The sequence below is a fragment of the Aplidium turbinatum genome, chromosome 11 (assembly GCF_918807975.1).
Source record: "Aplidium turbinatum chromosome 11, kaAplTurb1.1, whole genome shotgun sequence".
Taxonomy (NCBI): Eukaryota; Metazoa; Chordata; class Ascidiacea; order Aplousobranchia; family Polyclinidae; genus Aplidium; species Aplidium turbinatum.
In genome coordinates this window covers 2,284,721-2,345,668 of record NC_137482.1, presented here as the reverse complement: position 1 = coordinate 2,345,668, position 60,948 = coordinate 2,284,721, and the positions used below count along the sequence as shown (strand labels likewise).

At 37.6% G+C, this 60,948-nt stretch overlaps 4 protein-coding genes across 5 annotated transcripts in view; 2 read left to right on the top strand and 2 right to left on the bottom strand.

Moving 5' to 3' along the window:
* The first annotated feature begins 7,101 nt into the window (after positions 1 to 7,101).
* Positions 7,102 to 19,515, top strand: LOC145779951 (uncharacterized). The gene is made up of 11 exons (XM_082591642.1): positions 7,102 to 7,319; positions 9,771 to 9,815; positions 11,567 to 11,602; positions 11,888 to 11,914; positions 13,563 to 13,580; positions 14,237 to 15,047; positions 15,599 to 15,846; positions 16,668 to 16,801; positions 17,253 to 17,379; positions 17,983 to 18,093; positions 18,547 to 19,515. The coding sequence occupies exons 1-11, from the start codon at positions 7,196 to 7,198 to the stop codon at positions 18,786 to 18,788; spliced, it is 1,923 nt and encodes a 640-aa protein (XP_082447768.1). The 5' UTR covers positions 7,102 to 7,195; the 3' UTR covers positions 18,789 to 19,515.
* A 3,073-nt stretch (positions 19,516 to 22,588) lies between these two features.
* Positions 22,589 to 34,480, bottom strand: LOC145779935 (cytochrome P450 2U1-like). Of its 2 annotated transcripts, none has more exons than XM_082591621.1 (9): positions 34,164 to 34,480; positions 33,532 to 33,680; positions 32,013 to 32,109; positions 31,466 to 31,575; positions 30,737 to 30,861; positions 29,953 to 30,062; positions 26,192 to 26,330; positions 25,579 to 25,742; positions 22,589 to 23,921 (listed from the first exon to the last, which is right to left on the bottom strand). In XM_082591621.1, the coding sequence occupies exons 1-9, from the start codon at positions 34,416 to 34,418 to the stop codon at positions 23,601 to 23,603; spliced, it is 1,470 nt and encodes a 489-aa protein (XP_082447747.1). In that variant the 5' UTR covers positions 34,419 to 34,480; the 3' UTR covers positions 22,589 to 23,600. The 2 variants fall into 2 exon arrangements, with proteins under 2 accessions (XP_082447747.1, XP_082447748.1); XM_082591622.1 differs by lacking the exon at positions 22,589 to 23,921 and adding an exon at positions 24,630 to 24,763.
* Positions 34,481 to 50,986: 16,506 nt separating this feature from the next.
* On the top strand, positions 50,987 to 58,509 carry LOC145779695 (cytochrome P450 2U1-like). The gene is made up of 8 exons (XM_082591332.1): positions 50,987 to 51,129; positions 51,419 to 51,515; positions 51,985 to 52,094; positions 52,886 to 53,010; positions 53,490 to 53,614; positions 54,359 to 54,497; positions 55,262 to 55,425; positions 57,443 to 58,509. The coding sequence occupies exons 1-8, from the start codon at positions 50,987 to 50,989 to the stop codon at positions 57,749 to 57,751; spliced, it is 1,212 nt and encodes a 403-aa protein (XP_082447458.1). The 3' UTR covers positions 57,752 to 58,509.
* Positions 58,510 to 60,466: 1,957 nt separating this feature from the next.
* LOC145779272 (baculoviral IAP repeat-containing protein 7-like) overlaps positions 60,467 to 60,948 on the bottom strand; it is a 9,661-nt gene continuing 9,179 nt past the window's right edge. Inside the window, exon 6 of the mRNA XM_082590813.1 lies at positions 60,467 to 60,948. This exon is cut by the window's right edge and continues 2,310 nt beyond it. The gene's annotated coding sequence lies outside the window, so the exon portion shown is untranslated.

Genomic DNA, 60,948 nt, shown 5'->3' with positions numbered 1-60,948 from the left:
CTTTACTGCTCTAAAATACTGACTTGGTTCAGCTTTTATAATCGAAGAAATTTTGTTTCATTGCCTATACTTATCAATATGGAAACCCAGGTATAGAGTTTACTTTACGGACATACAGTATTAAGCGTTATTCCAATAAAGCATCAATGCATTTGTCTTCTTGGTCGAACCAGCAACGGACATGTATCACAACAACCAATGACAATTTAATAAAAAATATATTTGGATCCTGTAGCCATTCTGTAGATACGAATATATACGTTACAGCAACTAAACAATAAACACCGTGAACACTACAAAAAGTGCTCAATGCCAAACAAAAAAGCCAAGCAAAGCACATTGCATCAAATTCAGTTGCTACTCCCAAAAAAAAACTCTATAGTCTGTTTCACCCTAAAAGGGGATCATCAGAAAGTCTTTATTCAAAGAGATTATATTTTAGTTCTATTTGGATAGGCAGTAAATATAGTTTATTAAGAAAGTGTTCAGGTATGTTTAAATCTTTAAGAAAGATAAAAATGCAATAAATATCAACATGAAAATACTTTTTAGTAAAAAATAAATACTAGTGTACTTCTAAAACTAATCAGTGAAACTCAGTTTTAGAGAACATGAATAACCGATAGCCTATTACACCCTCAGGGTTAAATAAATCATGCGAGGTATGTAGGAGAAGCAAGGACAATTGAAGCTATACCATGCCTCGCAATAACGCATAAGAAAAAGCAGTACAGTAGATACAAGCATTTAACTACTTAATTAGCGAAAATTATTGTTTTAAATTTCATGAAATTTTCTCAAATTTTTATCAGTTTTATTTTTCAAAAACAACTGGCTATCTCAAACCGTACAGCAAGACTTATTTCATCAAGCTAAAATTCTAAAAACCCGAGGCTGCTATGTAAATAGAACGACAGAGCTTTGGTAGAAAGGTTAGTTTTAGTTTAAAAATGCCACAAAGGTTAGAAAAGTTACAGACATGATTCCAAATAACAGCACAGGATCTCCCATTATTTTATTTAGACATACAAAAAATATTGGAATAGAAGGAACGTTTTCAGCCCCGCAATGAGCTGTTGTCAAAAAAATAATTCATCTACTTCAGAATAAATTGACCGGTTAGAAGATTGATTTTTAAATTCTGCCATACTGAAACTGCTGCAAAATATCGCTGAACAAAAAGCACAACTTAACATCTAAAACAAAAATTCTAAGTTGATATTACATAACTTGGTAGGCTACAAAGCAGATCACGAGAGATGTGACAAATGAGTAAAAGGTACGCCAAACTGATTGGTGATTGGCTAAAACATATAGATGCGAAAAGACAGCCGCAAGATAACAATTGGCTGTTTGAAACGAGCAATTGTTTTGTTTGATGAGCAGAGGTTTAAAAACGTTTGTTTACAAATCAGACCTGTGTTTAAACTAACCAAGAATTATTGTGGTACTTTAGGAGGGAAGCAATGTGTTCTTCCTGTGGCAAGTTGTGACTTATTTCATTTGGAAGGGGGAGGAGTATTCCAGCAGCACAAATATTTAACCTGACATGAAAGTTTAGCCTTAGGCAATTTTTAGTCTATAAAATTCCAAAGTTTATTATTCAATAAATTATTATTCAATAAACGCGTTTGCAATAAAAATTGGCAATAATCACTTTTATAATTTGGCCTATTTGCAAAGGTAGCCCTCATACGCTACACTATTCTTCTATTGCGCTTTTATTTGTAAAATTTAATAGACGCATCGTAGCCCAAGTTAAACACGCTTAAAAGTTCAAACACGTTTCGCACTATGAAAAACCAGGCAGCGCGACATAGCTTAGCATGAAGTAATTCAAATAGAAAAGTATAATACAAAAAAAAACAAAAAACTTTCAAGCAGAAGCCATTAAGATATTTCGATGCAAGATAAAAGCGGAGGTAAGAATTTGAGAAATTGCCGTTTCTTGCTGTGGGCTATTGAACTGCACCTGCATACACGAATTACTTTTGAAATTGATGCTGCGTAGCCGAGTGGTGAATACGTCTGCACGACGTTCAAAAGCACGTGGGTTCGACATCGCTCCAAAGACACTTATTGGCAAGCCAAAATAAGGGGAGCAGCTGACTCGAAGACTACATGTCACTTTGCTGCCTCCTGTCGTCTGTTGTATCGCATCTGTGATAGCAGTGTACTGTATGTTATCGCAATGGGCTCAAATAAAAATACGATTATTATTACGGGACAACACCACACGACATCCCAAAAGGAAACAGCAGAAGCAAAAAGAATTGACACCTAGTTTGTGGACGTTGCGATAATAGTATCTGGACTGGAAGCCGAACGCTTGGCCTCACATTGGCAGCAAACAAGATTTTCATATTGGCGGTTTTAATGCCAACTTTTAGAAATTTGACTTTTTTTCAATAGATTCTTTAGTTCAGTGGTTTTCAACCAGGGTTCCGTTGAACCCTAAGGTTCCACCAGTAAGTCTAAGGGTTCTGCAAGTTTTCATTCAAATCCGAGAGTCTATTTTATTATTATATGGATGCATTCTGCTTGTTGGCTGAAAAAGAACATCCTACAATTGCTCCAGTAAGTCTAAGGGTTCTGCAAGTTGTCATTCAAATCCGAGAGTCTATTTTATTATTATATGGATGCATTCTGCTTGTTGGCTGAAAAGGAATATCCTACAATTGCTCAGAAAGCGCTGCGACTTGTTATGCTGTTTTCAACCTCCTACGTGTGAGTTTGGATTTTCAGCTCTGACAACCATCAAGCACAAGAGACGAACACAATTGCTGTCTGTGGAAGATGAACTTCGTGTGTGTCTGTAAAACACACGACCCAATATTAAAGACTTGTGCAAGAAACACCAGGCTCAAGTTTCTCATTGAAATTTTTATGAGAATAAATGTAATTTTTTACAGTTTGTATTTTTATTGTACATTAATAAATCTGAACATGAGTATTTTAATTTTATTTTATTAATCAAACGATGTTTTTTGCATAAGGCAATTAAATTATGGAACAGGGGTTCCTCGAGCTTGTGGAATGTTTCATTGGGTTCCGTTCCACCAAAAAGGTTGAAAACCACTGCTCTAATTAAAGTATGTTAAGGTCGCAATAACTTAGGCTGTAGTAGTGATCATGTTGTTTACTAAATCAGCCCAAAATGCAATATTATGAAAAGCATCATAAGGAATCCGGAAAAGTTCTTTTTTTCAAACCTGATGGTTTGCAAGTAGTTTACTGCGCATTGATAAAACAGAGTATTTAAAACTATTTACAATGCAGAAAAAAATTTAAAAAAAACGCCAAAATATACTGAAATTCTAAATTTAAAATAGCCTGCTAAACGCATTAAAAAACGCTCAAATTTCTCAAATTTGGCGTTTAAACCGCCAATATGGCAATCCTGCTTGCTGCCAAGATGAGGCCTAGCGTTTGGCTTTCAGTCCAGATGCTATTATAGCGACGTCCACGGTTAATAGTCCCTGCTGACATTGCGGTGAAGAGTTCATCAATACTACTTAGCCACAAAAGAACGTAAGTTACTGTATGTGAATGTGGACTGTATGAACCAGGGCTGTGTGTTAGGTATAAATGTCTCATTGTACAATGGCAGGGCTGTGAAGTCGGGCGAAACATACACTACTCCGACTCCTCGGTTTATAACTGGTCGACTCCGAATCCAAACACGCTAAAATCCCTCCGATTCCGCAGCCCTGGTATCAACAACAAAGTCAAAACGTTCCTGACCCTGACAGAAAGCGCTTTAAACTTACCGATATGCGTCTTTTTATCACAAATGACTATCAGATCTTCAACTTAAATTCTTTAGCTTTTCGGGTTATTTTTTGTTCCTCGCAAGAATCTAAATGTTTTGATAGCAAACCGTTGGTCACAAATATATAAACGACTTTCAAACGTTCACGTTTGGTGACTTTGCTGTTGGACCGGAGGCTACTGATAACAATCTTGTGCATCTACCGAACGCAATTTATTGCTTTTAGTTTTAAACATTTGCCAATTTTACTGCTGGAAAGTGATAAGTGCGTTATTAGTAAGAAAATTGTCCTTCGTTACCCGATTATAGAACTTGTCAAAAATCTGAAGAAACCACCGTGAAAGATACAAAATAGCCTACAGCAGGCCTGCACTAAGCAGCATGGTTGGTTGGTTTTGAATCTTTATCCTCGGACTGACAAAGCCTTGATTGGTTATTCCTGGTAGTTTCGCATACTTGTAGAGGCTCTTGACGCTGGGCGTTACTGATTTGAGACCACAATCTGGAGGCGGTGTTCTGAAACAAAATACATTGCAAGCTTACTTGTGTGCTCCGATGCTCAAACAATTTTTAAAGTTTAAAGTTGTAACTTTTGAAGGGTTGGTTAGTTCTGAGCCAGCGTCTTAGCCAGGTTGTATATTCCAGATAACCAATATTTCTAGTTAAAACTAGAACTAAGTTAAATGCACGCCAAGGCTTAAAATTTCCAGAGCAATCGAGCACTTTGTGTCAAATACCAGATCTAAACCAAACGTTCCTTAATTAAACTTTGACAGGGCCCTGCTGTACTGTAAATAAAACGCCGTTTTATTATCACAGATGAGTTGTGCAGTAAGCAGTTTTATGAGATACAGGTGTAGATGAGAAGGTCCTGCAGAAAGTGGATAGCCTATCCATACAAATTATTTGGATTACTACATGAGGGAGTGAATTAATCTCTTCAAGCAAACGCTTCGTCGACCAATATTAAAGGCAGACTTGGCATCAACTCGGCTCGAAGAAAACTAAAGAAATATATCGTTTGTGGTACTGTAGCGCATAGTCAAATTGAACTTCTAATATTATCACGTTTTTATATACGTAGCCTATTGCAATTATTAGGCTACTCCGAATGAGGCAACAATGATGAGTTAAAAACATTTGAAAGTTTTTTTTTATTATTAATGTTATAGAGCTTCGGTAGAGAGTTTGTCTTGTTGAACCATAAGCATACATACGAAGCCGAGCAACGTGATCAAGTTTAACATCTTCAAGTTTATTACATTTACATAAACATAAAACCACGCAACAAATTAAGTATCGAACGTTTTCGACATCACAAGATGTCCTCTTCAGGAATAATATACATATAACCAAAATAACGTTTCTATCAAGCAATTTGAGATCATGTCCAGAGGCAGGTCTGAGTATCAAACTAAGATCTTGGAAGCCTTGTACATAAAACGTCACAACCCACTTTTGAACAGACAATTGTTTGCTTGTGGCTCGTCTTTCTTGCTCTCTGTATTTTAAAATTAGTTTTTTCGCACCTTGCCTTTCTACCATATCATGTGATCTGTTTAACACCTTTTGATGCAGTTACCGTACCTTTGATTCTCGTGGAGCCTATCGTTGAGTTTGAGCTAGTCAGAAGTAGGATACTGTGCAGTTTTTTTCTTTTCCTGTTTATAGATTTAGTTAACCATTGTATTTTATTCAGATGTAGTTAAGTTATATGTATATTATTCCTGAAGAGGACATCTTGTGATGTCGAAAACGTTCGATACTTAATTTGTTGCGTAGTTTTATGTTTATGTAAATGTAATATACTTGAAGATGTGAAACTTGATCACGTTGCTCGGCTTCGTATGCCTATTAATGTTATGTTCGTGTATGTTTTCGCGTAAACAAAACAATAAAAAACACAGTAGCCTATAGGCTACTAAGCCCATTAAGCCTGTCACTCAGCTTTATACGTTGATAGAATAACAAAGCGAAATCTTTACCAAACCTTTAAGAGATAATAGTTGGAAATAAACAGCACTTCCGCATCATAACGTTTTTCCACAGCGATGATGCTAATTGTTGCAGCTTCGATAAAGCGGAAATTGTTGCGTAATAATGAGACATGTTTCCTTGACAATGACACGCTCCTAGCCAATGACAGGGCCGTTGCGAAAACGGTTTTGGCCCGATACCAGTTAGAAGTCCCCCCCCCCCCCAAACAAGAGACTTTTAAATCAATGAAACTCTAAAAATTACAAAGCGTTTTCTTCGTTCTAATCCCCCTGAAAACAATTCTGGGTCCCTAAAATGATTCCAGACCAGGCTGAAGTATCTCCTAGAACTAGAATCTTACGTTAAAGTGGGTAAACATTGAATGCTTCATCTTAAACCACATATTCCTTGAAAGTAAAGCGTAAGATATTTTTGTTAGGACATGTAAATGGTTTGTTTGGATGAGGACACCAAACATGTAAAGTTTGTTTCATGAAGTATAGAAAAAATTAAAGAAATAGTATATTCTTAGCCCAAGGCTACATCCTCTCATAAATGGCTAAACCCACAACAATGCCTATCAACACCGACATATCTCACAACCATTAGCAAACGAACAGCATCACGCCATTTATCCAGCATCGATAGTTTGCTTATGGTTCAACAAAATAACCTTTCCACCTAAATTGTATTTTATCTTGCAATATAAAAATAAATAAATTTAATGAAAAACATGATTAAACTGATTTGAGCCGGTGTAATATTATAGAATATTAATTATTTGGAACAATCAATGACTTAGTCGAGAATCGTATTTGGATGAAGTCTTCCAAACTTGGTCTATTTTTATATGTTCTGAAGTGGAAAATGTTGTTTTGTCATGAATGAAGAAGAGAATGTTTGTTTTTCTTCTTTTTTGTTTGACTTTTATTGTTCGATGCAGGGTTGCCGCTGCGGATTTTCGATTTTCACAGTGATCTGTTGTGAGCTTTTTTTTTCAATCTCACAGATTGCATGTCTCTCTAACACAATCACACAATCTTCTTTTAGATCTTCTATTTTCTTCATCATTATCTAATGTTATCTAATTGAAAACAAAATAAAGACAGACCACCTGGAATTTGGAATAATGACCCAAAAGACTGGACAAAATTTCACAACAGAAGTGCAATTGAAATATCTCCAAATAAAAATAGCCCACTTGGCGTTTTATTGCTTTCATCCTTCGACAAGAGGAAGGAACCTAATGTTGGTGATCACCAGAAATGATGGGGATCTAATGTTGAACACTGAACAGTTCTACTTAAAGCAAAGAAGATAATAAATAAATGATTTTTCTTTTTTATTTGCAGAATCACCATCAAGAGTTCAACGAACCAGTTACATGTTATTAATGTAGAATTGTCAACCGTTTCTTATTTTCAAGTTGTAGCAAAAATTTTCAAGATGATCAGAAGAAAAGCTACTTCATTCCTATACTTGGGAATCGCTTTCTCCGCGAGCGCATTCTTTGTTCTGTTTCAATTCTCTAGTAACAAAGACATTCATCATCGGGTGAAAAGACAAGTTGGTAAGTCTGGAATCTATATGCTTTGTTGAAACATTTTGACGACCAGTTATAGTTTACTTGCAAATATTAACTTACTATTCACTTAGTTACGAATCTTAATGTATTGGTTGGTTGGTTTAAACATCTGCGGACTCCTGACTGACAATTAAAGCCTCTGACAGGTTACTCCAGGCAGTTTCGCATAGCCTATACTTGTGGACGTTAGAGGCTTTTGACGCAAGGCTGTTCAGGTTTCGTTTAGATAAAAATCTTTATGTAGTCTATTAATATTTATTTACTTGGCTTATCAAACTTCTCTAAAGGTCAATTATCTCCACAGTTAACACTCCGAACATTCTATGCAAGGCTAAATTTTTAGTCTCATATCCAGACTGCCTGATACCAAATTACAGCAGAAATAACAGGAATTAACCAAATTAAATTTACCATTTAACCAAATTACAGCAGAGCAGAAACTTATGGGAAGTCCATGTCTGATAGTTGAAGCGTTAGGTCAAGTGGACGAAAAGGCAAAAGCAAACTGGGTTCTTATCATCAGGCACGTCTTTAAAAGTGTTTTGCCACAAATTAACCATAAGCTCTCCAGGTATCGAACCGACTTCCTTTGAACGTCGTACATTGGCTCACCACAGCCATGTTATCGACGTGGCCGATAGTGCGACATTTGTGACTTAAATTGTAAAAAAAAAAAGCTAAAAACAATTTCGCAGCCTGATACCAAATTACAGCAGAAATAAAGAAAATAGGATTGTTCATAAACTTTATATAAGTTAGTAGAAAAGGTTTTAAAATAAATAAAATATCACTCGCTCAATCTGTGAAGGATTATTGCATGTTTTTTAATTTGCGATTTTTTCACTTTAACGTTTTATATTTAACTATAGAGAGTTTTTATTTTATCCAGTTGTCTTTTGTATTTCTTGTTTGTTTGATATATTCGAAGATGCAGATTCTCTGATGAGCACTTACCATAACAGAAGATCGTTCCTGGTAACAATAGCCTAAAATAATCTCATCCGGCAAAGTCAAGCCTGGGAAGCCCATTTAAAATAAATGAGCTACATCAACTTTAGAGCTGTAAATTTTATGAACATTGTTCCGAGTTTGTTGAAAATGATGTCAATTCACTGCTTGATAACTCTATCATCAGTAGCCTATCAAGTTTTTTTTTTTTCAAGCCTTTAGCCTACTCACTAATTTGTGATATTTTTTATTACATGTTTACCAATTCTTTTAAAATTTGCGATCATCCCAAAATCTTTGTAGGTCTATTTAGTAAATCATCTCTCTCTCTCTCTCGGGCACGTTTTAATTAACGTTTGCGTTTTGTCGCTTCTACCTTTTTTCAGACTTGTAATAGGCAATGGCAAGTGATATTACATTTTAGTTTGATGGTTTGAAATAAAAACTATGATAATTATGACAATGATCGTTTAACAGAATAGCTTTGCTTTAAAGCTGTTGGTAGTCTCAACAGAATCACGTGTTTTCGTGGTCTTTGCATATTACGCGGCTTAACTGTGAAGATAGAATGCCGAAATTCCAGTTTTAGTGCATGATTTTTGTTTCATGGTTACTCAGAAACTCTCTGAGAGATAATTAAATGGAAGGTTTTGTATACAACATTAGCGCTTACATTGTCTTTATGTGCTGACGAAAGACGTCTCATGCAGCCTACTGACGAAAGATGTCTTATGCACTAACGAAAGATGTCTTATGTAGGCCTACTAACGAAAGACGTAGCTACTTTACATACAACGCCACATTAATAGCTTCTTGTGAGAATGGGGAACAACGTTAACTTGTTTCGTTCTGAAAGAACGCTTATTGTTTACGGGACAACGACATTTTCTTCAAACCGTGACACAGAGATAAGTGACCCATCTCTCAACAAAGTGGGATTCTTGAATCAGAAATCAGCCAAACTGCTTAAAACGATATTGCTTTTGTCGTTTCAAGTCTGCAGATTATTTAGATTTTGATTAAAAAATGAAGCTTTTGTTACGACTTTACAATGAACAATACTGAATAATCTTGTGTGTGGTTGGTTGCGTAGCCGAGTCGTGAGAACGTCTGCGCGACGTTCGAAAGGACGTGGGTTCGACACCGCTCCAGAGCACGCGACTGTGTCTCGGCAAAGACACTTAATGGCACGTCAAAATAAAGGGAGCAGCTGACCCGAAGACTGCATGTCACTTCGCTGCTTCCTGTCGTCTGTTGTATCGCATCTGTGATCGCAGTGTACTGTATGTCATCGCAATGGGCGCAAATAAAAGCACGATTATTATGATTTGCTACAAATGTAAATTATATACGCTCATTTCAATACACTGCTGGGACACTGCACGACAAAGGGAACATTGGAAGAATTTACGAACTGAGCATCTAGTTCATCAAAGGCCGCATCGGCCATGATACTGTAGTAGTATTTCAATACATTTTCTTTTACAGAAATGCCTCCAGCCGACGATGAAAATTTCTTCCCACAACATATAGGTAAGGATCATTTTCAATAGCTGACTAAACAGCAAACTGCCGAGACATTGCGACTTTACTAAAGTGTTGTAACCATGCCAAATCGTTTAAACTTATTACCCTGTTTTGGTCTCAGACACGTCATAACGCTCGCATTTTGTCGCTTCTACCTTATTCTAAAAACGTTTGTCGTATTTGATACGAAAATACGATCAGAAATGAAAACAAATCAAACAAAGAATACATTTGATTTTGAAGCAATATCATTGAATAGTTTCACATAACTTAAAAATGGCACTACAAACTTTTATCGCCTGTAGTCTCGTAGCATTAAACACTCCAACGTCGGCTGCATGGCAGTGTGGTGAAAACCCTGGTTCAACGTTCGAAATGGCGCCAGTTCGACACCGCTCAAGAGCATGTGGCTGTGTTTCAAAGCATTTAAATATGCCTGAAGATGGACACGAAGATTGGCTTCATTGCCTTCCCGTCCACTAAATCTTTAACCACCGGGCTCACATAGATACGACAAAAAATAAATCAACTTTAGCCTCATGAAATAATTGAACCTCCAGTGGGAGTTACCAAACCAGCCATGTTCACCTGCAGTGAATGCCTGCAAGCACAGAGTCAGTGTGAACGATTATTTGTTAGGGTTGCATTTTTTCTTCTTGTATTTTCAATATTCCAAACAGTAAATCAACCAATTTTTACATCGATTCAACATCTGCAAACGCTGAATCAATGTAAAAAAACGATTAATTTGCTGTCTGGGATAAAGTTTTTCTTTCCCAGCCAGCAAATTAGTTCTTGTATACTTGTATATTAATTTTACGTCTGTAGACGTTGATTGCGTCAGCTGGAATATTTCATAATATACGTCATAGTCGATTGGTGAATCAGTCGTGTCATCCTCGCCATGTGTTGTTGGCAACTGTTCCGCCATATTGTTTTGCTTTCACACCGTCGAGGTCTTTCAATGTTTGTCTATTGTGGTGTGTTTTAAGCCTGCCTGTGTTCATAACTGCAACCAGTGGCGTAGCCAGAAAAATTTTTTTTGGGGGGGCCAAATATTTGATGAAATGGTGAGAACGACAAAGTGTTTGATTAAGCCATCGCCACCTGATGTGCAGTGTCGTATCCTGGTGGGTTGAGCAAGGGAAGCAATAAAACTGGTGGGGGTCAGAGCGTGCCGAAGGCACGCGTATTCTAGGGGGTCCGGGGGCATGCTCCCCCGGAAAATTTTTGCAAATTTACACTCAAATAATGGATTATAGCGCTTTCTGGAAACACTTTTAGGGTAATATTTGTATGAAATTTATTAGCAGATAAACGGCTATTAACTTATTAAAGGTAGCTGTTACACACGAACGGGCAAAAACTGCGGCTAAAATTAGAGAACACCAACAACTCAGCTACACAAAAACCCAACAGAGTAAGCCATTCTGAAATTGCTTCCACAAATTAGTTAAAAGAAACGTAAATCGAGTAAATTTTGCGCGATTTACGATTTGCAAAATTTATTGGTGTCTTTCTGTGTGTCTAAAACAAATCCTTGCGGGTGTCAATAGCCAGATGTCTTGGAAAACGTTATAAATTTCTACAAATTTTATTGTATTTTCAACAAAGGGCTCAACTTTGTATTGTATTTTCAACTTCCCTTTCGCCCCCCCCCCCCCCCCTGGCTACGCCTATGACTGCAACAAACGCGAATTGGATGTATGCTTTTTTTAATTTTATTTTTAAAGTTAGTTTTAAAATTTGTATTTCAGAGGAAAGCCCGCCTCCAGAGTATATGCCAAATGACGGTAAGTCATTCCTTGCATGTTGCCCGGTTGAATAAACTGAACGTGCCTTGGATATGTTTCGAACCAATGACTTTTGAAGGCAAAATAGATATTTTTACTTCTTCACAAAGGTAACAAGAAGCCAAGTTTAATCTATGGCTTTGTACTTCCTTCATGCTCATCTTTGTAGCTGCTGCCAATCAAAAATTGAATTACTGCATGTGCATATTATGTGACAAAAGTGGTATGGTCTAAATGTGAATTACATAATTTATTTATAAAATTTTATGTTTTTTATTTTTACAGATCAAAATCCACCTGGAATTGAATACAGTAAGTAATTTACTTTCCAACTCACCACCACATCACAATGGAGACCATTGTGATGTGTCTAATAACTTTGCACAGTCTGCATTAGTGGGATGGGGTAGCAGATAAGGCGCTTGTTTTCTAATCATCATGCGATTCTAGATGGACTGCTAGTTAAGCTGGTTGTTGAAAAAACGCCACTCACTTTCACCTAAGGTGTAGTAATTTCGGTGCGTGCAATTTCTAAAGGAAGGGTGGCCGAGATAAAGGAACTGGCCACCCTACTCTCGTTACTGCCGAAGGCTTAGTATAATGAGAACCTTATCTTCTCATCTCCCGATGCTTGGATCCAAGCATGGCACCATCTTTATCTTACAGTTGCAGAAAATTTGATCATTAGTGAACGAAACACATTTTGTTTTCACTAAGGCTGATGCAAAACACTGTTTGGCATCTGTTCTGGTTTCCGTGCTCTTTGTTGTCAGGTCGTTTAGTTTGATAGGAATATTATTATGCGGGAAAAGCTACATTCTAAATAGCAAAATCTGCCATTTTTACATTGATTCCATCGTCCGATGACGTTAAATCAATGTAAAAATGATGGATTTTGTTGTCTTGTTCCGCTAATGACTTGTTTATGTTTACACTTGACGTAAATCCCTGACTCATTCAAGTAGATGGACAGTGGACACATGTGGTGATTGTGCTGTTTATATTCTGGGCAAAACTTTGTTTTATAAACTGTTCTTATTGTTAGGAGATTTATATTATGGCAATTCAAAATTGTAGAAAAACACTACTCAACTTTGAACGTTGTTCTACTGTAGTTAGTAGAGTTTGTCACACTTATTACATTCTGTTTGAAAAAGAATTGTGAAAATTGCAGACAAACTTTACTTCTTCTTCTTCAAAACTTTTTCGCAATAACAAAAATCGAATCATTAGAAAAAGTTTGATTGGTTTTAAAAAAAAGATGTCTACCATATTTTAACTTTGTTACGCCAATCGAAAGTTATTGTTAAACAAATGTTTTATTCGCGTCTTTATTAATAGCAACTCTTTTTAAAGATTCATTTTGTTGGAGATCTGTTGCGTCACAATGCAATAGGATCTGCTTTGGCTAAATAATTGCAATGGCTTTGCAGTTTAGACATAAAAACACACAATTTCAATTAATTTTTTGTAGCTTTGACTTGCAATATTCCAAACAAGTCAATTTATTTGCTTACACAGATTGTATTAAAAGCATAAGACATTAACTTCATAAGAAAAACGCTCTAAACACTACAAATAACTAATCTTCAATATCTGCTTTCGAAGAAGTAATTCTAGCAGTATGCATTTATGTCTCTGTAATCTTTTATGTTGAGCCTGATTGATTGAAGTTATTGCTGTTTACAACGCAATCGAATTTATATCGCAGATATTGTTTTGATCGTAATAGACTTGGCAACCAATACAAAGTGCCAACTGCTTTGTCTCCAACATTTCAACACTGGATTATTTAATCCATTTAAATTGATGCAATGCATGTTACATATGAAAATTAATAAGAATTTTTATCGTGCACATGTATTTGCAGAATATTCCTATGAAATGCATAATTAAAAAATTTAAATAACATGTATTTGTACTTCGTTGATGAAATTTTTTGACACATTTTTTTGTTTAGGGTTGGAATTAACACCAGGTAAGTCATCATAATTTATAGTACAACCATGGTACAAACATATCACTATTGAAGACTATTTCATAAAGTTGTGAAAAAATCCATTAAGTCGAAATGTAGTTTATTTCAAAAACTGTTTAAATTTTGGGAAATCATACAGGAAAACTGTAAATACCATTTTGATTTACATTTTTAAAGATTAATCATTCTTTTGGCAATCTTAAAGAGTACGTGCCAACGTAATAACAAAGCAATAAATCGTAAAGTAATACCTAAAAGCATGTTTTGAAATACAGTAGCTTCCATCTTTTTGAGTTAAACTGTTTATCTGTTTTATTTAAAATGTCTTTTGACGGTCAACCCAACTAGAAAACGTGGTTCTTTTATACTGTACATTCTTTAACGTTTACAAATGTAAAATATGAATTTTGCTAGCTGAGAAAGCTGACAATATTAAACATTTTCAATAGAGGTTGGATCATTTTGCCAGTAGTCTTTAATTGAATCAGTTAAGCACTTCCACTGCTAAGACCACTGATCAATAACAAGACCAATAACTTCACCAAGACACCTTTGCAAAGTATCTGAGAAAGCAAATTGTCTTATTCACGAGATTGTCTGAAGTTAATAGCGTGAGAAAATGATGTTTTTTCCTTAATTATATTTTCTGATTGCAGGCCAACTAATATGCCAACTTCCACGAGTGGTTCCTAAAGTTGTTGTCGATCCGTCTCCTGGAGAGAAACTTCCTCCAGGTGTTGATGGAGGCGTAGAAAAAGAGGTTTCTCCTCCTGAAATTGATGGAGACGGCACTGATGTGAAAGACCCCAAAGATACGAAAGAAAAAGAAGTTTCAACACCCAATCCCGCTGTTTCTGGTGGAAATATTGTTGTAAAAGAAAAAGAAGACAAAAAAGAAGAGGAAAAAGGAGAAGAAAAAGGAGAAGAAAAAAGAGAAGAAAAAGAAGAAGAAAAAGAAGAAGAAAAAGAAGAAAAAGAAAAAATAGAAGAAGAAAAAGAAAGAGCAAAAGAAGTTCCCAAACCAAGTCCAGTTGTTGGTCTTGTTGGTGGTGAAACACCAGCCGTGGTAGTACATGGTGGGAAAGATGGAGGAGACAAAAAAGAAGGAGAAAAGGAAGAATACAAACCAGAGAAAAGCAAATTAGAAATGGGAGGAGCTGTAGATGGTGGGTCTGTGGAAAAAGTTCCAGATACGGGGAAAGAGGTTGAAAAAGAGAAAAAAGTTGATGGAATCACAAAAGAAGTTGAATCAAAAGAAGAAAAGGAAGAAGGACCTTTGGTTGGTCCTCCTGTGAAACGTCCTATTGAAAAAGAACCAATTGTGAATGGTTGGACCGACAAAGAGAAGTACATTGGCTGCTGCCCTTCTGGGGATAGAAATGGGGTTGCATTCAAAGAAGGCATGGCTTGTTGTGTGGACCAGGTATACAATGCCACGGAAATGTTTTGTTGCCTTTCAAAACAAAAGTAAGTTTGATAACCATTATCCTCTGTTTTATTTTCCTTACGGTAGAAAATAAATATCTTCGGGCTGTCAGAATAGCCTCAGGCACTGAGACAATAAATGTTAAGTTTAAGAATATGCAAAAATTAAAGCGTTTTAATTCTAGCAACTTTTCAAGTGATCAACTTGCGATGCTGCTAAATGATGATTTTATGCTGGTTGCTGAGGAACAATTTACAAAAGCGAGACGCGCGTATGTTGGCAATTACCAGGCACAAATTAAATCGTAAAAGAGAATTTCAAAAACTGTGTGAAATGATTAGGATTGTGTTTCTCGGCAGTCGAGTGTGGCAAGAACTCAGCGATAGACACGTGTTGCGCCGATGATGCTGGGCTCATCAGTACCGCACCACTAGTTCTTGCCTCATTGTTCTCAACCGCTGCTTTTTAGTCAGGTAGTGCTGATGCCAGGAAGATCTCTCCTTCTTAACTATGATTATGATTATAAATGAGTTCCAACACTCAAATTATATAAAAACCATTGGTATCGCGTGTATCTTTTTATTAATTGCAGAGTATACGCGATAAACCGACACAATCTGATGTTCTGCTATCCGGCCGATCGTGTTCCCTTCTGTCGTTTGAGCGATCTGGGACTTGAGGATCTTCGACCTATGGATGTCGTCTGCAAGACTAAAGGAGGAAAGAATAAAAACCCCTCCGAATGCACTTTTATTTGCCCCGATGGATCACAAGTCAGGGGCGATAAAAGGGTGACTTGCTCAGAAGTGGGGACATGGGATGACGCTAATCCACAATGTTGTAAGTTGGTTAATGTAAAAGTTTTCAATTTATTTCTTTGTAGATTCTGAAATCTTAAATCAAACATAACAATTTGTATAAAAGTTATGCTGATACAAAGTTGAAATGAAGGATTATAAATGATTAACTTAGGTAATGTTTTTTTTCTTACTTTTTCTACTTTTCTTACAAAAAAGAAAGAAAAATCTAGTTTTGATTTTTTGCCATTCTTAGTTGATGTGAGGTATCATTGTTTACTATTCAATGGATATTCCCAAATATGTAACATTACAAGTATGCTTGCGGTGTTTCACTTTTTAACACAAAAACCGGTTTTGCGAGTCACCATTAAAGTATTCACCCGGGCTGATCTAAAATATCTTCATAGAAGAATCATATAAATTCTGCTTCCTCCGCATGTTTGTTATATAGAGCACCTCGAGCAATGTAGACTAGAATCAGTTTATTTTTAAGAAATCTTATCGAAAAAGTTAACAAAAAATTGACCGTTAGTAGAAGACCACGGCTAAAGGGCATTGACAACCTAACCCTAGGTCATGTAAATTGTTGTCAATAAATTAAAACTCCAACAAAGTCATTTATATTGTACCGCATAGTCAAATATACAAATTATTTATTTTAAGCTTTACAATAAACTTGTAAAATTTACACGGTCATTTTCATTTTCTATATGTTTCAATCTCTTCTCTGCACAATCTTTCTAAAAAAGATCCGATCTTATTATTGGTGGTTAAAATTACGTTTCTTTTGGGTTGGACTATCAGAATTAAAATTATTCTATTTTTACTTTTGATCATTAGTTATTTCCCAACTGTCTTCAGGTGAGGGCTGCCCTCCAGACTTCAAACAAGACATTTGGTTTCTTGTGGATATAGATCAACAGATTGGAGTTGGGAACCTGTCCAGTGTCAGAAGCTTCATCAAGCAGTCGGTTGGGTATTTCCCCATTGGCAAGGTAACAACTTATCAAAACTGAGAAAAAAACTTTGGTTTTTGAAATTAATGAATTTAGTCCCAATTTGTTTTCTGTAAACTGTTCAATCCATTAGTAGCCGCTGAATGGAGAGCAGTCCTTGAAATGCGTTGCTCAAGTGCACACCCCGAGAGTCGAACCAGCGCTGTTAGATCTTCAGTTTCTTTGTTCGTAAAGTCAGGCGCTAACTGGCCTATTGTCCAATCTATTTTGATAGTTTTAAATGGTGATTAGGTGGATTAACATCGATTTTCGTTCTTTCCCATTCGGTCACAGGTAAGAAAGAGGACTTGATAAACGGTTATCCCATATGGTAGCCTACTATACTTTATCAACGTTCCCTGCAGATAAAAAGAAGACAATTTCTCAGCAGAAATAGTGAAAACAATGTTACTTGGACACGACTGATGTGAGTAACCACCAATCTTTATAGGACAAAGTTAGAGTTGGAGTGACTCCGTACAACAGCCGCATATTTGAAACACAAGGAGGATGGCATCTCAACGAGCACAGCACGCTTAAAGCGCTCAATAGAGCTATCAACAATCTCCCGAGAGAAGGTGATGTGTTGTGCATGGTGGTATGGCTTTAAAAACTAACAAAAGGGACAGACGTGTTCGATTAATCTTCACACACTAACAACAACATGTTTACTGACACTGTATAAAATCGAAGGTCATTATGGGAATCTTGCGCGCTTTATAGCACTGATAGGCTATTATACTAATATTGTGCAATGAAATAACTTGCTGTCATACAAATTGTAGACCAGAAAACCAAAAAATACTTGATGCGGTCTGGCCTTTCTTTTATCAAATAATTCGTAACTTAAACTCTATCTATTGTTTGGTGGACTTTCATTTGGAAGATAAATAAAGAATGTCCTTCTAACAAAATGGTGTAATTTTGAAGATAGAAACCTTGCTTTTAACGATAATGTTATTGGCTGATAAATAATAATCCAAATTATTTCTTTTAATGGTTGTTCATCAGAGATGTTCAAAACTAGATTCGTTTCTTAGGAACTTATTAGCCCAACCCTAACCTACGAAAAAATCTGCGACAATGAAATTTAGCGTCAATACAAAGTGAATTTTTTTTTTTAAATAGCTATTTTTGCAGACATGCAAACTTCTAATTTTTGACACATTTTTTCTCTCCAGGTTATGGAAGGAACACAGGAGAAGCGCTGTCTTGGATTGCAAGGGAAGGGTTTGAAGAGGAAAACGGGGACAGAATAAATGTTCCTAATCTTATCGTTCTTATCACAACAGGCAAGCAGTTAGCTATGCATTGTGATGTCACAGAGATAAATTTTGTTTTAATTTGGCTAAACTTATTTACCATTCTCCAACATGAGCAGTAGCCATCACCATAGTAATATACACCAGTAGCATCATCATATGTTTTTAGTTTGTGTTGGAGATATGCTTGGTAACGAAATGTGACCTTTAGTGGATTTAAAATTTTTAAAGATCTTCAAAACGAAGCATCTAATAACATAGGACTTAAAATACAGTACTCAACCGAGAACTGCGCACATTTACAGCTTTTTAGTTAAAAAACGAATTTTGTGCAACGCCTTTTGAACTCTTAAAGATGCACCAGGGCGTCGGGACACCCATTTTGAAAACCACTGCAGTTGAGAATGTGATACAACATTGGTCTCAACAGCAACAAATTTCAAAGAATGGTTCAAGTTACGTATTTCGTTTATTTGTTTCAAGGTCCTCCTGACGACAATCACTTGCAAGATGCTCTGGAGGTTGTGCGCGACATTTCAAGATTTATTGTTGTCACTGTTGGGCCGAGGGCCGATACAGAACAATTTCAACAAGCTGCTTCATCACCTAAACCTGAAAACTACCTTCATGCCCCCACTTTCCACTACCTTGACCAGGACGCTGGCCATCTTTATAGCCTTCTATGTCAAGAGCATTGTCTTGAGCCAGCAGTGTTGCCAAAATGAAAATATATCTGTTGTAGAGCGGTATTTGAATATAGTAACATTGCTAGTTAACTTATTAGGAAAACGTTCTGGCTTTCTGGTAGTTGTAACCTGTAGTTACCTAGGCTCGGTCAATAAGAAGTCTGGCCAAGTAACCACTTGAGATGGTGAAAATTTCCGTGTATTTGTGCTCCATGTGCTGAAGATCTGCACCAGACGTAGTGATTTCGGAGAAGCTTCTAGAATACATACATTAATAATCTTGACCAAAAAGATACGTTCCCACTTTATAAATGTCTTGACACTTCTAACCTACGAAATTCTTTATAATCTATCCGAAAGATTTTTGTAAGCTTACCTGCGCATCACTAAAAACGTCTAAATGATATTGCACATTCAAAACTAAATGCACGATTTAATAAAAAAAAAAGATCTCAAAATATGGAAATTAAACCGATGTCCAGCAAACGTTTTGAAAACTGTTATAGCAATGATAAAGCTTTGGTAGAGAGTTTGCATTTTTGAACCATAGACATTGTTTTGCTTGTCTATTATAGCAATTAAGATGAAAACAATTGAGTTGTCGAAACGTTTGCTGAACATGAGTTTAGCTTCTTTTTGGACTCTTATTTTTCTGCCAGATTGACCAGGCGTTGTAATCATGCTGTTTTCGAATGCACGTTCTTCTGTTTATAAAATATAACTCAGTTTTCCGATTACAATAAAGGGTATAACTGTTTTGTTTGAATATTTGTTCTGCCATCACGCTCGTTGCCTTTCCAGACAAAGCATTGTAAACAGCGCCATCTCGCAGATATAAACTTTTATGCTGGTTGTGTGAATAACCTGCGTCGAACAACAAAACTTTATTATCCACGTCCCATAAATCAGGAGTGACGCAACGGTTGATGCGACATATCAGTGAATGCTACATATCTAATGAATGGTACCGTACGGTAAGCCTACATGAAAAAAACTTTTTTATTTGCAAAGAGCTTCAAAAAGTAGCCTACTGCATGTAATTAGCCTAATTTTCACATGAGTTCAGGTTCACATAATAATTGCAAGTTTGTCGATTTTTTATAAACTTCAACTCTGTCCGCTTCAAAAGCTCATTTGGACAATGGCCTTTAAGAGTTGATTGGTGGTGTAAAACTTGAAAATTGCGAGTAGAATGTCGCTCATGGCAGCTCAACAGCTAGAGATTTTCGTCTGACTCTCTTCAGGAGCTATAGTCAGAATAAAATAAACCTAAAAGTGGTGAAGAAGATGAAGTACAGTATATAGGATAGGTTATAATAGAAGAAAAACAAAATGGAAACTTGGCTGATCAGAATAATTCAAAATTAACAATAGAAGTTTTAAGGCATAAACGAATTCTTTTTCGCCCAATAAGATTGGATCGAAAGTTTTTTTTATTAAGATTGCTTCCATTGGTTGGTTGGTTTTTGAATCTTTATCCTCGGACTGATAAAGCCTTGATTGGTTATTCCTGGTAGCTTCGCATAATTGTAGAGGCTTAGCCTATGATGCAGGGCCGGTTACCGAGATTGACAGAGTGAAGTTTTCCGATTGTAGGTGTTTTGTTGCCGGGGAATTATTCTATTCACTAGGTGCCGTTGAATAGAGAGCAGTCCTGAAAGTGCGTTGCTCAAGCGCACACCCCGAGAGTCGAACTAGCGCCGCGTGATCTTGAGCCGGGCGCGTAGGTCTAACTACTGAGCTAACATTGCTGCGATGTGGAACGAGGAACGGCCTTTAGCAAGATATGAAAAAATTTCTAGTCTAAAGTTCAAAGCACGTTCTTCATTATCCTTAGTCCTAAACCAGCCGAGTGGTTATCACCTCTAGTGCTGGTAGATCTTATATCGTTTCCAGGTCGGGGTATGGCGCAGACTTTAAACACGATAGCCTACCGATTGTGTTCTTTCTTGCATAACGCAGTGGTGATAATTCTGGTGATGATATGATCACATGGTGAACCTGATACAAAATTAAAAATGAACCCTGTCGCTAAAAAAAACTCTTGTAGACAGCCACTTTATCTGGACCAGACCAAGTGCCTATCTGGAGAGCGACAATAAATAAACCAAAACATTATTATCCAACAGGTATTGTCCTATTGCAGAAGCACTAGATATGCTTTTGTCATTTACAGTTTGGCGAGCACTATTTGGTCGATTTCACGTTGTATTGTTTCTTTGTTTAATTAATTTCGAGATATGTTGTTTATTTCGTTCCTCCAAGCGTTGGAACATACGGCTTATGTAGGCTACCAACCCTCGCAGTGGCACTTAAATTGGCAAACTACGTTACAGAATTTTCTGGTAGGCAAGCTGTTTTTGTTGGTAGAACTGAACATTTTTTGTCGTAAAGTGAATTTTTAGGTCTTAGATATTCGAGGTCTACCATCAACACCCAGAATTCGAACCGCAAGTTAGGTAGCTCTGACCTAGACAATGCTTTAAATTGATTGAATCTTTATCTTCGGACTGGGAAAGCTTCTTGATTAACTTAATCCTGGAAGCTTCGCATACTTGTAGAGGCTATCTAGCTGTTCAGTTGCAAACTGATGGTTACGTGGCTCAGCACCACTCTGATGACTTGTGCTTCACTAACACAGCGCACCCCAATTTCCTATACAAGCTTAAAACTTCTCCGTGACGTGAAAGTGAAGCAGAACTCCGTCCGATTCCCATAAATGCGAAATGAAGGCTTATTGATGGTGGGCCAGTTGCCACATATGACCCTACCTTGACAAGTACAAACCAAAGCATGTTTTTACGTTTTCGCCTACATGATTTGAATCTTTATCCTCGGACTGAAAAAGCCTCTACAAAGTTATTCCTGGCAGTTTCGCATACTTGTGGAATCTTTTTGTCGCTTCTACTTGACCTCTGTGAAGTTATGGCAAGTGATATTGTTTCTTTTTTGCTTTGATAGCCGAAATTAAAAAAAGAAAATGATTGAATGAAATTGAACCATTGACGCAGGTTCGGTCACCAGGTCGGAAGAGTGAAGTTTTCGCTTATAGAAGCGTCGTCTGTTGAGCTTGCTGAAAAATGTGAAGACCCAAATCATAGTCACTCTTGTGGCCCAACACGTCGCTCAACAACTGATACAAATCAAAATGCAATGAAACAGGATTGATTCTTTATCCTCGGACTGGGAAAGCTTCTTGCAGAGCTTAATCCTGGCAGTTTCGCATAGCCTACTTGTAGAGGCTTTGAATCACTGACGCAGGCCCGGTCACCGAGATTGACAGAGTAAAGTTTCCGATTGTTGAAGTCTTGTTGCCGGGGAACTATTCCATCCATTAGATGCCGCTGAATGGAGAGCAGTCCTTAACGTGCGTTACTCAAGCGCACACCTCGAGAGTCGAACCAGCGCCGCTTGATCTTAAGCTTCTTCGTTCACGAAGTGACTTCGATCACAAAGACCAACAGCGCCTTCAGGTTGAGCATTCACAGAACGCAGAGCCAACTGGTTCTTCCAACTAATTCATCTACTTTGAACTGTTAGGTTTGGTGGCCGTGCTTAATTTACTTTCGTGTACGTAACCTTTAAATTTGCATCGCATGCACGTTTTTAACTTTTGTAGTTTTGCAACCTTTTCCTTTTGTTGGTTTTGTTCCCGTTCACTATTTGTAATGTTATCAGTGCTGTTGTTTTCCGACAAAGAAAAATAAATTGAATCGAAAAAAGATGTTATCTTTTTCGTAATTTATTCTTTTAACGGTTTTTGACGTGCATGGCAAAACACTGCAATATAATGACTGGTAAGGGAACGTTCAAATATTACGTAACGCCTTCGAGGGGGAGGGGGGGGGGGTTTATGCAAAGCGTTACGTTAGCGTCACATCGGGGGGGGAGGGGGTTCAAGCAAAACGTTACGCTTTCGAGTACGGAATGGTAGTTTTTTGTGCTGAATTCGTAGTGAAAAAGCGTTACATGGGGGAGGGGGGGGTCAAAAGTTCGGAAAAAAAGCGTTACGTAATATTTGAACGTTCCCTAAGCTGACAACTTGCTAAATTACGCCAGACAAGAAATAGTATGTCGACAATGCCAAGGTTGTTCGCGGACGATGCATGTCTCATAGTTAAAGCTGATAACTTCAACGAAGCATCAAGAAAAGTGGAGTAAAAATATGGAACTCAATCCCACAAGATATTAAAAAAAAAATCTTTTGACTCATTTAAAAAACTTTACAAAAACTATCTAATTGCAGAATATTAAAGTTGATTGCAGTGTAATTTACTAATGTGGACCGATACTTTTTAAGATTTTAATCGTTGACTATCAACACCTAATTTGGCAGGACACTTAAAGGCATGCCTGAAGGTGGACACGAAGATTGGCTTCATTGCCTTCCCGTTCAATTAATCTAAATCTTCAACTACCTGGTGTAAGCTTGGATACGACAAACAAAAAACACCTAATATTGGAACTTGTAATTTTGACATATCATGGATGCAAGTTTGTTTCTGCCTTGACTCTTTGTTTCTAGTGTAGATATTTTAGTGTAATGTTTATTACATGTTTATCATCGACTTGATTGAGGGTGGCTGCTTGACTCGAAGACCGTCCTGGTCACTTCGCAGCTTCCCGTTGTGAATTACTTTACGATGCAGTGTACATTTGTTATTTTTCTTTGTTTCAATTGTGTTCGTTAAGCGTGCTGCATCATTTAATGATTTTGCTGTTATAATATTGCACAACAAAATAAACCAATCAATAGCCATTACACTGTACCAGTTCAAGACCAACAGCCCCATTTTTTTATTTAGGACTTCGTGTAAAAACGTTTTCTGACTCCTGAGCAAGGTTAGCCGGTCAACGCGATTGCATTATGACGTTGAATGGGAGAGGCACGTAGTTCGTTCCGTTCACTCCGATGGTATCCAGAGTAGGAGGATCATCATCATCCGGGTCCAATTCTACGGTAAATTTTTGAAGTAAAGTGATAAATAGTAAGAAGACTTCAACACGAGCGAAGTCTTGCGCGATGCAGCCTCTGGAGCCAGTCATGAACGGCATGATGCGGCTGGATGGAACGAACTTCCCATTTTCATCTAAATGACGCTCTGGGAGGAACTTTTCCGGTTCTTTCCAAAACTTTGGATCGTTGTGTAAATCCCACAAGTTCACAAATATCTAAAAAAAAAGAATTTGCTGCTCCTATTGCAAAGTATCTCTCCATGTGCTCAACTTATTATTGTTACAAATGAACACATCAGGTAAGAAAATACAAAAACTTATGGGTAAAGTCGTGGCGCAATTTAGTGTTCCATGTTCTAGGGCAGGCCTTCTGGATAACTCATTGCTTGAAAAATCTCATTAACGGAATCTCTTGAACGACGCAAAATTTGACGGACAGATTACAGATCGACCGCATATAACAGGCGGAGGGTGCGTCAAACGCGATAGCAACTCTGCATGTAGTTTAGTCTGATCGGCTTCTTTGAAACAAAATGGGGAGAGAATTTCATTGAAGATTTAGATTAAGTGAAACAAACACGGACTCTACCAACCTAATGTATCGCGAGGTGTGGAAAGGAAGACTTTGCTTTCGACAGACAGGCCACACTCTATATATCGACGGTCGAAAACAAGAAAGTCGTAAGTGACATTTTGAGAAATTTTCTTTTTTGCATTTTCAAAACCTATGCACTTAGGGCTATCTACTACTATAGTTACAGATATTAAAAGCATTAAAGTAAAAGCATTAATGAAATTTAAAAAATGAAAAGAAAATTGTATTTTTGCCTTTTACTCCAAAGTGTAAAAATGCACTTACGACTTTTTTGTTTTCGACCGTCGTGGCCTGTATAATCAAAATTGGTTGAAGGTGACTGATGTTGGGTAGACAAGTCGATCTGTGTCCACCTTCAACCATGTCATTAAGCGTCTTGCAAAGACGCAGTTGCGTGCTCTTGATAGATGTCGAACAGATGATTTCGGGAGTCGGGTTGTACAATCACCGATCGACTACGCAACTAAACATATTAAAAAGTGATGTATCGGAATTTCTAGCATCGTCACTCTCTCTATATTGCTTCAAAGAAGCCTGGTCTTCATCCCGAAACATCAGGGTCGACCAGTAGTCTGCAGCGAATCCTCCATTTTTCTCTATCTTCCTTTGTTTTTTTTAGTATTTGTCTTATCATTTTCACCATCACTACATCATTCCAAACTCACTTTGTCAAATTAAATAGCTGCTGTAAGCATATAATATACAGTTCACATCAGTCTTTATTATTGGGGATCATAGTAGAAGCGTTCACGTCGCGATCCCTGTCAGCATACTACACAGTAGTAGCTGCGAATTCTACTAAAACTTCTAAAGAGAGATTATACTACTGATATGAAGACCCCTAGATGCAAGAAGAGAGGTCAACGTCACAACGATCGGCTTTTATCAAAGCCGGCGTTGACCATAATATCTCTCAACGCTGAAGGGGTATCCGCACCCAAGTAGAGTCCCTCCCCCCAGGAGCAAACGCTCCTTGGGCAAAGTGGAAAACATTAAACCGACTCCGAACCGGTGTTGGACGCACTACGTCTGCAATGGTGGAGTGGGGCTACGACACGGGCCCAGTTGCATGTATCTGTGGCACCGAGCCCCAAACAGCGAACCACCTTCTTGTTTGCCCTCGGCTTGCCACCCAGTGCAGTAGGTGGGACCTGTCAGTGTATAACTCCGTTGCGGAAGAATGTGTCAATCTGTGGTGTATCAACGAACTTTAGAAGACTCGATAGAAGAAGATCAGTCTTTATGTGCTTGTAGTTTGGCAACGCAAACATAACTCACATTGGTGTTCTTAGGTATGGTGTAGCCTTGTATCTTGACCTCCTGCGTCGTCATCCGGGGAAGTCCCAACGGAGCGATCACTTTGTATCTATAGATCTCTTGGACGGTCGCACAAACATAAGGGAGGTCTGGACGATCACCCATACTTGGTGAACGGTCAGGCCCTGTGTGAACGCAAACATCGCAGAGTGTTAAAATACAGTCAGATAGCTACTGCTTTCTCCGCTTCAACGCCTCTCTGAAATAAAATGATCAGGTTCAAAAACTCGGAATCATAACAAAAAGTTTCAAACGAAGACGCGCGATTAGGTCAATCTTTATAAATCAGGTGGCAACCCTGTTTAAAAACGATAGCTCTGCATCCGATGGAGCGTTGCTCTCAGCATCATTACAAGACAGACAATGGCAGTGCAGCCGTATAGAAGTGGAATCGAGTGCATTTCTACAGTAAATGCATTTCGTCAATGCTGCATTCCGATCAGGATCAAAATTCTATGTTATTTTTATAAGGCCTTTGTTATAACTCCACATAGTATCGGACCCACGTCGTCGGACTTAAGGCAACTGAGGCGGACGGATCTAAGTTTTCAACCAATAAACTTTGCTTTCATACCCAGCACGTCATCGATTTCCTGCTGGCACTTTCGCTGGCACTCTGGATAAGTTGTCATGCAGAGCAAGCCCCAACGCAGAGTGGCTGATGGGATTTCGGTCCCACCGATGATAATGTCCCTGAGAACGTAGAGCGCGTCCTAAAAACGGGCGTTTTGATTTGTGACGTAACTAAACAATGCGATCAAACCTGTTCGCGATTTAGCTTAAAATGCTTCGTGTCAGACCCTGAGCATTGTGACGCGAATCATGCGAGAATATGGACAGGGACTTCCAACAATTGAAATGGCACTGTGCACACTAGGGTGACCCAAAAAAAACTAAATTTTGATTTTTAAACTTTTTCTTGTTTAGACCTCTGCATTATGGTCCAAAATGACACCTTGCCAAGTTTTGTTGAGATTGGTCAACATTTGACTCCCTAGCAGTGGGCCGGTACCCCCCGCCAGGTCAAAATCGGCCAATCTAGCTGTATCTCAGCAACCGGTAGGCCTAGAATGCTCAAACTTGGCTTTAAAGAAGCAGAATGCATGGTTTCCTATCTAACTTCCAGAGGGTTTTGGGGTTTAAATTATTTAGTTTATGAAAAAATGCAAAAAACACATTTTTGACCAAATGTGGCCCCCATAAACGTGTAATATTCAACCTTTAGTTTAATATACAACACTAATTGACTGATAACACAAAATTTAAAATACAAGCAACTTTTTTTTAATCATAGACAAGCTTTATTGCTTTTGCACTTTGGTTTACCACTTAACTTTCAACCACTGACCACAGTAATTACCCATTAAATAATTCAAGACAGTTTTTTTTTCATTTATTGTATTAGTTTACCACTTAACATTCCTTAAAAATGATTTTGTGGTTGTGTCCAGCTTTTGGTGGACAATGACTTCTTGGCCATATCTCAAACTTTAGAACGGTAAGCATGAGTGACTTTGATTGCTTTGTCCAACTCTTTTTCATTACTTGGGGCAGAAGCCCTTTCCTCAACATCAGTGACCATGCCCAAAACTCTCTTAACAACATCATTTGTAGCAGGCATGTTCTGTAGTAGAGTTTTGAATGATGAAAACTCCTCCATATGGTGCCAAGATCTGGGACTTTTATGAGTCAGACATTGAAACTTGGGAAAAACTCTAATGAGTTCAAAAGAGTCTGGTCCGATTAAGTCCGGCAAGCGAGTGGAGTTTTGAATAGTATGCATTTGAACTAAGCCTTTCCAATAACGGCTCTCTCAGGACTTGATCGAAATGTTTGCATCTTTTGCGACATTCGGACCTTGGTGGATATGCTCACACGATCACTTGCAAAAGTAAACACAACGTGGCACTCAATGAGGTACCACAGGTGCAGGTTGAGTTTCGTGCGTGTAGTAACAGCTATTTCAAGGAAAAGGTTCAGGTAGCCTATGTTGCTTCTTTTAGGAATGGTATTTGTGAGAGCGTTGCACATTTCTTAGTCATTCACTTCAGCATTTGTCAAACTTTGGGATGTAAACCAATATTTAACATAAAAAAGCGTTAACATAATGGAAAAAAGAAGCCAGTTCTTGCAGTAGTACTGAAATGTTTAAACAATGAGGCAGAAGTGTTGGTTGAAGTGATAAACACCAAGGACTCAAGTGGATCAAAGAATGAAACAAGAAACGTGATTGAAGCACTGAATGCTGTCAATTTCGACATAAAAATAGTCTTGAGTCTTGTTTTTGACACAACTGCAGTAAATAGTGGTTAGAAAAGTGGCGTAACCGTTCAATTTCAAAGCCATATAGGACACAGTATCCTTCAACTAGCCTGCAGGCATCATAGCATGGAGCTTGTTTGTGGTGGAGCAGCTTCAGTAGTCTACGGTGACACAGAATCACCACATGAAGCTGTATTTAAAAGCTTTGCAGAAGTTTGGGTGACCAATATAAATGTTTAAGTTTACGAAACTTTCCGAACGAACAACAGAAAATTGAATAGAATTAAAGAATCAGTTATAGATTTCTTGTTCAGTTGGCTTCAAAATGGAATAAACATACGAGAAGATTTCAAAAAGTTAGCTAAATTGTCCATTCTTTTTCTTGATGGTACTTTCCGGTGTGGATACAATATTACACGGTCAATGCTCCAAGTGTGTTTAGCACGTATGATGGCGAAGATCATTTATACCATTCAAATTGCCTTGTTCAAGCAGCAGTTACCAGAAAATCCAGCTTTTACAAAAGATTGTGGCCTTGGGAATATATGTTCACTGGCTGCTTTTTTAACACTTTTTTATGTTAAATATTGGTTTACATCCCCAAGTTTGACAAATGCTGCAGCGTATGACTTAGATATGTGGAACACTCTCAAAACTGCCATTCAGCTCACCTCTAAAAGAAGCAACTTAGGCTACCTGGACCTTTTCCTTAAAATGACTATTACTACACGCACGAAACTCAACCTGCACCTGTGGTACCTCATTGAGCGCCAGGTTGTGTTTGCTTTTGCAAGTGATCGTGTGAGCATATCCACCAAGGTCCGAATGTGGCAAAAGATGCAAACATTTCGATCAAGTTCTGAGAGAGCCATTATTGGTGAGGACTTGGTTCAAATGCATTTCTAAACTCCACTCGCTTGCTGGACTTGATCGGACCAGACTCTTCTGAACTCATTAGAATTTTTCCCAAGTTTCAATGTCTGACTGATGAAAGTCCCAGATCTTGGCACCACATGGAGGAGTTTTCATCGTTCAAAACTCTGCTACAGAACATGCCTGCTACAAATGATGTTGTTGAGAGAGTTTTGGGCATGGTCACTGATGTTGAGGAAAGGGCTTCTGCTCCAAGTAATGAGAAAGAGTTGGACAAGCAATCAAAGTCACTCATTCTAACCATTCCAAAGTTCGAGATATGGCCAAGAAGTCATTGTCTACCAAAAAGCTGGACACAACCACAAAATCATTTTTAAGGAATGTTAAGTGGTGAACTAATAAGAAAAATGAAAAAAAAACTGTCTTGAATTATTTAATGGGTAATTACAGCGGTCAGTGGTTGAAAGTTAAGTGGTAAACCGAAGTGCAAAAGCAATAAAGCTTGTCTATGATTAAACAAAAGTTGCTTGTATTTTAAATTTTGTGTCATTAGTCAATCAGTGTTGTATATTAAACTAAAAGTTGAATATTACACGTTTATGGGGGCCACATTTGGTCAAAAATGTGTTTTTTGCATTTTTTTCATAAACTAAATGGTTTAGACCCCAAAACCCTCTGGAAGTTAGATAGGAAACCATGCATTCTGCTTCTTTAAAGCCAAGTTTGAGCATTCTAGGCCTACCGGTTGCTGAGATACAGCCAGATTGGCCGATTTTGACCTGGCGGGGGGTACCGGCCCACTGCTAGGGAGTCAAATGTGAACCAATCTCAACAAAACTTGGCAAGGTGTCATTTTGGACCATAATGCAGAGGTCTAAACAAGAAAAAGCTCAAAAATCAAAATTTAGTTTTTTTGGGTCACCCTAGTGCACTCGTTACGAGACCGCATAACACAAAAAAATTTCTGACAACCTTTAGCATTAGCATGCGACAATCAAATACAGGAGCCTGTAAGCGTTTTTAAAAATAATTGCAACCATCACATCGTCGACAAAGAATTACATTGCAGCTGGCAAAATTCGTTCTGTTTAGATTGATCCAACGTCTGCAGACGTTGAATTAATGTAAAAAGAACGGATGTTGCTAGCTGGTGTGAGCTTATTGTGCTGTATCAGATTAATCGTCAGTGTTTTTACTCACAGATTCAGAAAATTTTCCTTCGTCTTCTCTAAATGTTGCGTAAATGGAGGTTTTATGATTCCTGTCTTCCGAAGAAGAGTTGTACTGATCCATGAGATTTTTGATGTGAGCTTTAAAAATATCAAGATTTTGGGAAAAAATTGTGCAATGCTAAGGATGACAATTGACAATGATGATGCATTACGAAGAAAGAATCTTTTTGCCACAAACATCGTGAATCTGGGGTGGTAAAAGGATAGACCCTCGGCCCCAGAGGCTCACACGACGACGACGACGACGAACGCTGAAGTAAAGTTGCTCAAAATGATCTTATGGTCAATCTCAGCCAATGAACGACTGTCTTCTTTCGTATATAATATATGAGAACTTCTCATATTGAGAAGTTGTCGTTTTTTTTTAGACAACGCTTGATCAGGGTCAGATGTCTGGGCATATTCCTCAAGCAGACACTTGATGGTACAGTCGAAGTTAAGTTAGAAACAGTTGTTCGATTCCAGGTATGAGCAGTTTAACAACATGACTTTAAGTTTGGATCATTATTCCCGAGAACAATAACATTCCAACTTTTATGGCAACACTTCCTACGCGTAATGGCACAATGACGTCATCATAGCAATCAACAACAATGGGCGGTTTAGGTTGAGAATCTCCGTCTGTTGACAAATAACAGCCTCATACGGCCATTGTCTTTACTTTACAATAAAAAAGATTAAAGAAATTTTTATTCTTTGCCAATGCCTTTCTTGCATGGTCTGTATATGGTGGCATGCACAGTCACATTTACCTTCGATCGTAATAAGTTGCTGCCTGGTTTCTTCTATGTGGGTAGATACAGGAGGGAAAGGGAAGCTGCATGCTACTGGCACGACGTTGTATAAAAACGAGAGCTTTTTGCAGCAAAGTTCAAATCTTGAAAGTAGAAAGTCCCGTGGCAATTGAAGTTGATGATGACAAATAAAATATTATGGAACTATTGTTTGAGATGCAATTTCGACGAATGGTAATGTTTAAAAAATATTATTAAAAATCTCTTCAATGATGTCTTTTTACAAGAGTTTATAAAAGAAACTATCTAGAAACCCTGGTAGCTTCTGGACACTGGATAGCTACACCGGCTCAGTTCTCAATGGTACGAGCAATATTGGTGAATTAAAATATCCTCCAAACAAATTTTGAACTCGATAAAAATTCGACTATTTGTCACAATGAATTCAAATTTACAGTCTTTGTGTCTTAAACCATGCTTTTTATTATAAAGGTGGAAGTTTATAAATGTTGTAATTATTATCACGGGGTGTTCAGTTATCTCAACATGAAATAACACCATTACAGCGATTGAAATGTGAAAAGAATCAGATATTGTATCACGTTCGGGTGATTAAATGTCGAACTACGGGACAATTCAACTAAAAGGCAAGAACAGTATCAAGCTTTTAAATAAAAAACTAACCGAAGATTTCTGTGTCAGCAAGGGGCCGAAAATAACAAGACCAATTCTAACAAGCACACTCACAGCTTCACAACCCCATTGACCATCTCTGTAAGACGTTTGTCGTTGTATTCAAGTCTATGACCGAACATAAGACGACAGACTGCGTTTCCAACCATGTTTGTTAGTACGTCCTGCACAAACAGCATGTCGGCAACTCACCATTTTAAAAGATTCGGCATCCTGTTAATCTCACGTGTAATTAGACGTTTAAAATAAAACAGTTAAGATTCCCATAAACTGCTCTGGGAATCAATTCGGCAGCCACACTTCAACTCAATATAAGTACATTAACCCAACAGTTATCAATCAGCTTGTCGGCTAGCTACATAGCCGGATGGTAAGCCCTGCCTTGGTAAGACCTCAAAAGGGCACTGGTTTGATACTAAGCACGCAGCTGTGTTTTTGGCAAGACACTTAAAAGGCATGCCTGAAGGTGGACACGAAGATTGGCATCCTTGCTTTCTCGTCCACTTATCTAAATCTTCACCAACAGAGCGTCAGCCTGGTTGCAAAAAGAATTAGCTTTTGTAATAATGTTTTAACTAATTTGTGTTAACTAATGTGTTACCTGAACAATGAATGGTTTTCCGTGCTCATTTCGAATTTCTTCAACACAAAACTGGATCTCTTCATTGATCATGTCTTCAATATGCTGCTTTTTGAATCTGCATTACCAGTCCAATAATATCAGATTGTATGCTCTGTTTGCATAAATAATTAGCTTGCAAATGAGGAAAATAGTTCTAACCTACAGTCTAGGCAGTTTAGCGTACTTGCAAACCATGAAAATGTAAACTGAGAATAAGGATACGCAACAAGATAGGCAACTTTTAGTTGAAGTAAAATGTTATTCACAACTATTTCACTCACTGTGGTCTAAATAAAGAGACTTTTCAAAGCAAGATGTCAATCGATGTCGTTTTTACGTGATGTACTATTTTCAATAAAATTGAAGGGCCTAAAAAATGGTGTTCCAAATCAACTAGCTTTCAATACCCTCCTCTCTACATATACAATCTGCTACCTACTACAACTGACAAATATTGATATGAGGATATCAAAAACTGACATTCCTAGGAGAGAAAGTTCAGCCAAAACCGATCAAGTCCAACCCAGGTATGTTGGTGTTGCTTTAAAAGAAAGTGTCTGGCGGTTATTTTGAATATGCGTATGATGTTTCTGTTTTGTTTCTTTAATTGTTATTTATTTAAATGCTTGGGTGGCAGCTGACTTAGGGGATCTTTTGGTCTTTCTGCGTCATCTTTGTTGTGCGAATTCCATTTCATTAGTGTTTGTGTGATGATAGTAGCCTGCTGTATCGTATTTCGTCTGTTGGACTAAATAAGCTGAACTAACAACCCAACTCCAAAAATCTTTCCTCAAGCTGTCAGTAGCATCCACTGGTAGGCACAAGTTAAGCTGCTTATTTGCCTTTTACCACTTCATTGCTTACAGATTTAGAGAAATTTACTTCTGAAAAGCAACAAAATGGCAGTTACAGCTGCTACATCTTAGAAAAAAATGCTTGGAATTTACTGAAAATGCCTTCACTTCACAAGTTAACCAATCGACTTAAGAATCAAACAAGAATACTTTTTTTTGAACTTACAAAAAGATGTAACAGAACAATTTCATTTAGCGAATGACATCTTTCATGTTGGCAGACTTTTTCATTTTTCTTTCCTGCTTTGCTATCCCTTGCTGAGTTATTACTTTCTAAGGTACTGCGTCTGCATGGTTGGTGGAGACTTGTTGATTTGACAGAACTCTGTTTAGAAGCCCAACTGTCTGACAAGAAACTTTATTAATTCAAAATTTCACATCAGGTAGTGTCTACATCCACAGATATTTCTAATTCATATTGGCAGTTTGGCACAAATACATGATTGACTTGATTCAGTGGCTAAAATAAAATACAGTAGCCAAAAGTAAACCTCATTTAAAGTATAAATAGGGTGATAATATTTCCATTTCATATAAACCATCAGAAATATATAAGTCTATAACATATAAACACAAATGAGGCGAAAAATAAAAGAAAACATAAAATGACAGGGCACAAAAAGTTATAAGTCACAGCAACTTACGATTTCAAAGCTCTGGAAGCGCAATTTCTCATCTTTTTTGTTTTGTACCCTCCAGGAGAGAAAGTCAAACCAAGGTTTGATCGATAAACCTTCTTGAAAAAGCTCAATAAAGGTCGACCACTAAAAGCTTCACTGTTCTTTGTCAATGCCTGAAACAATTACCATTATGATTGGATAAGCAAAGATTTGCAATGTTGCTTTTAAGTTTCATGTTATGTTTAGTTGTTTATATATGATACTATCTTAATGGCTACATAAATAACAATTGACAATGAGTGAAAATGCTTTCAGGGAGTATATAACTCAAGAATATACATTGATTGAAATTAACAAGACAAAAAGTTTGCAGTTCTTTACATGGAGACTAGACAGAAAATAATGTTTCAGTAAAGAGAAAAGGTACAAACTACACAAAGCGTGATGCAAGACTTCTGCTTATAGCTACTTTGGTGGTGAAGTTTTCCTGCAAGTTGAGAAATCAGATTGATAAATTGACCATGTTCGATACATGTTAGAAGTTAGTGAAAAGACATTGATGGCACATGAACATTAAAAATAGACCAATTAGCTACAAGGTATTGCAAGCAAATTTATAGCCAACGCTGTCATTTAAAACTGCAAGATAATCTTACTTCTATGATGGCATCATAGGAGTGAATGACAACCCAATGACTCCATGCCATACGCACTGACAACACTGGCCCATACTTTTTGTTCCATTCAGAAAATTCTCTTTCTGGATAACGACTTAAATATGGAAAAACTCCAACTACAGGCCAACCATATGGTCCTGGGGGGTAATTGCTAGGCTTCTTATACCACAGCCAAGTGAGTACAACAAGAATAAACGTTGAAATAAGAGTCTGATAACATAGCTCAACAAACATCTCACTAACGAGATGTATGGTTGGGCAAAATGAAAGTGGCTAAATTACAACATTTAATTCACTACCCCTTGAATAAAAATCAATAAAAAGAAAAGAAACATGTATAATATAATATATATTTAAATTTTTGTTTTATCTCAAGGTCTACCCAGTTTATATCGGATATAAAGATACAAAACATCTAGTTTTTCAACAAAATGGGATAACATGCTATTTTCAATGTTCAATTTCATGACTGTACAGTGTACACTGTACAGCTTTGTTACAGTACCAAAACAAAACTTCGTTAATGTTACTTAACTTTTCATTAAAACTTCTTATGATTTAACTAATAATCCGATTAGGAGGCATAGTGTGATAAAATATTTGAAACAAAGTAGATTGTATCGCACTAAATTACAAAAATCAAATTCCGTATAAAGCTTTCACCACACAAGTGTGGCTTCTTCAGTAGTCTGCAAGAAATAAAAAAGAATGCAATACTATTGAGAATTGAGATTATAAAATTTAGTGAAAGTACGGTAATAAAAGATTTCAGCGTAGGTTATTTTAGAAAAATCATAAAAAATTATATTATATATTACAGTTATATACACATAACTTAAAAACTGTAGGTCAATAAATAAAATAATAGGACACACATAGAAAAAGCATATATATGATATCCATTGAAATTTTGTCTAAAAAAAACTTTAAAACTAGTTTCCACATTTTGTAGCTTCTACCCTTTTCCAGACCTCTGCCATGGATGTCGTAGTGGCTACACTATTTTTCATTGTAATGGTCAGAAACAAAAACAAACTAAACTGATAACTGAATTGAACTCTAATGTTCAAATTCAATGACATTGGCACTGCAACAATAGGTTATGTGAAAATGCATTTGAGTAATGATGTCATAATGAAAATTTTAAAATTGAAATAAATTAACAGGGGTGTAATAAAGAGAAAAACGTTTTTAAATATTTAAATAAATTAGTGAAAGAAAAAAACATTTATTATAAAAAAGAAAAGTAGGAAAATCGACAAAACAAAAAGGTCTAAAAAGTAATTAGTAAACAAATTATCAGTAAAAAAATGAAAAAAAGTGTTAAGACTGTTCATTCTTTAATGTTTATCCCAGTAGGTTCTTGTGTGTGAAGTGTTTTAATACAAAATGGTTCCTTAGTTTTTCTATATTCACATAATCACAAGTTTTGTTAAGTTTGTCAATGGCAATGGCGTGAATATCAGCAACGGTATGATTTTGTTTATTGAAAAGCAAAGCTACAGCTGATTATATTTGTTATGTTCCGGATTTCATGTAAATGTTCGCTAATTCTAATTTTAAATTTGTGTCCAGTTTCTCCAATGTATTGTTGGAAACATTTTAAATGAACAACAGGTAATTAAATAAACAATGTTAGTAGAATCACAGTTAATAGGGTGAAAAACAGTGAACTGTTTACTTGTTACACTGCTAGAAAAGTTATCAGGGAATGGAATATGCCACAAATGGAACAACCTGTTCTATTGCAATGGGTGAAACCAGGTGGGGTCAAGGTAAAGGTTAGTATTGCTTGACTAGCAGGTCACAAAAAGTAGGACATCTTCTGTAAGCAGGAAGTGGAGCATCAGGAAATGAAGGTTTCCAATCAATCAATTTCTAAAATGTAATAAAATTTAATAAATACTTTTTTGATGTAAGGTAGTGGGGGATGATATGTGGTGACAAATGGTATCGTATATGTTTAACACAGTCCGTGTGTTAAGATGATTGCTTAAAATTTGAGTGTGTTTATCAAAAAATTGAATTGTAAAGCATATCCTGTGAAGGTGTAGTGCTAAACTGTATGATATGGAATATTTTAGTGGCGTGAGATGGGTGGCATGATGTGGGAAAAAGATACTGATGTGCAATTGTGTATCTGTAGGAGTGTAGGTTTGCAATGAAGTTTTGTTTCAATTTTGTTGTTGACAATGTGAATAGTTGTGTCAAGAAAGTTTATTTGTTTTCAGAGTAGTTCAATGTGAAGCGAATGGTGGGGTGAAGTAGAAGTGATTGTTCTACTGTTGTCCAAATAATGAAGATGTCATCACTCATCAATGTACCTTAGGTAACAGAGTGGTTTATGGTTTGTTGATTGAACTAGCTGGTTATCAAAGTTTGCAATAAAAATGTTTGCAAATTTCAGAGCCACTTTAGTGCTCATGGCTGTGCCTTGAAGTTGTAAGTAATTGGATTAGGACTGATTAATTTTGAGCAAGCAATCAATAATTATTTAGCACTATGATATCCTCATTCATACTCCTTCCAGTACTTAAAAATGCATTTTTGACGGGTCACATAAAGCATGCACTGATTTGTCTTAATTTTATGCAAAACGGTGTGAATCTCGCCTAACAAAGCAGTTTCTTCTTCATGATTTAAATTCCGGTTGAATTTGTGAAATTAATCGGGTTTAGTAGCTTCATGTTTTATGATATTTAAATAATAGTCAATGCTGATGTTTCTACCAGAAGGTGGGGTCCATGTGCTTTTAGGTTTTAAATTTGGTGGCTGTTCAATAGTTCCAAGGAGAAGTTGCTTCAGTTTTAGCTTCTTTATGAAATGAATTATTGAAAATTTCTTTGAGCGGGAAAGATCTTGTCATACTGCTAATATCTGTAGTCAATTGAAATTTATTCAGCTTTTTTAGAGTTACACTGAAACCTAGTTCTTAACCAAGTTTTGATTTTTAGTAACTTTTATATTTGATAAAATGAGAACATGTCTTTTGATTGAGGTCTACTACTTTTAAAATTTCTAATGAATTGACGATTTCATTTTTTAACTGTGTTAGTAGAAAGTGAAGAAGAAGATGTTGAAATACTCTCAAGTGCAAAGGGTCTTATATTATATATATATACATAATATACAATTTACAGTAACAGATAAACGATTTTCAAGATAAGAGTAAATTAAACAACTTGTATCACAGAGTAAATGAAAATAATGGATTCTTCTTGGTTGATGAGTCTGTCAACTTTTCTTGCAGCTGTTTGTTAACAGTTTTTTTACAACAATATATGCTGGCTTCAAATTTCTTCATTTTTGTGTTTGGTTTCATACGTATGTCACAGAACCTTCCATTTTTTGGCAAACATATACCACCCTGCACAATGCAAAACTTGTCTTCCAGATCACTTTTCTTTGGATTGTTGTTGTTGATACATGTATCAACTAAAGTTTGTTGATTCGTTTGGTTTGGTGCACAAACATGCATCATAAACAAGGTATCATAAGTTCATAACAATAAATTGCATGCAATTGTTTGTGTTATTCAAGTGCAACAAACATGTTCTTTTCTAACTAAGATAACAGGAAAACATTGTTATTTTTCGAGAGAGGGGATATTCTCTGAGTAAATATTTTCTTCTCAGATTTAGCAGACAAAATTTTTTCTGTATGGGTATCACAATACATAAATTAATGATATTATCATTATTATTTTATCACTGTCATGACATCACACAAGCCTCAAAGTTTATGAACCTCTTCTGTGGACACATCAATCTATTGCTTATGCTTACACCACAACCACATACTTGCATTTGAAATAATTGCAATGAGTCAACTGATTTATATTTTTGTACACCTTTGCAAAGAGCAAGTGCCTTCTCTCCATCGCATGCCTGATGCGATGCCTGCGAACTGTGGTTGCAGCAACGCAGCAGCTAAATAAATATTGCAATTTGGAAATCCCCTCATATTGTAACCAGAGTTGCCAAAAAAGTTGCCTAACTGAAAAAGCATTTGATTATATTCTTGGTAGTTTTGCATGCTTACAGCTAATGCTTCCCTCTTTTGCTTGTTAATGGTGTAATGGTTTACCTTTTCAAAACCCACACTTTTTTTCTATACAGCCCATGCTTTACTTTCTTCCTTGTCGATTCTATCGTCATGTTCTACTGTTTACTAATAAATATGTGCTGAATTTCTTGGGATAGGCTACTGTAACATCACTTTTGTGAATATCAAATTGTACAAGTGAAATCAAAACTTTTCTATGTGGAAACTTGGTGGTCTGATTGGATTAGAGAAAAAACACTTGGCTATATTTTTCCTTTCTCTGCAATGTCAGGAAAAAAAACAAGTCTATTAACTATCTTAAATCCTGACAGCTTTCAGACTAAAAGGGTGCGCCCTTTAGCAATAAACTGGCGACAAATAGTCATAGAACTGTACTACTATTTTTAACTTTTAAGGCATCAAAAATTATCTGTGTTATCTGATCCTTTTAAATTGATGGATTATTGTAAAGTGTAAACGAAAGCCACAACGTTGTTTCAATGCTGAATGAGTTTTGCTCGCTTGTGAATGTACTTTTGTGCCAGATCTGTTGTGTCATGATTACTTAGCATCTAGGCTACGTTACGAACGACTTAATTACTGATGCAACTATGACGTTTCTATTTCAACATCAGAAAAAGGCCTTTTTTCTAGTTGTGAGTTTAAGTAACACAACATTGCATTATTTGTTGATTCAGCATGAATATAGGCTAGCTCAGCTATAATACGCAAACATTTTTTTACATCAGTTTTACACGTTTAATGGATAGAATTGCTTAGCAGTTTACAAATATTGCATTTGTTAAATGAGCTACGGTATTGAATAGAACTTTGATCGTAGCCTACTGTAATTTAAGAAAGTTCGTTCTCTGCGTTAGCTCATTGGTTACGCGCCGGCTCAAAATCACGCGGCGCAAGTTCGGCTCTCGGGGTGTGCGCTGGAACAACGCATTTCAGGACTGTTCTCCTTTCAGTGACACATAGTGAATGGAATAGTTCCCCGGCAACAAAACTTCACTCCGCCAATCTCGGTAACCGGCCCTTGGGACAAAGAGCCTCTACAAGTATGCCAAACTACGAGGAATAACCTATCAAGGCTTTGTCAGTCCGAGGATAAAGATTCAAAACCAACCAACCAGGAAATGTTATGTTAAATCTTTCTGAAGTATTTATTAGCCTAATTATAATTGTTTCTATTTAGTCATGATATAATGCTTAAAAGCATAGCACCTTGTAAATGAATTTGGAAAAAAGGGTTGTCAACAAACCGGCGGTAGCCTAAATATCATTTTCGTTTTATTCATAGCTTGTCTAATTTGTTAACCAGCTGTGCATCTCATATAAAATTTCGGTTATAGGTAAATTGTTCGTAAACACTTGTTCGTAAAACAATTGTTCGAAAACAGTTGTTCTTAAAACAATTGTTGGTAAGCAGTTGTTCGTAAAATTAAATCCCTAAAACAATTCTTCGTAAAGCATTTCTTGGTATACATCAATTCTCAATTGACTCAGTTGACTGAGTCAGTTGACTCAAATTGACTGAGTCAAATTGACTGAGTCAGTTGAGCACTTTATTTTCAATTCTCAATTGCATGCACGAAGAAATGCTTTATGAAGAATTGTTTTACGAAGAATTAATTTTACGAACAATTGTTTTACGAACATTGTTTACGAACAATTGTTTTACGAACAACTGTTTACGAAAAAAAAATCGGACACCAAAATTTCGTGTATCGTGATGCAAACCTACTGTGATGTCTAGACTTTGCTGTAGCACTTTCAGGACTGTTCTCCATTCAGCGGCACGGTAGAGTCTACAAGTATACGAAGCTACCAGGAATAACCTATCAATCAAGGCTTTGTCAGTCCGAGGATATAGATTCAAAAACCAAACTGTTTTTCGTTTATGTTTTCCTGTTCGTAAAGTCACGGTCATTTTCTCCAGTGAAACACCACTACTCAACGCAACCTGACGATTGAGTGCTTCGACAAGGCCATTGCGCCTTTTTCCAACATGGAACAACCTATTCAACTTGGTGGTGGTATGCAAGCAGACGATTCGAACAAAATCATGTCAGTGAAGATCGGATGTAACATCAGGCAACCCGCACCGTTAGACAATCTTACAATACAAATAAATTTATTTCTACCCACACTGATCATATCAATTTCGATCGACTAGTAAAATTCCAGATCGTTTTCGGCCAAGGTGTACCGACTGCAGTCTGCAGTTAGCACACGCGAATCAATTTATATGTTAAGGCAAGCGATGTGACGTCTTGCGTCAGTGCTGCCAGACGCAATGAAGATAAACTAAACTTGAAGGTTACAAGTTGAAATGTGAGGGTGACTGCACAGAATAATAACATAAAAGTGTACAATCGCCGAACTACAGTCGGTAAGCTACAAAGTTGGAGCAAACATACACAATTATTATTATTCTGTGCAGTCACCCTCACATTTCAGACTGCACAGAATAATAACATAAAAGTGTACAATCGCCGAACTACAGTCGGTAGGCTACAAAGTTGGAGCAAACATACACAATTATTAAGACAATGAAGGCGCTTAAGTTCTGAATTGATAATAATGGAGGGTTGTGTCTAACGAATATAAATGTTTGACAATTAAAAGCAAAGTTGAATCAACGGCATTTAATCCTTTTAACATTTTTTTCGTTCTTCTCTCGTTTTGTCGCCATATATATCGGGGCACCCATGGGTTAGCCACTGCCTGGTGCTATCGTCAAGAGAGTCTAAACCTTTCATGGTAATTTTACAGATTTTTGTTTGTCATCCTTTGCCAAACTAAATTTGTGACTTGGTTTGGTTGGTTTTTAATCTTTATCCTCGCGGACTGACAAAGCCTTGATAGGTTGTTCCTGGTAGTTTCGCATACTTGTAGAGGTTCTTGCTGGGTTCTTGACACAGGGCCGGTTACCGAGATTGGCAGAGTGAAGTTTTTTTGATTGTTGAAGTGTTGTTGCCGGGGAATTATTTCATTCACTATGTGCCGCTGAATGGAGAGCAGTCCTGAAATGCGTTGCTCAAGCGCACACCCCGAGAGTCGAACCTGCGCCGAGTGATCTTGAGCCGAGCGCGTAACCTCTGAGCTAACGGGCGGACTTTTTTATTAGAATGTGAAAGGCAAACTAACCCTGCCCCCTGCCTCGTGTACGTATGATGTAGAATACAACACGTAACATGAGATGACATGATGACTGATTAGGCTGTTGGCTGACGTGATGCGACAGAATGGGCTGTGGCGTGTATACATTCATACCGGACCGGAAACGTTATCACAACAACATAATGCGATTGCAGAAACACCAAATAACAGAAAAATGTAGTAAACTAGACATGAAAGCTTTTCTTAGTACGGACTTTATTCAAGACAAGTGGAAAGGGACAGAAAAAACAAAATACAGAAATATCAAAAGAAACAATTTTATAGATGGTCAGAGCATTATCAACATGCTTTTTTATCAGTTCAAGTAAAGTAGGCTACCCAGCCAGTAAACAACGTCTGCAGATGTTGAATCATTGTAGAAAGTAACAGAATTGTGCTGGCTGGAAAGTACGAACTTTTGATTAAAAGAGTTTAGCTACGGTGTTGTGTGAGTGGAATTTTCGACCACTGCCGCACACATTGAGTTTCTTTCAAAATTAATTCACCAGCGACATTTCTTTGTAGAAGCAGCAATCTACTTGGTGTCTTCCAGTAGCGTTGAGAGGAAGGTCTTGGAGGTATTTTTGAACCTCGGCCGAGATGATTTTAGGAATCCAAAACTTTTCTAAGGAGCCTGGGAACTTAAAGAAATCACCATGTATCTTTGCATATTATAGTGCATTTTTGTCTGACGTATCATGATTTGTGTCTTGTGTCTTTGTGCCTAGCGTCTTGATTTGGGACCGGGGATCGCATTGGCACCGGGCCCAAATTATCCTCTCAACGGCTCTGGTGTCAGCACTTATAATGGTGCGATACCATATTGACGAGCCTCATAGGCAAAACACGTGTCTATCGCAGTCAATTCTTGCTGCAATCGACTGCTGGGGTTATTTTGATGTAATTGTTTGATAGTGGGTGAAATGATATCATCAAAATGGAAATATACAAGACCGCTTGGAAAGAGAAGATATTGAAAGAGAAGATTCAACGTCTGCAGATGTTGAATCAATAAAACAATGACCGGTTTGTTGAGTACCAAATTGCTGAACTGCATGTCAGTCGGATTTGAATTCGATTGAATAATAGTAGAAAATGAGCAATAGCGTGCTGAAAGTTTGAGCATGGAATGAAAGGGCAGGTGAAAGCGCATGGCTAATCTTGTTTTGGACCCCACTGATACACTTTTGAAGTAAAACACAAGTAATGGGTATTTATTTTATTTTTTGGGAGCGGTCACCTCTAATCCCTTAGGGAACGTTCAAATATTACGTAACGCTTTTTTTCCGAATTTTTGACCCCCCCTTCCCCATGTAACGCCAACGTAACACTTTTTTCAATCCCCCCCTCCCCCATGTAACGCTTTTTCACTACAAATTCAGCACAAAAAACTACCATTCCGTACTCGAAAGCGTTACGTAACGTTTTGCTTGAACCATCTCCCCCCCGATGTGACGCTAACGTAACGCTTTGCATAAACCCTCCCCCTCCCCCTCGAAGGCGTTACGTAATATTTGAACGTTCCCTTATAAGTTAAACCCATGAAAAAGTTCATCAATTAAATATTTGTGCCCTTATTTTCAACAAAGTTCTACTTACGCTGTGTTTAGATGTATGGGTTACTTTTTCCCAACAGTGCATTACCTTCTTTTTAATGCGGCGATTCATTTAAATTTACACATTGTCTTATTGAAACGTTCCTGCAGCTTTAGGAAAGGGTCAAAATAGAAACACAAACGGCTATTCGGTCACAATGCTATGACGTTTATTCCAAAACAACTTGCAACATGATGTTGGTCGTTTGGTATCAGTTCAATAAATTGAACGTTACACAAATAAACGTAAAAATTCATTTAACTTTTTTTAAATATTTGAGTTTAAGCAATTGGTCACAGCGGTAAACCATAATTTCTTCGTGGGAAAATTGTAACTTAAAGTTCCCGGATCCTTTCGTCTGCATATAATGACCGAAGAAACACACACTTGAACTTCTTTTCAAACAGTGTATTTCTGTAAAAATTAGCCCACGGCTACCAAAAACGAGGGGGTGCAACGCGTACACCACTTAAACTGTCACTACACAACAGATTACTTGGATAAAAGACGGAACTTTTGTCCAGCTAGCAAGCACTAAGCCAACAGTTAAATGTGCGGCCAACTTTCAAACAATCATTTTACGAATGACCAGAATAGATATCAATATCTCAAATTCACGTAGAAAGTAACTGTGACGCAATAAATGAAAGACAATTATGAAGTCATTCCAACAGGTGTTTAAGCTGATGTAATATTTCCTGTTTAAACAGGCCCAAACAGGTCCAAACAGGTCTTATGAACGATGGTGCAATTTTGGCACATGCTTTAGGAATTTCCATGACGTAATATTCAGTAGACTTGAACGGTTTTATATTACGTTTGATTTGTACAGAGATTGGCCGTAACATAGCGGCCCCTAGTTATGACAGTCTAACATGGCATAACTAAAAAAGAATTGAAGGACAATCGTGAGCCAATGAATAAAACACACGATACACAAATTTTTTGAATCACTCACGTTTAAGTTAATACGCAAATACAAAGGGCATGCAAAGAATGAACAGCAATAAGAATAAACACGACGATACATGAAATTGGTACCATAGGTACACGCTAAATGACGCTATATACAATAGTTGCGATAATAACCGACTGTTCCGGGCTCAGACAAGTATCGGCCACCGCAGACAAAACCAGGCTCAAACCCTAACACTTAGGTGTTCTTTACGGGGGCGAGGCACGAAATATCCCTCAACACGTAGTCTACTTTCACTTTCCCCGTACTCTCATCATAGTTGCAGACGGCAACTTTGGCTCTACGAACCACAGGCTTCCCTTTCCTAATTTGTGGAACTACCTCATGCACCCTCCCAAGTTGATACTTCCCACGTTTACCAATGTCTTGGAGAGAACCTACCACTACAAGTTGACCAGGCTCCAAATTCTCGGCCATTTTTAGCCATTTTTTCCGGCCCTGAAGCCCTGGCAAGTAAAAATCGATCCATTTACTCCAAAACTGCTGAGAAAGTGACAAATTGAACCGATAATCCCTTCTTAGTTGGTCACGATCATGTGGTTGCCCAACAGCACAGTATGGGTCTAAGTATGGGGTCAAAAGTGAGGCAGGGGTGATGACAGTAAAATCTCTAGGGTCGTCACTCAAAGGTACCAAAGGGCGTTCGTTCACGATCCGAACGGCACTGCCTGTGTACGTAAGCAGTTCAATAAAATTGGGCTTACGAATTGAAGAGTCCAAAATGTGAAAAAAGTATTTGGTCACATCAGCCATGAAACCAAATCTTTCAAGCCGAAATCTAGCCAAGACATCTGCCAGAGGGTTTAACAAGTCAGACAATTCAGGACAAGAAGACATTACATCATTTACACAAGTTCCTCGAAATTCAGACTTGCCATCGTAAACAATGCGCTTTTTTAATTGTGACGTCACAAAGTATGGTAAATACCATTCAAATCCCTTGACATTTCCTGCTTCACCCGCGCGCTCAATATAGCCATTAGATTTAAGATCTTTCATGGTGTCAGTAAGGAAATCACGAAGTTCAGGTTGTTTTAAAGCTTTCTTTCTTAAAGCAGCAGCTCTATCTGACGCCAACACAAAATTGTTAGGTAGATCAATATCTTCCTTCAACGGAACAGGTATCTCAAATCGACCATCTTTCAACTCAATATTCGGTTCGACAAGTTCTCTAGCCAAAATATCATTGCGAGACAATTCACAGGTTTCATTTTGCAAAGTCAAATCCTGAATGACTTTATTCAGGTCTGCTATTTCCATATCACGAGACTCAATTTTACGCTGAAAGCCAGAGATGACATCCGACTCTGAAGACGTCTGCACTCTGCACACTTTAGCAACGCTTTCAACTAAGGGTGACTTACCACCACAAGCCAACCAACCGAGAGGAGTGAGTAAAGCATGCGGTTCACTGCGATTTTCACCAACACGTTCTTCTTTTGCCCACATCAAATAAGCGTTGTCATTGCCAATCAGTACATCTACAGTACTACAATCATTCAAATGAAACATATTCACGTCATGAAAATGACGGAAACCACTTAAATCTTGTTTATGAGGTAAAGTTTTAACATCGTCAGCCCAAGCTGGGTTAACCACCGAGGTTATATCACAAAACAGTTCATCAGTCTCTAACGACAGGATGTTGAGTTTAACAAGGTCAGCACAAGTAGGTTTCTGACCAGCCAGAGTATCTATTTTAAACGACGCTTTATCATACGGTTTAAGACCAAGTTCGCACACCAAGTCACTCGAAACAAAGGTCAACTGCGAACCAGGATCATGCTGACAATACACCAACTTCGATTTGCCAGTCATTGGATTCAAAACACGAGCAGCAGTAACGCGGTTAAAGGCTGCTTTAACATTTCCAATCTTAACATTACGCACAGGAACTCTGGCACCAGCATCATCTTTACCGACCGAATCCAGAGAATCACGTGACGTCACATAAAAATCATGCAGAAGAAAATAGTGTTTCCTATCGTTGTTAGGCCCACACTGACGACAGTTGTTTGCATGATTACAGTCCTTAACCATATGCTGGCGCAAACAGTTCAAGCATTTTCCAGCTTTCACAATGACATCTCTCCGACCTTTAGGTGTCAAGCGCAAAAATTCTTTACAATTAGACAAAAAATGATATTCAACTTGACCACGTGACGAACAACAAAAACATGCCGGTATGTCACTATGTCTGGCCACACCGCCGCGCGGTGCACCAACAGCAGTCGAGTACTGCGAACTCCCTGAAATCACATTATCATGGGGCTTTACCGACGTCTGCCTAACCGGACATGAAGGCAATTTTCCTTTGCCAAACTTTTTAAAATGCTGCGACTCACCAGAATCGCCCATTAGCATAATGCTAAAATCAGTCGACTTGCGCGTTTCCTCCCGTACTACAAAATCAAACAAACTCTGAAAGGTAGGTTCCTCAGTGCTACCATACTGATCACCTAAAAAGTCAAGATAACGCTGCTTAGCGTCAAACGGGAGTCGCTTAGCCAAATCCAAAACAAAACGTCCTTCTAATTTATCACGCTGACCATAAGCTTTCGCGTAAAGCAAACACTGCGACAATTCATCTTTAAACTCTTTCAAATCACTGGAAGAGATAGAAGTCAATTTGCTACCATAGCGATACTTTCTAATTTCTGGTTCTGCGAAAAGACCTCCACGAACCCCAAAACGTTGGGACAAGCGAGCTAACGACATTTCTATCCTGTCTTCCTCTGACAAGCCAGGAGTGTCAGAAACCAAATTAGCAATCGTTTGTGCAGCTGTTCTAACACAAGCTGCTTGCAACAAAGTCAAACGAGTTCCCTTAAAGGGCGAAGCTGCCATCAAGGCCATAACACGATTTTTAAAGAAGACAAATGGCATATTATTACCATCGTAACCAATCAAGGCCGCCTTATCGAAGAACGTCCTACTATTTTGGTATTCAAAAAAGCAATCCTGCTGTTGAGAACTCGATTTAGCGGGAGAAGACAAGCTATATCCCTTAATGGGCTGAGTGGGCTCAGTCACATGCACAGCCCGATCACGATCCTCACATACGTTAAAATCAGGAGACACGATACGCCTCTCACAACCACCCAAATTACGTGTAGCTGGGCGATCAAAAACTAACGGCGCTGAAAACTGTGAAGGGGGCAAAGCATTACTGCTAATGGCGGCCCCGTGACCTGTACGCTCTGGGGGAGGAGTTCGGTTGTAATTTGCAGACCTTGGCTCTACAGCCTTCGGAAGATCCTTAGCCGCGGCCCCGAGACCTCCTGAAACAGCTGGAAAACATGTGGATTGTACAGGTCCACTTACGGATTGAACAGGCGTGTGGAAAAGGTTAGGTAAATTAAACTGTGATTGATGTTCACTTCTGGAATGCCTAGAAGAGCCCTTCCTAGAGCTACGCCGGGAGCCCAACTCAGAACGATAATCAGCTAAAACTACCTCTTTACGTTGTTCGGCCCTCAACTGAGCGTCTTTGAGTGCGAACTCAGCAGCTCTAGCTTCGGCTCTCGCGGCGGCCTCAGCAGCTCTCGCTTCGGCCTCAGCTCTCCCGGCAGCCTCAGCTCGTATGGCCTCAGCTCGTATGGCCTCAGCTCTTGCGGCAGCCTCTGCTCGTGCGGCAGCCTCAGCTCGTATGGCTTCAGCTCTTGCGATGGCCTCAGCAGCTCTTGCTTCGGCCTCAGCTTGGATCTGGAGCTCCTCTTGTCTTAACTGTAGGTTAATTTGTGCAACTATCCGTGACGAGCTCTCAGACATCCTAGTGCTTACATTTGAGGCGCTATCCTCAGGATGTATGTCAGCATCCAACCTATCTGACAACTCACTTTCTTTTTGTTCGAAGTTATTTTTTAACGAGTTAAATTCGGGATCTACCCTATCACGAAGTTCTGCCAAGATTGCAGAGTTAACAATTTTACTCAAAAGAGCATGGAAATGCCGTAATTCCTCTTCTAAAGTAGATAACTTAGATCTAAAAATTAACAGTTCCTGCTTATCACTCAAAGAACCTAGGGCTACAGAAAGTTTCCCAATTTGAGTCAAAATATCCCGTCTAAGATGCCGGGCTTCTCGAACTGACTTAGCCTCATCGTTAATGGGTCCCTCCCCAGAATGGCCTGCCCGACCGCAAAGAACATCATCAGGCTTAAACTCAGTCGAGTCGACGGCGTTCGAGTCCCTGTCGCCACCGAGTGTAGACATATTAAATGTTAGGGCTAAATTTAACAATTAAAAAATTAAGTTACACAAACACACAAATTTACAGTAGTTATGAAAAACTTAACTGCAAAGACCGTAAAAATACAAAAAAAAGAATTTAAATGCACGATACCGTAGCTGTACGAGTATGTGAAGTCCAAACGTCCACAAAACTTGCTTGGATTCTTCCACTTGAATCTTCAAGCACAGATGGATTGCCTTTAATCTTCTTTCTTGCCAATAAATGTCAAAGTTATTTTTCTTCTGTACCAAACTGAGAAGAAATGTCTTTACTTTTTAGCTTAAAGTTCTTCAGTTGCCTACCGAGAAGAAATGTCTTTAATTTTCTTTGCTTCTTTAGACTACCAACCAATAAGATCTTCTTTTATTATTTCTTTGCTTCTAAGTGCTTCTGTGCCAAACACTAGACAGAGAATCGTCTTTTATTTTTTATGGTCACAGCGGTAAACCATAATTTCTTCGTGGGAAAATTGTAACTTAAAGTTCCCGGATCCTTTCGTCTGCATATAATGACCGAAGAAACACACACTTGAACTTCTTTTCAAACAGTGTATTTCTGTAAAAATTAGCCCACGGCTACCAAAAACGAGGGGGTGCAACGCGTACACCACTTAAACTGTCACTACACAACAGATTACTTGGATAAAAGACGGAACTTTTGTCCAGCTAGCAAGCACTAAGCCAACAGTTAAATGTGCGGCCAACTTTCAAACAATCATTTTACGAATGACCAGAATAGATATCAATATCTCAAATTCACGTAGAAAGTAACTGTGACGCAATAAATGAAAGACAATTATGAAGTCATTCCAACAGGTGTTTAAGCTGATGTAATATTTCCTGTTTAAACAGGCCCAAACAGGTCCAAACAGGTCTTATGAACGATGGTGCAATTTTGGCACATGCTTTAGGAATTTCCATGACGTAATATTCAGTAGACTTGAACGGTTTTATATTACGTTTGATTTGTACAGAGATTGGCTGTAACAGCAATTTAAAATATTTCTTAAATATTTAAATGTATTGAGATTGCTCAACGCTAAAAAAATAAAGAGAACAGAATCAAGGTAGAAGCGCGTGCCAGCCACAGCCTGAGGCATTCATTGGTGAAAGCTTCCTGAAGTGAAACTTGTTTAGGGAGACTATCGTAAATTACAAAGCAAAGCCATTTTATTCGAAGCAAAGTTTTTTTTTTTATCTTAGTTTCTTTATAGTTTCGTTATAAATTTAGGTTTTTAGCGCATAGTTTTATTCCACTACACCTCCAAGGCATTTGTTTCGAACATTTCTATAGCAGAAGTATGACAGGAGTCATTTTTAGTCTTGAATCATAGTCTCCAAAGGATTCATGCAATTGTAAGACATGCAGTGCTGCCAGTGTAGATGCTTGCAGTGCAGACATGCGACATGTTTTCAAATTCAGGAAAATAATCCAAGGCAGCCTACAAATAGGATGTGTCTGGGATATTAACTTGATGATTGGATACTATTCGTGTGGTCAATTTTATATTTTATTATATATTTATGTTAAATATTGATATATTTATATTGTAATTGTTACTTATGTGATTGTTACTTAGATCAATCAATTGCTACAGTATCAATGAGTTTGAATGTACATGGTAGGGAATAATAATATCTGTAAGCATTGTACTATCGCCATTGAGTTTAGAAACGAAACTGAATCATTGTGCAACGGTTTTGGAAAATTGAAACGTGAAAACGTGAATTTGAAATTGAAACGTGAAATTGAAATTGAAAGCTGCAGCTTACCGTAATATTGAACGTAGACCTCTAGGTAAGTATTTACATCAAATATAGTTACTACTCTCTAAAACCTCTACAGCCTGTTTCACCCTAACAGGGGGATCATCATAAGGTCCTTATTCAAATAGAATTTATTCAAAATTTAATTCAAATTTCAATCTTAATTCAATTCAAAATTCAATCTTAATTCAAATATTATTATTCAAATATTAATTAATAGAAATAGAATTAATTAATCAAATTCTATTTGAATAAGGACCATCTGATGATCCCCCTTTTAGAGTGAAACCGGCTGTAGACGTTTCAAAGAATAGTAACTACGTATATTTGATGTAATTTGCTCTGCTTGGCTTTTTGCTTGGCATTGAGCACTTTTTGAAGGAAAGTATTAATAATATTTATTGTTCATTTATCGTATTTATATTATTGCAGTGTTTTCAGTTGACAAGATGTAGCCTGCGTTATGACATTAAGTTTGAGCCATGTTTTTAAATGCAATATTTTTGGACTGGAATACAACATTAGTTACCGCTACAATATCACTTCTACTTTGCTGGGTTTGGTTTAAGAACACTACACGTCTCCCCCCGGGTCCTATAGGGGTCCCGATATTTGGGGTTTTGCCTTTTTTAAGTAAACGTCCGGAAAAAGATTTTGCAAAATGGAGTCAGAAATATGGACCTCTGATGTGTTTGCGATTAGGCTGTGAAGATTGGGTGGTGCTTAATGATTATGATGTCATAATAGAGGTAAGTGAACTTTATAAACATATATTTCTAGGTAATTGTCAATTATTTCGCTACGCCGTTTCCATGTGTTCTGACGGAAATGGCAATTGCCAGCTAGAAAACTCATCAAATATCTCAAATGACAAGCTTTTTCGGCAGGTTAAAAATTAAAACCTCGCCAGAATAGTTAGAATTAAGTTTGAAAGATCTTCGAGATGTATTATTTGATATGAAAGCCTTTGTATGTAACAAAACGGGTAAATAAACCCTGAAATACAATTTAGGCATTAATGAAGCAGAGCCATGCTTTTCATGGAAGGCCTACAGTTCGGTTATTTGAGGAATGCATGGGAAACAAACTTGGAATTGTTTTCGCTCATGGCGGAAAAAGATGGAAACTGTTTCGACGTTTCACTGAAACAAAGTTGAAATTGTAAGAAATGCTTTGCTATTATGACGCTATACTCTATTAAATAACGTCCTTTGACTTCTTTCTATTGTTCTTCCATGAATTCATGAATTCATGTACCGTGAAAAAATTGAGATAAAATATATCTACGAATTAGCCTGTAACTTTTAATATGTAGCCTACCAGCATGGCTACCTAAAGATACCAACATACCATCTCCAGGAGGCCATGGTACCAGTTACACTTTCTTCCATAAAATCTCATGGTTTTCATTGCATTGTTTTTTTAATAAACTGTTATTGCGTTGTCATAGATTGAAAAAGGAGCAGCTGGAAGCATTGATCACGAACGAACTTGAGCTATCTGTTGAGGAAATACGAAACAAAAATGGAAAGCCTTTTGATGCACAAGTATGATGCAGTATAATATTAAACACGGTTAACTTTCTAAAACATGACCATAGAATTAACAAGAAAGAAATGTTAATTTCCCGTTTTCGAAACCCACACTTTTGTGTTTATAGCTCATGCTATTTTTTCCTTGTCAATTCTGTGATCATTTTCTAGAGCTTATTGTTAAACACATAATGCTACTGCAGCGACATAACAATAATACGTTAAAAAAGGTATTGCAACCGTGCCAAATTTCTTTCAACTTAATGACTTACTTAGGTTACAAGCACGTTTTAACGTTCGCGTTTTGTCGCTTCTACCTTTTTCTCGACCTTTGCTATGTTGACGTTTTTGCTGTGATGGTCAGAAATAAAAACAACTGAACTGAATAGGTATCTAAGGGTATTTTTAAACTTATTTATGAACCGGTCAATACGTGAAAGGTAATTGCAATTTGGAGATTCGTGTAATTTGAAATTTATTTCAGGAAGTTTTGACTCACACTATCTCCAATGTGGTCTCAAGCATTGTGTTTGGACAAAGGTTTGGCCGCGATGACGAAACCTTCAAGCAACTGCAAGCCAACGTTAAAGAATCGTAAGGAATTTAATTAATATTTAGACTATTTACTGTGTTTTTTTTGTGTTTTTTTTTCTGTCCACAATTCGAAAATTAACACTACAGTTACGTTTAACATGCGTGAAGCACTTAGACAGCAAAATCCGTCATTTTGACATTGATTCAATGTCTGCAGACTGCCTGGGCATCGTCTCAGTTTGCTGTCGGAGCATGGTCTTACGAAGTGAAGTTAACGGAACGTCTGATGAAAAAAAAATGCTTTCAGATTTTGCTAAGTTTAACCATGAGGATATAGTGTCAAATGACAAGAACCTTGGAACGACGTTCGTCAGAGCGCCGGTTCGACACCGCTCAAGAGCACAAAGCTGTGTCAAACTTGCTTATGTGACGGCATTAAAGGTTTGATAGTTGGCGCCTAAAATGTTGGCACGAGGAATGGCATCCCTGTCAACCTAACCACTTAACTTAAGTCTTTAACCAAATGACAAAAAAAAATTGAAACCGAAACTCAAATTAAGGGTAGTCCTAGTATTTACATGAAAAAAAACGAAATAATTGAAGAAATGAAGAAAAATTAAACGAAAACGAAACAGAGGCAAACTGCCAAGAAGTCCGACTGATGATGCTAAAGATGAGATGAGATTTGACTAAAAAACTGCAATCGAAAAATCTCACAACAAAACTTTGTCGTTTCATTGCCTCCAACCGTCGACGAAAGGACGAAATTTGATGACAATGAGCATTAAAAACGTCATACTACATTTGGCAATGACGTCTACGTGCTGGACATGATCATTTTTTCCCAATAGATTTGATCTCTCCAGTGTTTGGTTGACTCCCATTGTTTCTGTCTTCCCTCAATTATGCGGAATTCCATTTCCTCCTTTCTCTACTCACGTCAAGAGATTCAAGAAAGTTATGACGAGTATTAACGGTGAGTTGTTAAACTAGCCGGTTCCGGTTTTGTTGGGGAGAAACAAAATTGTACAAACACAAATGGTAAATAGTTCGCACAATAATGATGGTAGCGAAAAACAAACGTCACCAAGCCAAGTGCCGCCCAAACATAAATAAATGACACCAAAATTATGAACAATAATTAAACACAAATAACAAAATAAGTTATCAACTATTTAAAAATATGTACTTTAGGTCAGTTTAATTCAGTTTACTTGATTTTATTAACAAAATACAATCATCATAAATACTAATGAAAGAAATGCAATTATTTACATAACAACTATGGCAGCTGAAGGCCAAAACGACCAACAAAAAGTTAGCTGTCACAGCTAATGATTACTAGAAGATTTTTGTTGTAGTTTGACTCTCTGAAACAACTTTAATTTTTAAGAAGTAGGCTTGGTTGGAGTTTAACAGTAGCATATTGTTTCCCTAACCCTCAATATTTCACAGAGACAATTTCCAACATGATTAGCCAACATCTGTCCACGTTTTCTTTTGGCAGCTATAGAGGTTTGCTGGACGCTTACTTTGAGCAGTTTTCGTGCAACGCAAGCAACCAAGAAATATTGCTTCAGGTAACTTAGGAAGTTATTCAGTTCAATACATTGAACCAGTAGTGTTGACAGAGGGTTTTTTAAGGAGTAGGCTACTTTGGACCGGGCCCGGGATAATTTTAGGGGCCCATAACCTTTCCAAGGAGCCCTGGACCTTGAAGAAACCACCGCGATATGTTTTTCTTAGAAATGTGTTGATTTGAAGCCAGAGGATCTCATTGGCGCTGGCTCCAACTTATCCTCAATCGCCTTGTATCCACTTCACTGTTGTAGAGACTCAGCAAAGTAGCCAAGTGGTCACAGTGTGTGGTTGACGATCGGAAGGTAGTGGGTTTAACTCCCGCCTAGATCAGGCGGCTGGCTCTTGGCATGTCACTTTATGACGCTCCTGAAGGTAGATATGAAGATTGGCCTTCTTGTTTGTGGGCATAGCATACAGTACAGGGTGGAAGGTAGCCTACTACTGGAGGGAAAACGTACCTTAAACATTTTCCGTGGCAGTAAACTTAACTTGTAGAAAAGCAGGCACTGATTGATCTTTAGGATCTAATAGAAATGGCATTATAACGTTACAATTATTATACAATGCCTTATCGCGATCCCACATTTATGTGCAATTATTTTTACTGCTTAACAAAAGTATAACTTTTATATGGCATGATCAGACTCTAAAATAGTTAGCTGAGAAAGTGAAAGCCATTGTCACTCTCTGTCAAATACATTAAATTACAGCATTTGTAATTAATTCAAATATGTGCTTCTTAGGACGCGATGCCATTGTTTCGTGAATTGTTTATTACTGGGAGCACAACTACCTCAATCACGTTGAGATGGGGCTTGCTATGTATGGCCGCATACCAGGAAAAGCAGCAAAACTGTCAAAAAGAAATTGACAAAGTCTTGGGTAAGATTCTTGATTTGTCGATAACTTAGAATCATTTTAGCTTCATTGTCACAAAACAGTCACGCTAATTTCAAAATCTTTAAGGCCTGCCTTTGACTTGAATGTTTGTAAATTTGTATGAGGCCGACATAAACTTGTCTTGGCACCAACGTTCTGGACAAGCCTGACGTCTATTGAACTACCGCAATAATATACCAGTTGGAACAACGCCATCATATGTTATAACATCTCTATAACGTCTATAACGTTCTATATGTTTTTTATTTGAAGATTTAGTGCCATTAAGTATCTTGCAAAAGACGCAGCCACATGCCCTTGAGGGGTGTCGAACTGGCGTCCTTTTGAACGCCCACCAAGGCTCTCACCACTCGGCTTTGTAGCAGACATGTCATCATATTATAAACTACTGACTGTTTTACAAATATCTTTCCTATCAAGACTCTCCTTGAAACAAGAGTGTGATTCCATTACAACACCAACAACTACCTTACATCCCATTCTGGGTTCAAGCAAACTTTTGAGAATTTTATTGTGACATCAAAGGTCATAGGGCAGGCTAACAAGTAAATAGTCTCCACTTACTAAGCCCACCTCGGGACTGGACAATTTTGGGCTTATTAAGTAGGTGGGACTATTAAGCGGGGAACAATTCTCTGCCACTCTTATAGATTCAGTAATTTTGGACCGGAAAAAATTGAGCATAATACGCGGGGACTACTGTATTTGCAGTGCGCACATTCTCATTGTGATGTCACACTTTTCAGGACGACGCAATAAACCCAGTCTTGCCCAGCGCACCAGTATGCCATATCTCAGAGCAACAATACAAGAAATCTTAAGGTTTAGAACAGCTGCGCCACTTGGACTACCACGGAGAACTACGGAAGATGTGAAGATACGAGGATACATTATCCCAAAAAACACAAACGTAAGCTCACACTGTAGGCTCTTTTGCTCTACGAGATTATATTTTAACGTAATAAAGCTTGATACACGTCCAACTTAGTAGGTATGTTGAAGTCCTGTATGAAAGAACATAACTACTCAAAGAATGTAATTACTAAAAAGTTGAGATTTTTCCTGAAGCGATAGAATTTCTCCTCTGCGAAGAATGGAGTTTCTCGTGCCCATCAGAAGAGCCTACTGAGCTTTCTTTTGCAGAACCTTTCATGTAGGCTACAAGGACTGGCTAACGAAGATTCCAGGAGATTGTTTATTTATTGAATTTGACTTGTAACTTTTTCTAAAATTTATTTGAAATTGTTTTAATCTTTATTGTACTACTCCAAGCTATCAGTGACTGTCCAGATTTAGTCTGAAGCAAACTTTAGTTCAATTTGAGTGTAAGATTTGCAGGTTACCGCCAAACTTCATAGGCTTATGAACCGTCTTGCCTCTGTTGATGTCTTAAGAAAATCCAACTTTCGGGCTTCAAACATTTTTTGGCATAAACTTCTATTTTTTTTTTTTTTATTACACAACAATAACAACACAGATAACAAACACAAAGATATTGTACTCATCAGCACATCAGCAAGATGCATGCAAGTTCTAGTTCACAAACTATCTATGTCATGTGATTCCATTTCAATTGGTGTTTTTTCAAATTCTTAGACTTGACGGCGATCACTCTCGCTCTGATTGCTGAGTTTCTTTTACCGTTTGAATAAACTGGGAAATTGTCGGGTTAGCTTCGGCATATTTGCATCGATAAACAACATATCGTGCGCATAAAAGTAAACAATTCAACAAATTAGAATTCACAGTTCCAAACAGAATCAACTGGTCATTTGCTATCACAGGATATCTCAGTTTTGCTGATATCCAAGAAAAAACATCTTCCCAATAATTCTTTACAACATGACATTCGCAAAACAAATGAAAAACATTTTCCGTAGCAACGTTGCTAAATGTACAGAGGTTGCTCTCCTTCAGACCAAACGCAAACAACGCGTAGCTGAAGCTTGAAATATAGCACACGCTTACGCCATCTACCGGATGGATTATTTCTTTTTTTATTGCGCAAGAAGAAACTTTTGTTTAATGTTTGATGGCAAACAGAAATGACGTCATTCATGTGCAACACTGGCGTAATGATTTATTAGCTAAAGATGTGGTACATGTCACGTTTGCGCTGGACATTGTGATGCAATGACATGTCATAGCAGGTCACGATGACGTCATGTTTGGAATGTAGTAAACAAATAATAGTTCGTGACAGGCAACATGTACGTACATCGATTATAGTAGTGATGTTGAAAATGGTATGTTGACAGTGGATACGTATATTTTATCAAGTTAGTAACTGATCCCGGGAGAGGGGGAGGGCGATCGCCCTTAAAACACAGAAAAATGAGTTTATTCACGATGTATTTGCAAGGTCGGATTAATGTAAGTTAGACCAAACCATCATAGTATTTAGTTGAAATCGACTTCCTTAAAGCTGCTTGCTGGATCAGCCCCTGGCTTCACAACAAAAGGAGTTAAAACCTACACATCATTGTGTTTTCTTAAAATCCCTCCTAGGATATTTATTGGATTCGCCCCGGTATCAAATACTAGTCAACTGTAAAATCTCGAGAAATTGTCATTTCAACAGTTCTTTAAATTCGGCAACGTATCATTTTGCTGCTTATTTTTCGACTTGATAAAAGAAGCTGTGGGCTATGACGAAAAGCTTTTAATTTGCATTTTTCTTCCATGCAGAGAGTCCGGGAACGCCGTTGATCAAACCGAACTTTTATCTACCAATACAGCTTTAATATAATTTATGCAACTTTTATATGCAGTCATGAGTGACTTTAAGACCTGTTTTATTATGAATAGTTCCATTGAAAATGTGTGGAAATGCCATTGCCACTGCATTGGCGTTAAGCACTTCTATGGTTACAATTAATAAAATACAACTTTTTTGATTTGAAGACAAAACATATTTTTATTAACAGGTGTTCATGAACACGTGGGCCTTGCACAACAGTGAAATATTCTGGAATAAACCCGAAGAATTTATTCCAGAACGCCATTTGGACGAAAAGGGAATTTTTTTCAAATCAAGTCACGTCATGTCGTTCATGGTTGGAGCAAGAACTTGCGTCGGACAAGAAATCGCAAAAATGGAACTTTTTCTAATTTTAGCAACTTTCTTGCAGCAATTTTCTATAAAATTTCCTAAAAATCCACTTTCATTACACAAAGGGACTTTTGGATCGATGTATGCGCCTTTTCCTTTTGATATTGTTATGCAACAAAGATAAGTTATAGATTGAGTATTTGTACAACTCGTATGCAGTAGCATTGGCAAGGGGCCTAGGTGGTACTGTAACACCGGTCCCAGAATGCTTGTGGGGGCCATAGGGGGCCGTAGGGGCCCGGAAGCTCAAAGAAACCACCCCATATTTTTTAGGTATGGTGCGTTTTTCTTAGATTTGGGTTTCGAGAATTTCACTGGTACCGGGAAAAAGTTATCCTCAATGGTCCTGGTTGTATTTTCTGCTTTCACTTCGGCAGCATCAGATAAAACGTTGCAACTATTTCCTAAAAAGATAATAAATCTAATGAACCCCCAAAGTTTTTCACTTTTTAGTATTCAGATCATTTAATTATTCTTTTGAGACCAGCCAATCTTACCTCAATTTCAAGCTACAGTACAATGTGCTTTTGTGTAATTTTGTAAAGTATTTTCAAAAATATTTCATTTGAATAAGCATTGCATTATATTTTATGTAAACCCATGGCCACCTGGTAAACCTTAGACAAACTAAACAAAATAACCTTAGCAGGTTTAACAGAATGTATCACACACACAAAACATAACAACTCAGATGTTTTCAACACGTACGTGTGTCCTCATCAGGAATTAAATCTGCAATATACATAAAATGAACATTGTAAGATAAATTTGACTTTGCACTAAACCTGTAACTAACGACACTCCAACATGAAAAGCATTTACTGAACAAGTGATATTATATTTTATTATGTATTTATTATATTTTATTTGTTGCAGACTATACTGAAGAAGCCACACTTGCGTGGCGAAAGCTTTATTAATAAAACTGATTTTGTTTTTGATTTAGTGTGATACTGTCTACTTTATTTTCAAAGAGATTGAGATCAGATACGTTAGTATAGAGTTAGCTATGATATAATCAAAAGTCTTCTTTTATTGCCGCACTTGATTCCAAGCATTGACTGGCTCTTGCATGAAAAGTTTCCAAGATTCTCTGTTGTTTGCTTTGTGAATTAGGTGTATGTTGGTGTTGGTTTTGTCGGTTTGTTGGTTTAAGTAGGTTAATCTTTGTCTGCCTTGGGCACGCTTCATATAACCTCATAAAAGTTTCATTTTTTCCCTTCCAATTGCCTCATTCTTAAGCAATTTCATGAACATTGTGTAACCTCAGTTGCAAGAGTAGCCTCTTTTTATAGGCCTGATTGTATAATATCTCAGGAATATTTCTTTTCTCTTTTTTAAATCACTACATCTTCAACCATTTCATGAACATGGTGCAATCTCAGCTTCAATAATATCTAATAATTCTATAAGTAAAATATCTATAAAGCTTTGTCTTTTTTTGAGCTTTTGGGGCGGAAGGTTCATCGTTCCACAACTCCAAGATATCAATGTGTGGCCCAGTGACGTTCGGTGGCTTAAACCGTTGGAAAAGCAACTTTGAAATATGCTGCAGCAAGGTAGTAGGCACGAAGGGCGTAAACGTCGGGCGAAGCCTGAAGGCGTGTTGCCGAAGGCAACACTTCCAGCGGGGGTTCTGGGGGCCTCCCCCAGAAATTTTTGAAAAACACTTCCAATTTGCTGCGCTCTGAGAGCATTTCCAAAACAAATCAAAAATAAAAATCTGTCAAATTGTGCTTCGCCTATGTCGTGATCATACATCCATTTAATGTTTAGAAGTCATGAGCAATCTTAATTTTAACGTTGCAGGACCAAAATCCAGTGTTAGACATGGAATAATAGTTGTCTAAATATTTAATTCGTCATGAATGTTCATTCTCAGATATTCAGTTAGGCCTACACTACAAAAACTAACACTTAGGCCTAAACATTACAACCGCAAGCAATTTGTACAAAAAGTTGGATAAGTTTGCCTCCTGCGTATAGAAGCTTAACGAACTAAATATTGCATCCGCACCTGAACGTTCATTGGCGAAGTAACGTTATATCAACGCTGTAAAAAGGGCAAAGGCATGACCATGAAAGCTAGTAGGCTAAAGTACATGGCGAGGAGACATCAAAAAACAGCAATAATCTTTTCGGCGTTATGATGCTGTGCTGTGTACCGTGACGAGAGACCATTCTGACGAGTTAGTCTAGCCGCTCTAGCGAATGTACGCATTGACGTCACTGGGAAAGCAAGTCTAACTATAACACATCTGATTGGCTAAGCAGCTGGTGACGTTTTGAAAAACGAGTGAGGATTAGATAAAACGATGGCGTTTTTTGACATTTTTGAATCTGGGGAAAGCAACTTTGATAATTGCTTCCCTGGAGCCTCAGTGATTGTTTCTGACAGAAGCGTTTGCGTTAATTGGCATTTATAGGCAAGACATGCGGTTTGGTAAGGACTTAGACTACTCACAAGCGTTACGAGTAATTCTAGTGACGAATACAGTAATTTTCAAGTTAAAATAGACGTGATAAAAATAATAAGAAATTAAACCTAGAATTCAGTCATTATATATTGCATAGTTTTCGCTCAGGTAAGCACTGCTTTCCTTGCTTTCCCTCACCGATCGTCACTGATTTGTGTGCCCTGATTAGCCTACACAGAGAGCCGGAAGCAACTACACAGCTGTTGTCTTGTTTCAAGACGAGAAGAGCTCGCCCTGAGATCAAACTATATCATCCAAGATGAAGGCAGGGTTTCTGCTAGCGTATCAATTAGCTACTGTAGCTTACAATGATACCCTTGTGAATGACACACAAAACCTCGCATTGATGGAACCGATCATCATTCATGTGCATATATGTTGTATTGCTTTTAGTATGAATAGTCTAAAAACTAAAAATAAAATGAACAATCCCACTTGGTGAAAGAACGCTTCAAAAGAAGACAATAAAGTCAAAAGAAAGAAAGTAATCACAAAGCTAGGAAAGGTACAATTTGTAGCTCACGAAAGGTAGAAACGTTTAAAAAACGTTCATAGCGGAAACAGTATGATCGCAAGATCTGATTCATCGTTGCGTAATCAAAACAAAATTTCAACCACCTTTTGATAAGCTTTAATATAGAAATCAAGTCAAGTATCAGGACATGTTAATTCTTCAACATACAGCATTTCGAGTTTGATGATTTTGTCTTAGGCAGTTAATTGAGGTTTGGTGAGCTGAACACATATCCCTAAACAAACACGTTTGGTTATTTGGCATTACTGCAATACTGTAAGATGCATTAACAAATGCATAAGCTGCTGTACTATCGAAATATCAATAACA

Coding starts and splice junctions, on each gene's coding strand:
- LOC145779951 (XM_082591642.1), top strand. CDS start 7,196: ATGATCAGAAGAAAAGCTACTTCATTCCTATACTTGGGAATCGCTTTC. Junction 15,847..16,667: donor TGACGCTAATCCACAATGTT/GTAAGTTGGTTA, acceptor AACTGTCTTCAG/GTGAGGGCTGCCCTCCAGAC. Junction 17,380..17,982: donor CAACAATCTCCCGAGAGAAG/GTGATGTGTTGT, acceptor TTTTCTCTCCAG/GTTATGGAAGGAACACAGGA.
- LOC145779695 (XM_082591332.1), top strand. CDS start 50,987: ATGAAGCAGAGCCATGCTTTTCATGGAAGGCCTACAGTTCGGTTATTT. Junction 51,130..51,418: donor ACTGAAACAAAGTTGAAATT/GTAAGAAATGCT, acceptor GCGTTGTCATAG/ATTGAAAAAGGAGCAGCTGG. Junction 54,498..55,261: donor AGAAATTGACAAAGTCTTGG/GTAAGATTCTTG, acceptor CACACTTTTCAG/GACGACGCAATAAACCCAGT.
- LOC145779935 (XM_082591621.1), bottom strand. CDS start 34,418: ATGTTTGTTGAGCTATGTTATCAGACTCTTATTTCAACGTTTATTCTT. Junction 30,063..30,736: donor GCAACTTATTACGATCGAAG/GTAAATGTGACT, acceptor ATATTTTTAAAG/CTCACATCAAAAATCTCATG. Junction 23,922..25,578: donor CCATACCTAAGAACACCAAT/GTGAGTTATGTT, acceptor CTTTTTTTTTAG/ATATTTGTGAACTTGTGGGA.